The sequence below is a fragment of the Borostomias antarcticus genome, assembly GCF_949987555.1.
Source record: "Borostomias antarcticus genome assembly, chromosome: 8".
NCBI lineage: Eukaryota > Metazoa > Chordata > Actinopteri > Stomiiformes > Stomiidae > Borostomias > Borostomias antarcticus.
The window spans coordinates 19461040-19531871 of record NC_140241.1 but is presented as its reverse complement, the minus strand read 5'-3'; the positions used below and the strand labels follow the sequence as shown (position 1 = coordinate 19531871).

At 44.6% G+C, this 70832-nt stretch overlaps 6 protein-coding genes across 7 annotated transcripts in view; all 6 read right to left on the bottom strand.

Moving 5' to 3' along the window:
- Positions 1 to 23083: 23083 nt before the first annotated feature.
- Positions 23084 to 25400, bottom strand: ccnb1 (cyclin B1; the record flags this gene model as incomplete). The annotated part of the gene is made up of 9 exons (XM_084442711.1): positions 23084 to 23209; positions 23364 to 23474; positions 23568 to 23708; positions 23791 to 24027; positions 24167 to 24325; positions 24514 to 24696; positions 24812 to 24922; positions 25004 to 25135; positions 25380 to 25400. The coding sequence occupies 9 exons, from the start codon at positions 25398 to 25400 to the stop codon at positions 23105 to 23107; spliced, it is 1200 nt and encodes a 399-aa protein (XP_084298837.1). The 3' UTR covers positions 23084 to 23104.
- Positions 25401 to 27235: 1835 nt separating this feature from the next.
- Positions 27236 to 34607, bottom strand: slc30a5 (solute carrier family 30 member 5). Its single transcript, XM_084441804.1, has 16 exons — positions 34289 to 34607; positions 33928 to 34050; positions 33756 to 33822; positions 33577 to 33662; positions 33393 to 33480; positions 32785 to 32872; positions 32279 to 32355; positions 31117 to 31287; positions 30691 to 30979; positions 29948 to 30156; positions 29526 to 29683; positions 29267 to 29396; positions 28408 to 28666; positions 28036 to 28262; positions 27802 to 27930; positions 27236 to 27464 (listed from the first exon to the last, which is right to left on the bottom strand). Exons 1-16 carry the CDS (start codon positions 34357 to 34359, stop codon positions 27294 to 27296), a joined length of 2343 nt encoding a protein of 780 aa, XP_084297930.1. The 5' UTR covers positions 34360 to 34607; the 3' UTR covers positions 27236 to 27293.
- A 706-nt stretch (positions 34608 to 35313) lies between these two features.
- LOC311312546 (annexin A1-like) lies at positions 35314 to 38578 on the bottom strand (the record flags this gene model as incomplete). The annotated part of the gene is made up of 10 exons (XM_084442507.1): positions 35314 to 35466; positions 35564 to 35622; positions 36213 to 36308; positions 36693 to 36786; positions 37079 to 37215; positions 37606 to 37696; positions 37823 to 37936; positions 38075 to 38169; positions 38252 to 38354; positions 38516 to 38578. The coding sequence occupies 10 exons, from the start codon at positions 38576 to 38578 to the stop codon at positions 35314 to 35316; spliced, it is 1005 nt and encodes a 334-aa protein (XP_084298633.1).
- Positions 38579 to 40003: 1425 nt separating this feature from the next.
- tmc2a (transmembrane channel-like 2a) lies at positions 40004 to 50255 on the bottom strand (the record flags this gene model as incomplete). The annotated part of the gene is made up of 20 exons (XM_084442506.1): positions 40004 to 40236; positions 42627 to 42750; positions 42930 to 43008; positions 43219 to 43344; positions 43694 to 43933; positions 44036 to 44103; positions 44191 to 44319; positions 44433 to 44591; positions 45092 to 45271; positions 45449 to 45637; positions 46795 to 46942; positions 47233 to 47375; positions 47469 to 47567; positions 47657 to 47763; positions 47985 to 48066; positions 48156 to 48246; positions 48713 to 48874; positions 49093 to 49519; positions 49833 to 49871; positions 50219 to 50255. The coding sequence occupies 20 exons, from the start codon at positions 50253 to 50255 to the stop codon at positions 40004 to 40006; spliced, it is 2862 nt and encodes a 953-aa protein (XP_084298632.1).
- A 5675-nt stretch (positions 50256 to 55930) lies between these two features.
- On the bottom strand, positions 55931 to 63332 carry zfand5b (zinc finger, AN1-type domain 5b). Its single transcript, XM_084442235.1, has 6 exons — positions 63165 to 63332; positions 59672 to 59849; positions 59365 to 59476; positions 59067 to 59170; positions 58766 to 58894; positions 55931 to 58602 (listed from the first exon to the last, which is right to left on the bottom strand). Exons 2-6 carry the CDS (start codon positions 59826 to 59828, stop codon positions 58454 to 58456), a joined length of 651 nt encoding a protein of 216 aa, XP_084298361.1. The 5' UTR covers positions 59829 to 59849; positions 63165 to 63332; the 3' UTR covers positions 55931 to 58453.
- Positions 63333 to 68364: 5032 nt separating this feature from the next.
- Positions 68365 to 70832, bottom strand: part of smc5 (structural maintenance of chromosomes 5) — a 21906-nt gene continuing 19438 nt past the window's right edge. For both annotated transcript variants that reach the window (XM_084442233.1, XM_084442234.1), the window contains 2 exons: positions 69071 to 69166; positions 68365 to 68616 (listed from right to left, as the gene is read on the bottom strand). In XM_084442233.1, coding sequence (XP_084298359.1) covers positions 68485 to 68616; positions 69071 to 69166 — 228 coding nt within the window. In that variant the 3' untranslated portion in view covers positions 68365 to 68484. The remainder of the gene's footprint in view (positions 68617 to 69070; positions 69167 to 70832) is intronic.

Genomic DNA, 70832 nt, shown 5'->3' with positions numbered 1-70832 from the left:
GAAACAATCATGAAAGCTTCCTTCATGATGGGGAACCATTTGCAGGTGTCTGAGTCCCTATCTTGAGCAGAGTATTAGCATGCTAATGAGTTTGCTTCACAAAGCAATTAGTTGAGTTTGATTGCTCAACCTTGACCTTTAATCAGTAGTTTGAGAAAGTGAGAAACTAAAATATTCCAATAATTTAAATCTTTTGAGCATGTAAAGTAATGATATTGTGGTTCATCTTTTTGGTTTTTACGTTATGTTACAGTGTTGAATCTGACTGCTTACTCTGCAGTTCATTCCTTCTGCAATCACAGCCTTTTTACCTCTTTATGTGTACCTTGATAAGTATTGTTTGTTTGTTTTTATTAGGATCTCTTTTAGCCCAAACGGGCTAATCTTCCAAGAGTCTCTTCAGGTTAACTTGTCCCTTCTGACCAGAGTGTCTCTCTTCAGGTTAACTTGTCCACCAGCGATCGTTTGATCAAGATGAGTCTCTTTAATGGCCAGGATATGGACAGTATTTCTCTGTACTAAATATTTTAAAAAGATTTTCAAGATTTCAAGATTTTATAGATTTATATAGATTTTATTAGGTGGGCTAGCTTGTAAAAGCTAGCCCAACTTGTGATATTCCCACTATTTCTTTCTTTCTTTCTTTCTTTATTAGGTGGGCTAGCTTGTAAAAGCTAGCCCAACTTGTGATATTCCCACTATTTCTTTCTTTCTTTCTTTCTTTCTTTCTTTCTTTCTTTCTTTCTTTCTTTCTTTCTTTCTTTCTTTCTTTCTTTCTTTCTTTCTTTCTTATTATTATTCTCCCCAGTTTTTTGGCCCTTAACTACTTCTTCATACTTTGTGCTAGAAACTTCATTCAAACTTTAAAATGTTCATCGTCTTTAGCTGTTTCCCGGATGTATTCAGATTTTTGATATTTTTTATAGTTTTTTAGTAATTTAACTTTTAATAGTAATTTTTGTGCCATTGAAACTGCTGGTGGAATGTTCAGTATCATTATGTTTTTAGAGTGGTGGCAGCTGTTGCTTTGAAAATATTCACACAATTTGTAAACTGCTGGCACTCCTACAGTTTTGAAAGCTCACACATATTATACATCAAAACATTCACACAACTGTGCTGATTCGTACAATATAAGTATCTAAGCCGTGTGACTTATAGTTTTCGCTGTATGACGATTTGTTCGGCAACTGCACTCTCCATTGAAACGTATGGGCCCACACTCTACCTTTTGAGCTGCTAATTTTGCATTTTTACCCTTTTTCTAACTCGTTGCCATGCCTACAGTTTTTAAGCTACACGGACATATCATATCCTAAAATGTTCAGCATTTTCTCAGGATTCCTACGGTGTCAATATCTAGGCTGTGACATTTATACTTTTTGAGAGAGAGCTGTCTGAATCGGACATGCCTTTCCATTGAAGGGAATGAGAGGATGCTCACAGTGTCAGTTGGGATTTGAATTTGGGGACACGCGCAGGCTCTCTGTACAGGCACCCTTTTATGACTATTGTGGTAGCATTCATATTCATTCCTTCCTTCCATCTTTCCTTCCTTCCTTTCTTTCCTTCCTTCCTTCCTTCCATCCATCCATCCTTCCTTCCTTCCTTCCTTCCTTCCTTCCTTCCTTCCTTCCATCCTTCCTTCCTTCCATCCTTCCTGCTTTCCTTCCTTCCTTCCATCCTTCTTTCCTTCCTTCCTTCCTTCCATCCTTCCTTTCTTCCCTTCCTTCCTTCCTTCCTTCCTTCCTTCCATCCATCCTTCCTTCCATCCTTCCTTCCTTCCTTCCTTCCATCCTTCCTTCTTTCCTTCCTTCCTTCCTTCCTTCCTTCCTTCCTTCCTTCCTTCCTTCCTTCCTTCCTTCCTTCCTTCCTTCCTTCCTTCCTTTCTTCCTTTCCTTCCTTCCATCCATCCTTCCATCCTTCCGTCCTTCCTTCCTTCCATCCATCTTTCCTTCCTTCTTTCCTTCCTTCCTTCCTTCCTTCCTTCCTTCCTTCCTTCCTTCCTTCCTTCCTTCCTTCCTTCCTTCCTTCCTTCCATCCATCCTTCCATCCTTCCTTCCTTCCTTTCCTTTCCTTTCCTTCCATCCATCCATCCATCCTTCCATCCTTCCATGTTTCCTTTCTTTCCTTCCTTCCTTCCTTCCTTCCTTCCTTCCTTCCTTCCTTCCTTCCTTCCTTCCTTCCTTCCTTCCTTCCTTCCTTCTTTCCTTCCTTCCTTCCTTCTTTCTCTTTCTTTCTTCCTTTCATCCATCCATCCATCCATCCATCCTTCTTTCTTACTTTCTTTCTTTCATCCATCCTTCTTTCTTTCTTCCATCCATCCTTCTTTCTTTCATCCATCCATCCATCCATCCATCTTTCTTTCTTTCTTTCTTTCTTTCTTTCATCCATCCATCCATCCATCCATCCATCCATCCATCCATCTTTCTTACTTTCTTTCTTTCTTTCTTTCTTTCTTTCATCCATCCATCCATCCATCCATCCTTCCTTCCCTCCTTCCTTCCTTCCTTCCTTCCTTGCATCCTTCCTTCCTTCCTTGCATCCTTCCTTCCTTCCATCCTTCCTTCCATCCATCCTTCCATCCTTCCTTCCATCCTTGCTTCCTTCCATCCTTCCATCCCTCCTTCCTTCCTTCCATCCTTCCTTCCATCCTTCCTTCCATCCTTCCTTCCTTCCATCCTTCCATCCTTCCATCCTTCCATCCTTCCATCCTTCCTTCCTTCCATCCTTCCTTCCTTCCTTCCATCCTTCCATCCTTCTTTCTTTCTTTCTTTCTTTCTTTCTTTCTTTCTTTCTTTCTTTCTTTCTTTCTTTCTTTCTTTCTTTCTTTCTTTCTTTCTCTTCGTGTTGAAGACCCCACAACTCAGCCCCTGATTGAGCTAGAGACACACAGTCTTCACCAGTGGGTGCAAGGAGACTGCCCGCAGGTCTTCATGGTGGAGTCAGGTAGGTGGCCCGGAGAGGGGTACACTGTCCCCGACTGGCTCTGACCTGAGGGGGTGGAGTCTCATCACCATGCCACTATCCACGCCACGGGCCCCACAACTCAACTCTTGAGTGGGCTAGAGACACAGTCTTCATTGGTGGATGCATTGAAATTGCCCAGAGGTCACTGTACTGTCCCCGACTAGCTGTGACCCAAGGGGGCGGGGCCTAACCAGCACGCCACTATCCACGCCACGGGCCCCACAACTCAGCCCCTGAGTGGGCTAGAGACACACGGTCTTCACCGGTTGAGTCAGGTAGGTGGCCCGGAGAGGGCTACACTGTCCCTGACTGGCTCTGACCTGAGGGGGCGGAGTCTCACCCCCACGCCACTATCCACGCCACGGCCCCACAACTCAGCCCCTGAGTGGGCTAGAGACACATGGTCTTCACCGGTGCGGGCGGGTTGGTGGCCCGGAGAGGGGTACACTGTCCTCGACCAGCTCTGACCTGAGGGGGCGGAGTCTCACCACCATGCCACTGTCCACGCAACAGACCCCACAACTCAGCCCCTGAGTGGGCTAGAGACGCACAGACTTCGCAGGTGGGTGCATGGAGATTGCCTGGTCCATAGTAGTTCTAGCAGTAGCTGTTACATACAGCTGCAGCAGCTAGCCCATCTCACATTTTCTCCAGGAAATGTACTTTCTAGTTTAGTTTATTAGCCATGTTGGTTCACACATACTAGGAGTTTGACTCGGGTTCAGGCATACGCTGTTGCAGACGACAGAGGACAGGGTGCAGGACAGGACAGCACAGGACGGTGCAAAGACATGACAGTGCAAATGCAATACAAAATAGTGCAAATACAAAATACAGTGCAAACAAAATACAGTGCAATATACAATATATGATATACTATTAAAAAGGGAGGCACAAATGCAATTTATGTACTATATACAGAATGGAGTGTGGTGAGTGTGTGTACAGTGTGTGTGTGCAGAATGGAGTGTGGTGAGTGTGTGTACAGTGTGTGTGTGCAGAGTGGAGTGTCATAGAGGGATGGATGTTTTATATATACAGTGTGTGCAATGTGTGTGCTGTTGAGGTATGACTATCAAACATATCATGCATTTTATTTACTGTATCTACAAATACAGTATTTACCTGAGCTATTTACAGTTCGTCCTCACGTCTGATCAAATCAGGACTTGGCTGAAGGACTGACTTTACATTAAATTACTTTTCTTCTTTTTCAAAAACACGTCCTTGGAAAAATATTGTCTCTTTTCCATTTATTTACAAATGTGGTATATTTTCTTTATTTATGTTTGGTCTGGGGGGTCCTTTGAGAGAAGACATCATTTTCAATATCCATATCAGTATTGACATGAAATCATAATCTTGAGGTTACTTAATGCTATTCTATGTAAGGCTACTTTTAAAAAACATGTCCAGTGGACAAGAATCCTGCAGTTACTCAAGAGAAAAGCATCCTTGGGTGTGCTGTATGTAGATCTTCTAATAATCTGAAGTGTATGGCTGAATAATTTCCCTAAACTCTGGAATATGATTAAGCAAACTCTCAATAGCCCACTGTCCTGCCCTATCTCAGCCTGGAACTCAGAGGCACACTTTAATTGAGAGTGACCTTCATGGTTTATAGATCAATTAAGAGGAGCATTAACGTTCCTGTTCTCCACAAATAATGAATCAAATGTCCTGAGTGGTTAGAACATGCTGATGATATCGGCTGTTTTGCTGTAGTGTCCCTGTCAGGCACAGATGCTAATAAGGGTCTGAAGATTGGGATGAAGATTGGGATGGAGATTGGGATGGAGATTGGGATGAAGATTGGGATGGAGATTGGGATGGAGATTGGGATGAAGATTGGGATGGAGATTGGGATGAAGATTGGGATGGAGATTGGGAGGAAGATTGGGATGGAGATTGGGATGGAGATTGGGATGAAGATTGGGATGGAGATTGGGATGAAGATGTTCTCACGGCAGCAGAGTGTCATACTGCTGTGAATTCACTGCTTAAAAGAATTTTGATTTGGTTAATTAATTTACTTGTAAGTATACAGTCCTTACCGGTGTTTTGGTTTTGGGGTGTGTGTGTGTTTGTGTGTTTATGTGTGTGTGTGTGTGTGTGTTATTCCTAATGACCATAGAAGTGTGCAAATGTAAATTATTACTAAATTAATAGTAATATTAATACTAATTAATACTAATTCCTAGTTGATCTGAGGGTTTTAAATTGCAACTGTGACACGTGTCAATAAGGGGTACGTATGAATCATGAATGTTCTTGTTGTTGTTGTTGTTGTTGTGCATGTCGAAGTGTCCTTGAGCAAGACACCTAACCCCCAATGAGCAGGCTAGCACCTTGCATGGCAGATACTGCCATTGGTGTGTGAGTGTGTGTGTGAATGGGTGAATGAGAGGCCATTGTAAAGCGCTTTGAGTGCCGCTAAGGTGGAAAAGCGCTATATAAGTGCAGTCCATTTACCATTTACCATTTATATATACGTAGTACTGTAGGGGATGATGGTATGTTGTTGATTTTGGTATACATCTTGCTCTGTTATCTCAATAAACATTGCTTTGAATTGTTAGACAATCATAATACCATTCACAGCCTTGAACCAAAAAGGTTTTATTCTTTAATCGTTCTAAGTCTTGACAACAAAAAACAATAACAACCGCAACAACAATGACAACAAATGTTAACAAGACTAGCTCAAAGTGCACAATCAGTAATAGTTCATAGTATGACGATCAGTTAAAACAATTACAACTACCAATAGATTCGGTTTCTATAGCCTTTACAGCACTTTTGAATTCATTTAGAGTCATTCTGTCATGGAGTTTAAGCATGTTTTGTAAAGTGGTAACCAGCCCTGATGAAGGCCCCATGGTCAAAACATATTGGCGTTTTTTATTGCTCCGTTCTGAGATGAACTAGCCTATTATTAAAGCTTTTTAATCAAGAAGAGTGCCTTGGACTTTTTTGATGAATTCTATGTTTTTCCCTGACATCCAAAGAGCACCTTCTAGAAGATATTTTGACTACAAGAACGCCGAAGCCCTCCTTTCCATTTGTGTTTTGTAAAGTGTTCCATGTTGAGGGGGCAGAGTACATAAAAGCCTTTTTGCCTATCTCAGTCCGACCTCTAGGAACAGTCATTGTGATAGAGTCCTGGGATCGCAATCCACGAGAGCTTTTTTGGCTTCATGTTTTTGGCATAAATACACAGCTAAATAACAGGGTCTGCCCAAAATAGCTTTATAAATAAAAACATACCAGTGAGTTAGCCGTCGTATAGAAAGAGCAGGCCAATTAACTTTAAAATACAGTGTACAATGATGAGTGAGGGATCCACAGCCAGAGACAAACCTTAAAGCTCCATGATACACAGTATCCAACATGTGAAGACAATGGACAGTCTGTCAGAGTAGCGCAGCTGACAAAGCTAGAACTTGTGGGAAATGAACATTCCCAGAAAAACAGAGAGTTTGGGAAGTGACTCAGCAAGATGGCCATTCTGTCAAGAGAATCAAAGAGGCAGCACCCATTAGCACTGAAGAACTATTTATACATATTCCATGCACAAACAGAGGACACTGTTTGAACAATTGTATAGTTCTGGAATGTTGATTTAACAGTGCAGTAGGTTTTCTGATAGGGCAGTTATTAGAATAACAAAAGAATGTCACATTATTTCACTGGCTGTCTCTGTAGATGAGGATGTGGTTTAGTGGAAGCTGACTGATAGGGTTGATATACGGTAGTAGATCCTGTGTGTCTATAGGCATGTCTATATATATATGGTAGTAGATTCTGTGTGTCTATAGGCATGTCTATATATATACGGTAGTAGATCCTGTGTGTGTATAGGCATGTCTATATATATACGGTAGTAGATCCTGTGTGTCTATAGGCATGTCTATATATATACGGTAGTAGATCCTCTGTGTCTATAGGCATGTCTATATATATACAGTAGTAGATCCTGTGTGTCTATAGGCATGTCTATATATATACAGTAGTAGATCCTGTGTGTCTATAGGCATGTCTATATATATACAGTAGTAGATCCTGTGTGTCTATAGGCATGTCTATATATATACGGTAGTAGATCCTGTGTGTCTATAGGCATGTCTATATATATACAGTAGTAGATCCTGTGTGTCTATAGGCATGTCTAGATGTTCTCTCTGGGTACATTCTTGTACCCAAGGTTCCCTGAGGTAGCACAAGGTTCTCTGCAAACACGGAGGAAATTGTAAGAATGACTATATTCCATGTACTGCCTCTCAATAGATAGACTTTGAATGTAGACTATGGTGAGAGCATGGTGTCATGTTGTCATATTAATGGAGTCATATTCATAGTGTCATATTGTCATATTCATGGTGTCATATTGTCATATTCATGGTGTCATACTGTCATATTCATGGTGTCATATTGTCATATTCATGGTGTCATACTGTCATATTCATGGTGTCATACTGTCATATTCATAGTGTCATATTGTCATATTCATAGTGTCATACTGTCATATTCATGGTGTCATTTTGTCATATTCATGGTGTCATATTCTATTCATCCCTTTAAAAGAGCTAGATTCCCTTCATGTGCAAAAACACCTATGGTGTCCAGGATTTAATAACAAAAGCCAAAGGGAAATCGCTACATACCTCATAAGAACACAATCTAGATAAGCATTTTATGGGAAACCGGCACTCTAATAGGTGGCACACACATTAGCCAGGCTCGGAGAAACATCTGGAAGCTGTTGGCTCTACGAGTCTAGGCCTGGTCATATTTTGAATAATAGAGCCTTTCTGTTCTCATTGAGATTACAGCGGGTGCTATTGGACTAACAATTCTTCTGTAGATTAACTCTAAAATACATTTGTTTAGAAAAGTAGTTTTTTGTGTGTGATTAGCATACACTCTTGAAATATGAATGTGACTGACATGACTGATTGGGGGCCGGTGATTTAAATGTCCCAATGTCTTTAGTGATTGAACTGGACATCCATGCACAAAATCCCTCCTTGTTTCATTACTTGGACATGCTTACCGACATCACAGCAGAAGCAGAACACATGTGATTATGTTCTACTGTGAACGCCATAAAAGGAAAGACAAAAAAAAACATAATCTTCTCTTCTCTGCATGTGATTGCCAACCTCTCTGTAGCCACTACAACAGCTCACCAAACAGTTTCTCCATCGGGAGGCGTTGTAAGGTGCGGTCTGCCTTCCCTGTGCTTTCTTCCAGCCGAATAGTGATATTAATAGCCAGGGAACAGCAGGGGAAAGGTTAGCTGTCCATTGAAATTGTCTTAACGACTCCATTATGAAGCAGTGTCAAGCTCCACTGTTAATCTTCTGCTATGAAGTCCCCATAGCCTAGCAAGAAGGCTCGGCTCGTCCCAGACCTCCGCGTAGATGCACTCATTGATCTACAGGTAAGCTGCTTATTGATATGGTTACAGTGCATCATGATTGTGTAGCGTGTTCTAGGGTTAGAACAATGACTATGACCGGTATAATGTATGATTATATACCGCGGTTATCACAAATATGGTTTGTGGAAAGGAAAATGGATTTAATATCTTAAATCAACTCGTATATGGGGCACCACCCTGTTTTGTACAGAGAAACAGATAACTTTTATCAATAGTCTAATTTATTCATCAATCTCAGTCTGCAGGGGGAGGTCTTGACTCAATCAAGTGACCTAAGATAATGTGATGACGCTCAGACGTGGTCAAAAGTTAATCATATTTATTAAAGTTATAATAATCAATTATCAACATAATATTATAACACAATTCAATAATAGATGGAAAAACATGTGGCAATATGAAAACAGCAGAAATGAAAATAATGATGTCATGGATTATCACAGCCTATCCTAAGTCCTCAAACAACACTTGGCATCACACACACATCAAAGAGAATGTTGGATGTCAGCCTTACAGCGGTGTGTGAAGTGCGGTGTCCGTAGGCACTGTCTGTCTCGACGGAGGGAAGAGGCACGTGACGTGGTGGTCACTCGGTTCGATGAAGGGGGCAGCGCGCCTGCGCTCCCGTTGAAACAGTGTAATAGCGTTGCTGCATGAACGTTGATGTTTCAGAGTTCACAAGTTGCAAATATCTCATTCAAAACCTCTACTCTCGCCAGAGGTGGATCGTTTGAAGAGAGTTGGTGGAAACTCCAGCATGGATACAGGCTGATCAGCCAGGCACAAAGCTTAGGTCCTGGGCCAGGTGTTACTTGGAGTAAACACAGACCCTGGCAGTTGAGGAACCAGAGAAATCATGAGAGGATGAGAGAAGAACACGAGAGGAAGAACTTCCTGTCTGATCCCTTTTTAAGGACAGGGGAGATGAGGTGTGTCCTGTTTGCATAACAGGCTCCCATCGTAAAACAGGGGAGCCAAGCTGAATAAGCTGAGCTCAGGAGTCTAGAAGTCATCACATATCCTTGTTATGTTTTCAACATGATATTACATTTCCCCAACATGCATAATCAACTGATTCATGATTTTAGCTAAAGACTGATACCAAACAAGGCTAGGTAGACTTGGCAGCATAGAATCAGTGATTTATAACACACAGTACAGTTGGATTACAAATACAGTGCATCACACAATAACTTTGTTCACCGGGCTTATTCACATGGTGTTTGCATCATGGTGGAGATGAAGCAATTTCACTTTATTAAAGAAAGAGGTTCACTGCTTTGTCTCACTGTGTGAGTGTCTGGCTTGGCCTGGCCTGTCGCGGGGGATGGAGAAGAACAGAATGTGTTTCTGAGGGTCTCTTATCAAGATCCCCACATTCCAACCTTCCAGTGAGATGGTCTCCCAATGTGGTCTGTAGAATTTAGTCATGTCCTACCCCACTACAATTGAATGGAGTTGACTGCGCTGTGTGAGTTGTATGTTTTGCAAGTCCACTTGTCAAGGCATGTGTGATGAATGGCTCATGGTCAAGGGGAGAACATGGCAGAATGACCTGAGGATGAAACTAAACATGCGGCCGACGGCCCTACCTCATGGCCAAAGTAAGTATGACAAATGACAAGGCTTAAGGAAAGATTTTAAAAGTGGCACCACATGTTACCTGTTAATAAAAAAAAAAAAAAAAAAAAACACTTTACCCAACTGTTCTGTTGATGAAGCCCAGAGCATTAGCCCACAGCCTCAACATGGCACCACTACAATCCCTATTTATTTACAATTGTATTTTTACATGGACACACTCATGAACATTGCTCATTGAACACTGCTGTAAATGCGTCAGTATTAGCCGATCTCCATGTTTGATATGACAATATGACACCATGAATATGACAATATGACACCATGATTATGACAATATGACACCATGAATATTACAATATGACACCATGAATATGACAATATGACACCATGAATATGACAGTACGACACCATGAATATGACAATATGACACCCTGAATATGACAATATGACACCATGAACATGAGAATATGACACCATGAATATGACAGTACGACACCATGAATATGAGAATATGACACCATGAATATAACAGTATGACACCATGAATATGACACCATGAATATGACAGTATGACACCATGAATATGACAATGTGACACCATGAATATGACAGTATGACACCATGAATATGACAATAGGACACCATGAATATCACAATATGACACCATGAATATGACAATATTCACTATATACTACATTCAAAGTCTATCTCCTGAGAGGCAGTAGATGGAATATAGTCATTTTTACAATTTCATCCGTGTTTACAGAGAACCTTGTGCTACCTCAGGGAACCTTGTGTACATGTAAGTATGTACCCAGAGAGAACATCTAGACATGCCTATGGACACACAGGATCTACTACCGTATATATATAGACAAGCCTATAGACAGACAGGATCTACTACCGTATATATATAGACATGCCTATACACACACAGGATCTACTACCGTATATATATAGACATGCCTATACACACACAGGATCTACTACCGTATATATATAGACATGCCTATAGACACACAGGATCTACTACCGTATATATATAGACATGCCTATACACACACAGGATCTACTACCGTATATATATAGACATGCCTATACACACACAGGATCTACTACCGTATATATATAGACATGCCTATAGACACACAGGATCTACTACCGTATATCAACCCTATCAGTCAGCTTCCACTAAACCACCTCCTCATCTACAGAGATAGCCAGTGAAATAATGTTACATTCTTTTGTTATTCTAATAACTGCCCTATCAGAAAACCTACTGCATTGTTAAATAAACATCCCAGAACTATATTCTCCACAGTTGTTTAAACAGTATTAGCTGAGGCCCGATGTTGAAAAAGACAGTAAAAACATGAAAATCCCTCGACCAGAGTCACACGGTCCATCAACAACTGTCTAAAAGTCTGACAGGAAGCCGACATGCAGAGCTACGTATGTTGGTAAAACCACTGGCTCTGTGTGTGTAGTGTCACCTACCTTATTCTATATCAATAGCCACTGTATACACTAAGCGAGTTAGCTAACTGAAGTGAATGCTGAATGCATTGTCCATCTTATTGGCTCTGTCTCATATTGACGGTGATCTATGAGGTAGAGCTCTTTTGACTCACTTGTTTTTTGTTATCACGTGTAGAGTATGAAACCACAGTATCCTTCATCAAAACCAGAGTCCTTGTGTGGACGCATGTCCAGGAATGGCACCTGGTCACAGAGCAAAGCTATGAATCTGGAGCCAGTACTGAAACCAAGCCAAGAGGGTTGGGTTGTGGTCAAATCTCAGTTAGTCGTAGAGTAAGTAGTTTAAGTCATTTTGGTAAGTATAATCTGACAGGTAAAAATAGTTTGTGTTTGTCTTAAGGATAATGTACAGAGAGAGCTAGGTCCTTCCGGTGGAGGGATACGTTTGCAGTGGAGGTGGAGCTGCGGCTCCGTCTGAAATGCTTGAAACGACACGGTGAAAGGGGGTGAGCACATGAAATCTAAATTTAGTGAGTGAGGAACTGGTCTCTCCATGGTAAATGGTCTCTCCATGGCTTCTGTTTATTTAAGCATACTCGCTTTGCTCAGTTTAAATCTAACGGGTCTCGCCGTCTGTGGGGTACCTTGGTACAAAAGAGAATAGCATCTGGAAGTCATTGTTGCTTAAGTGATTTTTCTGTCTGGTCAATTCCAAAACAGTTTTTTTTTATTGCATGAGAACATTGCTTCTAAATGGGATAATTAACTATTCAAATGCTGAACTTTATTTCATGAACATTGAATACAAAAATGAATAAAGCCATGACTATCTCTCTTTGTTACCATTTGCTCCATCTTAAAAGAACAATTCTTACTTTCATGTTCTTTTAATGACAATCCTGGAGAGATCATCCTTGTCTTGACAGAAATGATGGTAAATGGACTGCACTTATATAGCGCTTTTCCACCTTAGCGGCACTCAAAGCGCTTTACAATGGCCTCTCATTCACCCATACACACACACATTCACGGTAGCTGCCATGCAAGGTGCTAACCTTCTCATTGGGAGCAATTGGGGGTTAGGTGTCTTGCTCAAGGACACTTCGACATGTGGACAGACGGAGCTGGGATTCGAACCACTGACCCTTTGATCACTGAACGACCCGCTCTACCAACTGAGCTACAGCCGCCTCATGATGCATGAACTTTGGCTGAAAGAATTGACCAGGAACCAGGTGGTCTACATGAAAAACACAGTGACCGGGTCCCTCTTGTAAAAGGCGACTTCTGCTGCGTGATTCCATTTCAAAGAGAAACAAAAACATCTTTGTACAAAACTCACCTCAGAGTTTTGAAGGTTTCCCGTCCGCTAAAGTTTGACAATTATAACAAATGTGTCTCCTTACAAAATACATACATTTAACACAAACTACATGAATGCTTAAATTTCTTAATTGGACAGGCATTTCATAGACTACTCTTAACAATGGCAAATGGATTATCATACAGATCATAGTAGCATCATGTGAAAAAGACAGTTCATCTTCGCTATTATCAACCCTGTAAATTAGGGTTTATCGAATCACAACATATTTGTTGTCTTCTACCGTAATCCTCTTTGAATGTAATCGAAGCAGGGATGTCAAAGCATGGATATGCCATTGCTCTTATTGAAATGGACATTTATAGTTCAGTTGATTCTGTTCAAAATAGCGGAAGAATGTTGATTATTTTGGCTGAGTTGTAAACTGAATTAAGCTTGAGCCTTTTATATATACTGAAATGTAGTTGTGATTTTCCATGGAAAAGTCTGTTTATTTTTAGTTGTAGATTAAGTTGGTATAAGCAAACACAGTAATGAGAGACACAGCACTTTTAAATTCTCTCATGTCATGACCTCAGTGTTTTATGTCTCAAATCTTAAATTCTCTGGCACATTTTGCACGGATTGTGTTTTTCTGACCCAGTGGACCATCTGTACTGTCCCTTCATCCTGTCTTCCAGAGTGTAGAAATATAGTGTTCTTTGAAGATGGCTCCTCTTAACTGAAACTTTATCTCCAAAACGTCTTGTACATCTTATTATATTTTCCATAATACAATCATCCCTAATAGTTCCACAACCTGTTGGCGCCAAAGGGCTTTTCAATTGGACAGTCAAGGCTGTACTAATTGAATTCCCCTAATCGTTTGAAACCATCAGTGTAATTACTCAGCATGTTCCAGCTTGCCTTGACTGATGTTTGATTAGCTACTTCTTGTCACCGTGTTCTGGAGCTCTCATAGGAAACACTCTTGTTTAGATGTTTGTATTGATTGAGTCTAAACATACAACGTACAGCTACACAACTATTTGAACCCAGGACTTCTGTAGTTCCCAAAGTACTTGTAAGGAAATCTCTGAGAGCCTTTCTCATTTTTTCTTGAGAGACTATCTATAAATCCACAAACCTCTGTCTGTATGTATATCTTTGACTCTCCAGCATGATTATCTTGAGATCTGGAAGTTGACATTTGGGAGGTTATTGCTCAGGAGCCAAGAAAGTGCAGTGTGGATTGGGTCTTTGTTTGGAGCAGAAGTTCTCAAGAAAGCCAACCCTTTCCAGCCCATTCTGAACACAGGCACTAGGACCCAGAGCAGTTCTCAAGAAAGCTGCATTAGCTAGCGGTAGCTAAGTAGCGCGGCTACTGTAGCTAGCACTGATTAACCAGTGTTTATAGAGTGCCTAAGCAGAAGCAGGTAGCAAAAAGCTCCATGGGACCTTAAATTGGAATAAGTTCTTGATGCCGTTTGAATTATGCCATGACCATCCCATAATGATGTCAATTTAAAACATAAATTGGACTCATCTCTGTTAACTCGCAAGTTAGCTAATATAGCAATATAGTAGCTGGCATTACACTCGTTTAACACTCACCAAAACCTTGTAAAGCTGATCTCTCATGCCAGCTCTGACAGAACTAACTAACTCTCCTTTTGCATTCCTGCAGCTCTCAACATGGCCAGACTAATAGTGATTTCACCTCTTTTAATATTTTTAAACTCATTCTGGAATAACTGCTTTACAGTTTTACGGCAAACTGCAACTTTCTTGACTAGCAAAATTATGTTTTAAATTGACAAACGTGATGGTCGTGGCACCATTCAAACAGGATCAAGAAATCATTTGTCTCTCGCTGTTCACTATACTCTGCATATTTTTCCCAAAATAAGGTCCCACACATACTGAGTCCCTGCTTCCACCCAGGCACTCTACTCTATATGTGTATTTCCTATATTTGGAGGAAAACTGGGTAGCAGACATATTATATTAATTTGGTATGAATGAACACACACACGCACACAAAGATACATATACAAAAACATTTGAACTGTTTTGATGTTAATATAATTTAATGTTGTGTTATTGATTATATTACTGTTATATTATATATATATATATATATATATATAATACTAATAGTTCTTATTATTGTTGTTATTATTATTATTACTTTGATGCTCATGCTTTAGCAAAATTGTTTTCAGAACGTTCATTCTCCATTTAATTTAATTTCATTGAGAGGGAGAGGAGAGAGAGAGAAAGAGAGAGGAGAGAGAGGGAGAGAGACAGGGAGAGAGAGAGGGAGAGGAGAAAAAAAGAGAGAGAGAGAGGGAGGGAGAGGAGAGAGAGAGAGAGGGGAAGAGGAGAGAGAGAGAGAGGGGAAGAGGAGAGAGAGAGGGGAGGAGAGAGAGGGGGGAGAGGGAGAGAGAGGGGTGGGAGAGGAGAGGTTAGTTCTTGTGCAGGGTATTGTCTGTTTATTATAACCTGGATGAAGTGCAGGGTATTGTCTGTTTGTTATAACCTGGATGAAGTGCAGGTTATTGTCTGTTTATTATAACCTGGATGAAGTGCAGGGTATTGTCTGTTTGTTATAACCTGGATGAAGTGCAGGGTATTGTCTGTTTGTTATAACCTGGATGAAGTGCAGGGTATTGTCTGTTTGTTATAGCAATATCAAGAGCAGTTGTTGAGACATCTTCTGTGACATTAAAAGATGATTTCACGTCTCTCTAAGGGTGACAGTATTTTAATCCAAAGCTGGGCGGTGGGTCTCATACGGCTACACTAAAAGGTCTATTATCAAACGGGTGACTCTAATCCTTATTGATGAGCGGTCAATAAATACAGCAATTTTGAGAGGACTAATCAATGTCTCTCTCTCAATGGTGGCGGTCGAAGGTAAATTGTCTGTTCCTGTATGACGTAGCATCCTCTCTGAGTCTGGAGAGAGATATGTCAGTCTTCCTCTCTGAGTCTGGAGAGAGATCTCAGTCAGTCTTCCTCTCTGAGTCTGGAGAGAGATATGTCAGTCTTCCTCTCTGAGTCTGGAGAGAGATCTCAGTAAGTCTTCCTCTCTGAGTCTGGAGAGAGATCTCAGTCAGTCTTCCTCTCTGAGTCTGGAGAGAGATCTCAGTCAGTCTTCCTCTCTGAGTCTGGAGAGAGATCTCAGTCAGTCTTCCTCTCTGAGTCTGGAGAGAGATCTCAGTCAGTCTTCCTCTCTGATCCAGTGTCAGATCCCTGTCATGCTGAGTGACGGAAAGCGCCATTCTACGGGTGATAACTCCAACTCGCTCTGCTGCCCTGAGCTCAGATTGTGTTGATGTGTGATTGCTGAAGGTCATTTTCATCTTCAGATGATTCCACAGACACGGACGGTCGTTTCTCGTTGCGTGATCCGACATTGGAATAGTTTTTATTCTTTGTTCACCTCCCAGCCTATCAAATGTGGCGACACGGGCCTTCGTTTACACCTGCGCGGCATTTCGCCTCTGCTTCTCGGACATCAGGTTTGATGAGCGGGCCTGGATGGGCAGAGAGAGCAGCGCCTCTACGGACGATAAAGCCAGGATGCTGCGGTAAAAAGCCTCACAGCAGCTGACTCCATCATCCTGTCCTGGTGCCCTTTGTTTGGCTCCATGTGGCTGTGACATCACCCCCTCCCCCGCCCCCCCACGCTGTCTAATGGGGATCTGGCGGGTGGAGGGGCCTCGTGAATAATTTAGGAGCTCTGGAGCACTTTATAACCTGGCCTGCAAGGCTGTATGGCCGGGACATTCTCCTAAGTGCATTAGTGTAATAGTCGGGGAGGAAACTAGCCTTTATTGACAAATCTAATCAATAACACCACTTCTGTTGACGAGGACGTATGATGAATAGGGTGAGCAAGAGCGCAGAGATGGGGAGGTTTTTGGGAGATAATTTAGTTCCCCACAATTCTGTTTCATATTTGTATGTATTGGATGGTGTAAGCAGGGCTCCCTCGGAAACGAGACCTGCGTCTCAAAAGGACTCACCCAAAAATGTATAAAATAATTAATTAAAAAAATATATAAAAAAATACAATAAAATAAATAAAAAGGTTCCCCCAACAGATGTTGACGACAAAACTAAATACCTGAGAAATAATTGATTTTTATTTTTTATTTATTTTGTGGATTCACACAGATTAATCTACCTTTAGGGGTGAAGAGCCATCTGTGAATTTCCACTCAGAATCTTCACTGCATGGAATTAAACCCTTCACTGAAAACGCGACTCAGACTTTTGGACTGTAGTGAATACATGGAACTGAACAAGTGAGTCCAGAGTCATTTCCGAGAGAATGATGAGTAACATACAAGGAAATTATCCAGACCTTCATCGTCTTGGTGATATGAACAGTCTTGCCAGAGACCTACCTCTGCCAACCTTCTCATGAGGTGAAAGCTCAAGAAAAATGAGGCACTTCCAATTTACCAAAGTGCCTACTCAGCAGTGTTCACAAATTAACAGAGTACAAATTAACAACAAAAAGAGAGTGCTCTCACAATTAAGTCATCCTGTTGGATTCTAACTTCCACTAACATGATTCCACAGGAGAACATCTGTCAATTGGCCAACCGGTTTGATCAAGTTACTGATAACATATGTTGACACGCTCAGGTCGATCGAAATGAGATCAAAGTCCTGATAGAATATATGATGATGCACAGCTGTCGCTCAGGGTGATGGTGCATTCTGATTGGCTGGGAGAGAGAGAGAAAAGACAATGGTCAGGTGCAGTGGTCTTCTGAACTAACCTCCTGCCATACTCTAACAACAAAGATGGCCGAGTACCCCCCCCCCACACCATCGAGATAGTCAGCAGTATCCTCCCTCCCTCCATCCCTCCTCAGTGGCCCGACCCTAGGGATTTAGAACATGACCACAGCGGAAGTGTTGGCCCGTCTGACTCACCCGGGTCACATTACAGCATCTCACAGAACCATCTGGCACCGTGATACCGGAGTGATCTTATAGGGCCTCTACCTCCCTATGTGATATCAGTCTTCTGAGCTGACACTCTGACTGAGGACTGGTGCTCACTGTGGCTTTAATAGGACTGGTGCTCACTGTGGCTTTAATAGTGGAAGGAACTGAGATCCTACAGTATGAGGTCAGAGTTTACAGTTCATTCACTTCATCATTCATTGGTGTACAAGTGTCTGCTTTGAATAAGCTACATGTGTGCGGAATTAAATATTCTTAAATCATCTGTGTAATGACAGATCAGGAGGAGGAGGATGTGTCTGCTATGTCTGGTGTCTACGTTGTCCTTGATTATCTCCACAACTGGTCAATGTCTGAAGTTGACATTCAGCAGTTTTATTCCTCTTCTCCACCCCCAAACGTACGGTGTTGCCTGTGAAATTGTTCGGATCAGCGGTTCTTGAAGGGGTGCTGTCCAGTGAAAAGTATGCACGCAGTCCACCTAGGATCCATGATACCGAGGAGCGGAATACCAGCTGGCTTACAATGCTATCAGCTAGTTAGCTATAGCCTGCTATTAACATTCTGGCTTACTGTAAGAATAAAGGTCAAAGGTCAAAATAATGTTATATAACAAACAGAATATGTTTGATACAGTGTTTCCCTGAGGGTGGCAGCTGTTTCAAATTTGTTTTGTTGTTTCAAAATTGTTTAGTTGTTTCAAAAATGTTTAGTCACTAGCAACATCGACCTCAGAACCAACTAAAGATTTCAAAATTCACAAAACCCAACTTCAATGGTGTATTTGAACTATTAGAATAAACACATACTCTCTTCTTGGTCTCCATTAAACACATGCCTTATTTTCAGGTCTCCATTAAACACATGCCTTATTTTCAGCATTTTTTGCGAATCCCTTTCATCAACCCTTTCAGGATTTGGGACTCAAATGGCAGCAATGATAACTCTTAAGCCTACAAAGTGACAGATCAGACCTCAGCACTCCTCAGAGAATAACCAAACAATGATCACTGTTCAGCTGGTTCAATACATTTCCCCATTCATGGCAGCCATTTTGATACCCGTATCTGGGCTTCTGGGGGGATATAATGGAAGAGGGGATGTCACTGTGTCATAGCAAGTGCATTTTGGACAGGCGTAAATCTTATAAGATAAAGTTTATCTACAGTCAGATCAATAGTCACTTCTTCAACTGCTGAAACTGAGGTGGGCATGAATCTTAAAGTTAAATCTGACCTACAATCAGAAGAATAGTTGTCTGTTCAGGGGTGCGTTCGTATGGGTTTCTGCTTGGTTTTGGTAATATGGATGGATGGACACTTTGTAACACCAACATCATCTAGTGTTGTGAGCCTTGAATATACACTAATTTCACTCATGATGCAAAACAGTTTTACAAATGTGTACAACGTATTGTTTAAATCTGTATAGTTTAGGTTTGAACAATTTCCAAAGTTACTGACACTATAAAAGGCTTTTGGAAAGAAAACATTTTTTTTCAAAGCATGAAGCACAACACTAAATACAAGTCAAGCTTGTTCTCATTATTTCACATATTGTAAAAATCAAACACAAACATGGCTATAATCACCAAATTAGACAATTCGTACTGTAACTGTAACTATAAACCGAAGAATTCCACTTCAATTACAATTACAATAGAATTACAATACACAACCTCGTGTTTGCAACTATTTGCTTTTTTGTACTTTTTCATGATCAGGAATCAGTGATTTTCACTATTTATTCAACTAATTATTGTGAAATGATAGTAGTTATGGTGTAATTCCTCACCTTGCTTGTCTTTGTGTGATAGCAAATGTACAAGCAATGTAACTATCTGTGCTGAACCTCTTATTGCCAAGGCAACCATCATTCCGTGCCCTTGAGAGCAAAGTGGTTTGGTCAGAGACGATGTAGAAAGAGACGCGTGTCCGACTGTTCAGCCAATGGGAGGATGTGAGCTGAGAGAGAGGGAGAGAGAGGAGAGAGGAGAGAGAGGAACGAAGACTCTCGCCATTCTGTCCTGACACTGAGAAGTTATGCGGTCAGAGGAAAGTTCACCTCAGTAAATTGGAATGAACCAAGGAGCGATGCCCATTCACACCTCGCTGAAATGGACCAGTGTTCAGGCCACAATAGGAGCCTTTCTTCCTTTTATGTGCCATTGAACAGCAAAGGTCAGTAAAGTTCAGGAAGCACACAGATTCTTATTTGAAAATCTATAAATTGTGAAAATGAATGCCCCAGTTTATTTGTGCTTCACTCTCGGGGCCCGAGACTCTGGTCCGGTTGCCAGCGGCGGACCTATTAGTGCCCCAGAACCCCTACCCTCGCGCCCCACAGAACCCCTAACCTCGCGCCCCACAGAACCCCTAACCTCGCACCCCACAGAACCCCTAACCTCGCGCTCTGGACCTGTTTGTTTGAGTTAGTCATTATTGAATTGAAACATGCAGGGTTCGTGGATGTGAGGTGAGAATGAACATTGACTCATTTTGAAGGGTGCACTTGTTAAATCCCGACCATCTTGGATAATGTTTAGACTGAGAAGTATTTCCAAACTTTTGACTCTGATCCTGGACTATTCAGCCTGGGTGAGGTATGTAGGCCTACTGCAGAAATTCTAAGAGGGGTTTCCGAGGCCAAGTTTGCATTCCTTCTGGACCTCAGTGCTGACTCTTGAATTCGTTTACTGGGGAGAACTTGGGTACACACAAAATATGACAGGAGTCTCTGTGCATTTGTTTTGATTGAATGTTCATGAATTGTTCTAAGAGTACTTTAAAACTGTCATTGTCACAGTGTTTGTCATTTGATGGAAACCTTGGGTGTTTCATGTGTGAGCTACATTGGGTGTTCCTTGGGTGTTTCAAATCATGAATTACATGACATAATGGTATATTCAACCACATGGCGCATGGGTCCACACAGCGGTCCTTCAACACATTGTGAATGGTCCCACGTGAATGGTCACTCGTGAATGGTCACACGTGAATGGTCACTCGTGAATGGTCACACGTGAATGGTCACACCTGAATGGTCACACGTAAATGGTCACACGTGAATGGTCACACCTGAATGGTCACACGTGAATGGTCACACCTGAATGGTCACACGTGAATGGTCACACCTGAATGGTCACACGTGAATGGTCACACCTAAATGGTCACTCGTGAATGGTCACACGTGAATGGTCACACCTGAATGGTCACACCTGAATGGTCACTGTCTATGTTCTCTTGCTCAGCTCAGGCCAGATCCAGAGTTCCGGCCGCCTGGTTTGGAGCTTCACGGAAGATTCCGGAATCTGTGTTGTAAACTGATCTGGGTTGACTGATGACCTCAGCCTCCAGGCACGAGTTGACCGCCGGGGGGGGGGGCTGAACACACAGCTCTCCAGGCTCAGACTAATCATCATCTGTCCCTATGGAGAGCAGCAGAAGCCCATCACCACTTCCTACAGAGGTCATTTCTGACAGGAGGCATTATGCATATAACGTTAGCCATGCTGGGGTCAGTGAAACAGTTTATCGTGAGCATGTGGATTCATTTTTATGAATCATGCTGTTCATATTTCACTGTTCATATTTCTCAGTGCGAAGAACCGAACTCTAAGAGACTTCTTTTTCTTTCCAATTTCGCTAACTTGTCTGGGTTTCAGGTTTTCGGAGGTTGCCAGGTTATTGTCCAGTGCGTTGGGTTTCAGATTTTCGGAGGTTGCCAGTTTATTGTCCAGTGCGTTGGGTTTCAGATTTTCGGAGGATGCCAGGTTATTGTCCAGTGTGTTGGGTTTCAGATTTTCGGAGGTTGGCAGGTTATTGTCCAGTGCGTTGGGGTTGGCAGGTTATTGTCCAGTGCGTTATTTTAAGCGTGACCAAGCGAGGGAGAGACAGGACGATGACATAAAGGTAGCAGGGCAGCGCGGAGGGTGGGCAGGTGGTCCGGAGCAGCCCAAGCTCTCTGGAACTCACCAAGGGCGTCTCGCTGCCCCAAGTCCCCCTGGCCCTCAGCTGTGGATGGGCTAAAGTGATAACTGCCCCCCCCCCCCCTCTGTGTCCATTAGCCTTAAATACTTGTGGGTTGATGTGATCAATTGTAATTGAGGCTGTCTGCTCCAGCATGGGTTGTCCTCTCTGCATCTGTTCTAATGGGATCCTTATGTTCCTTTTGAGAATAGTCAAGTAGGTCTCAGATGGTTCCCCATAAGGCTAGACTACTGCCCACACTGACTAAGCAAATAGCTTAGCCTGAAATAAAACAAGGTGACATTGTTCCCAAACGGGAATCCTGGAGGTTAAAGGGCACTCATTGGGAAGGCTGCTAAGATTCCTAGAAATGAACTTGCTTGACTGAGTCCAGGTTGTTTTTTTCAAAACAAAACATGAAAGCTGATATAGATCAATAAAAAGGCTTCTACTACAGAAGGTAAGGATTTTATGAACAAGCTCACTGTCGCCACCTAGGTTTAGAAAAGCAATGTACATATTTCCTGCAAATCTGTGAAAAATAGAAGGCTCAGAGATGGATGAAAAAGTCAGTGGAACACATCCACCTTCCAGGAACGTTGGGCCAGGAGAGGGCTGGCCCACAACCGTCCTCAGTCAACGGACTGGATCTGACCCCTGACCTGAAGTGTCTAGATGCTTCTAGCAGACCTCAGCGAGGGGAAGCTTCAAAGAGAGCAGAACCAGGCCAGCAGCAGACACATGGGAGCCAGAGACCCTTCGGCAGCTGGGGTGTGCTGCGTGTCATTTACCGGCTGCTGTTTTAAAGCTTGATAGGAAGTACCATCTTCAAACAAGAGCATTAGTGCCATAGATATAGCCCTCTGCATCATTATCCAAACTAAACTTTGTCAACATGACTTGCCCTGGAAAGGGAGGAGCAAGCGCCCAGCAGGACAATTGAACTACGCTTGAACCCAAGAGCCAGACATCTAATTCCGTAGTCACAGTTCAGTCAAATCAACAGCTGTCCACCAATGCTATAGCGCCATCTAATGGTTACATCCAAGAAATGGATATTTGAAATCGAGGGCAAACCATTTAAAAGTTTTAAAACGTTTTATTGGCATTATGACTATACACGTCTTGAATCATATGATACATTTGATTGACAAGGAAACATTTGATTGACAAGGAAACAATGAATTTCAAGGGGAAAACCAGTAGTTACAACAGGTAAAAACTTTAAAACAATTTACATTTAAGGAGGGAAAAAAGCCCTAATGTGTTGGGAATGTACAATTGCGTCCAACCACATTCAATAAAAGTCATGCTACAAATCTTACAAAAACTGTACAAAAAAAGCACACGGTGCTTAAATTTTTAAACTCATAGGGTAATCGCCTTGGCCAGGTCCTTGATCAGCGAAGACTTCAGTTGGGGAAGGGTGGCGATTTTCATCTGCTTCTGAGTAGAGTACTTGCTCTTCACCGCCTGGACAAGAGATTTACACAGGGACAACATTCAGGTTAAAAAAGTCTGGATTAGCAACGAACAAAAAAGTCTGGATTAGCAACGAACAAAACATGTAGCATTGCGTATCAGACCATCACAACAGACATTAAGGAGATAAAAATCCACATCTCACCATATGCTTAGTCTTGCTCTCGTTTACTTTGCAAACGTTCTTGGCGATGTGCTGCATCACGGTGACCAGGCTGTCCTCTGTGTAGTTCATGTAGTGCTGCAGTGTCACGTTCTGACAGGACAGAGCAAAGTCAGCCAACAGCAAACCTATAAGTGCAGTCCAAAATGGCTTCCTACCCATAACAGTGCACATCTGGCATCTTACCCAGTCCCCGCAGTTGAAGACCTTCAGGGTGAGGGCGCAGGCAGCGCTGGCCACCTGCGAGGGAGGAAAATGGACCATCTCGTAGTCCACCATGGTGAGCTCCACAAAGTACTTGGCCAGGGTGTGGTGCTCAGCGGTCACCTGGAGATGCAACGCAAAATCAGACACTTGGAAGCCCTGGAGGGTGAACTCAAGATGGTTGACAGGCGGTAACCAAACAGACCTCGCCGATCTTTGAGGCCCTCCTCAGGAACTGGAGGGGGAGCGGGCGGCCAAAGCTGAAGTTCAGCACCCTCAGGATCTTCATCTCCATGTCCCGGATCTGGGCGGTGGTGTAGGCCTGGTCCGTCACAAAAGAGAAGTCTGCGATCTCTGGAGGGTACATCTCCTCGTACTTCGAGGCGATGAACATGGCCGTCACACCAACCAGCTGAAGCTGCTTCTTGGGCACTGGGTTATCCTGTTAACGTTTCGGGATAATACATTTTAAGCACGAGGAAAGCAGGCTATAGAAAATGGCCCAATTTACTGCCAATATCAGTCACTGGCCCAGTTTTTTGCCCACTTGCCATATAAAAACAGACAATTAAACATTGTACCTGGAGGAAGCGGTCAATGATGCCCACAGTCATGTACATGGTCTCCTGCAGCAGACGGAACTTGATTTGGACCTGGACCAGCCAGTCGATGAGGATGGCGCGCATGTTGCCGCTCACTTCCTGTCCCTCCAGATAGTTCGCTCTGACGGCCTGTTCAACCTACAGGGAAACGATGGAAAGACAACATGAAGTCAGCGATTTTTAAAACACAACTTGCCACAAATCTGACTAAAGGCACAAGTTTTTGTAAAGCACATTTCAGCAACAAGGCAATTCAAAGGGCTTTACATGAGACATTAAAAGCATCGACAAAGTGCAACACAAAGGTCCTAAAACAAAATGGCAACCTCAAGCTGCTGGAGATACTTGTAGATGTCCTTGACGTATTCACTACAGAGCATGGGGTTGTCGTAGTCGTCGGCATCGACATCCTTGATGTCCAGCAGGACGTCGGAGAAGGCCTGGCACAGGTCATTGGGGGCACAGCCAGAAGTCTCCATCGGTGTGGGAGACAGGGGCTCGGGAAGAACCTGGTCAGCAAGAAAACATTCATATTAAATGAGGTGTTGTGCCCAAAATCAGACAATATAGAATCAAACCACTGCTCAGTTAAAGTCATTAATAACCAGTCCAAAAAAAACACACCTCTGGCTCAACAGGGGCAACATGTCTCTTGGGCTGTTGGACCTCCGGGGCCTTCTCCACCCGTGTGCTGGCCTTCCTCACAACCGCTTTTGGGGCTGCCGCCTTAGCATCCTGCAAATACCGTTTTTAGTACGAGTAGTAGCTTGACGACCGAGTTGAGAACAGTAAGTAGTAAGCAAATCTTAACGTTACCTTTTTCAGACCTTGTACGGGAACGGCAACGCTATTTCCGATTTCACCAAGCGCAGCTCGCGGCCTCGTCTTGTTCCCCAGCACAGCCTTGCCCGCGATAGCGGTTTGGTTCTCAGAAGAAGCGATGCGATTCTACAAAATAGAATCAAACCATGTTTAGTTTCCTCCACGGTGCAATGGAATGTATACGACCGAAGTTCTGCACATATCGACATGGATATCACGAGCAATAGCTGACCAGACACAAGCTCGAGGCTAGCGTTACTCAGTTGATGATTAAATTCCGAAAGCATGAGCAAAAATCTAAATGGAACACAACAATGTTACTTAGACTAAAAGATTATCGTAAAAGCAAAAATACTGTACACAAACTTACTCTGGTCATGCGGGGAGCCATCTCGAAAGCTGTGTTGCTTCTGTAGAGAGTAAAAGCACACTGAATGCAGCACAACCAAAGGCTGTATTGTCTTGGTTTAAATCCTGGCTGGCTCGAATCTCATTCGCTGCGTTCCAAACTCTCTGCCATTTGATTGGATTGGCTGCAGCTGCTTAGAATGCGTTTCTAGGACGACCCGTAATCACGTGACTGGGTTCAGCTCTGTTGCGTCACCTCCTCTCTAGAAATGAACGCTACCATACCATACCATACCATACCATACCATACCATACCATACCATACCATACCATACCATACCATACCATACCATACCACTTTATTTATAGCGCACATTTAAAAACAACAAAGAATATCAAAGAATATGGGGAAGAGTATGGAATGTCAATGGGATTAAATGGCATTTTATACTCTGACGCTATGGGCCAGTCCCAATGCCCCTGACAGCCCCCCTAAACCTTCAAGCCCTGAACCCTCACAGACTTATTGACGTCACCTGTGAAGTGGATAAGTGTGAGAGGCTAAGGCAGGGGTGTCAAACTCAAATACACAGTGGGCCAAAATTTAAAACTTGAACAAAGTCGCGGGCCAACATTGAACAAATGAAAATGTTAATATGGACCCAAACAAGTTTTGCTTTAACATTGAATATGGAACAAGCAACGCTTATTACCATACAATATATAACTTAATAGTGCAGACATGCAAAATCAAATACTGGCGGGCCAGCTCTAGTAGTCATTTGGTATTGCCTCGCGGGCCAAATATAATTACACTGCGGGCCAAATTTGGCCCACGGGCCAGAGTTTGACACCCCTGGGCTAAGGGCTCTAAAATGTATAAAAAGGAGTGGGACAGCACTTGCACGTTACGTTGACGCCAAAACATTTTTATTCCTATCGTGGATTTGGGACTTTTTAATTTACCTTTCACGTTTTACGTTGTTTTTCTTGTAGGCCTACATGTTAATTAATTTTGGACAGAGTCAAATCCCCTTTACATTATAACAACCCTCGGTGTTACCCTCAAAACACCATATGATTTATGGCAACAGAAATCTATGTAATTTCTAACTATAGCCTACATATATTCAAACAAATCAAATTATACAGACCCATAGGGTTCATAATATATACGTCAAAATATTGAAACCAAAATAATTATAAGGCTACTTGTGCAGATAAGCAAGTCCCCTGAAAACATGAAAGCATAGTTATATTTTTAGCATAGTTATATTTTTTATAGTTATATATTTGCACAAAATTCCATAAAACAGTCCCCTCCCAGTCCTCCAAACTAAAGCTGCCCCTATAAGGCCAGTAGCCAGCTGAAACAGCACACTACTAGTACCATAACTGTGGGCAAAGTGGCACTTCAACTCTTTAACTGGACACACATGACACACAAATGAGCCTCAGGAGGAACCCAACCCAACCCAGAACCTTCTCAACTCACTAGGGCCCAAGCTATAGCCTGCTAACCAGCAGTCACTAGGGCCCAAGCTATAGCCTGCTAACCAGCGGTCAAGGCTAAAGAAAGGACAGGTGAACAGAAGGTATTTGACTAGACAGACATGACGTTTTAAAGTGGGGATACAGGTTCTTGGCTCCCTCTCCTACAAGACCTACATCCAAAAAAAGAAATCCAACATCCAGCCCCCCTCAAGTATTTGAAGGTCTTTTCATGGAGATTAATTCTTCCAGGAATGTCTATTCCACTCTAATTGCAAGACAAAAATTATAGAAAAAATCAGAATCCAGCAAGCGTGACACTAGGAGGTAATGAATTTCACAACAATTATTAAAATCCATAGTATTTTATTTTACATTAACAGCATACATATACATTTCAATGCGAAAAAAGAGAAAAGTAATAACATTTTATTTGGTCCCAGAGTTACATGATACATGTCCCATCTTTCAGATATTTCATGGACTCCATCTGTTGCGTCATGGCCAGGACCTCGTGGAACCCTGTGCTGAGGCCAGACATGTGCTGGAAATACGCCTCTTTCTCCACCTGGACAGACAGATTATTCACCCCTGCATCTTTCAAAATGGAAGTCACCTAAAAAGGACAAGAGGGAAATAGTTTGTGAATCAAAGAGCACACAGTAATGAATAATGAAAAAAAGATTACATTAGTCATTTATCAGACACTGTTATCCAAAGTGACTAAGAATTGCATTCACCGTAGGAAGAGCCAATGTACTACTACTTGCCAGAACTCACAAGTGCATCTTCTTTCTAAAACAAGTGACTAAGAGCATAATCTAGTGCTAAAGGCAAAGTGCAAGAATAGCAATCTAAAATACAATATATTGCTATTCTTGCACTTTGCCTTCAGCACTAGATTATGCTCTTAGTCACTTAGTCACAAAGATATGGTTGACAGTTTCACTGACCTGCTGTATGATTCTCTGCTCCACTACATTTGACATCAGCTGCAGGTGAATAGTTCCAGCGACCACACTGGCTGAGTGTCTCCAGAAACGAGAGTCCCGGTAGGACAGCACACCTTCCATCTTCTCAATCTGAAACAACAGCCCCCACAGTTAAAACAGTGATTACCTGCATATTCTGCAGTCTAAACATCAACTGTGTGTTCATTAGATTCCAACAGGAGTGTGAAGTCAGACCTTTTCTAAGGCGATGTTCAGGTCTTTCTCATGTTCAGGAGGTGTCCGTAAGAGAAGGACCTCACAGGCGTCGGTCAGCAGGGGGATGACGCTGAGGAAGATGAGGGTGGAGATGAAGAGGGAGCAGATGGGGTCTGCGATTAGCCATCCAAACTGGCGAATCAGGATGGTGGAAATGATCACTCCCACACTTCCCAGTGTGTCCGCAAGCACGTGCAAAAACACACCTGAGGATCAATTAAAGAGGAAAAAAACAATAATGAATACCTTACACTGATTTACGTGATGTTTTCACTACAATTAAATATTGACTACTTAGCATAGTATGCCCATCTCAACTAAATCCAGCAGCCTAAATCCTGAAGCACTCACCTCTCATGTTGGCATTCATGCCCCCACCCCCTGACCCATGGGAGTGCCCGTGGCTACTGCCGTGGCTGTGTCCGTGTCCGCCGTGCCCCCCGTGAGAGTGCCCGTGGCCCCCGTGACTGTGCTCGCCGTGCCCATGCCCGTGGTGGGAGTGGCCATGGTCTTGAGATGAACAGGTGCTTTTGGAGGAACCGTGAGAGTGGGCGTGGCTGAAGGCACAGATCCCCACCAGGTTGACCAGGAGACCCCCGACCGACACGGGCTGAGGGAGAGAGAGGGAAATCAGTACAGAACCAGGACCTGAGGCGGGGTGAATCCCCTCCTGGTCAACCGCCCGACGCCTCCCCATGGATCTCCTGTACCCACGGTTCGGCCTACATTAGCTCCATCACCAAAGTCTGAGTTCCCTGCTCCCCACAGAGACCTGGCAAAAAACCAACGATTATGCCTCTAGAAATTAACTTTGCCCACCGGAATATTCCATTCAGCACATTATCTCCCATCACACTCCTGCTACCACGAGGAAACAGTCAGGTGGATCAAATATGAAATCCGTTCCAGTGAACATGCCCCCCAGGCCTGCCTGTCAGGCGAGCCAGTCCCCCTCTCCGGAAGTTATTTCAATGTTGATCCTGAATATCAGGTCCCTATCGGGCAAAACTTCTCTCATTAACGATTTTATATGTGAATGTAAATTAGACTGTACGTTCTTATATACAAGCCAATAGTATTATCAATAATACTATGTTGTGAGATACTATGTTGTGAGAGAAACACAACAATATATCAAAACTGAAGCAAATGTTTTCTTGCAAATAAGTACATTCACAAACACTTGACAAACTATTAAATAGTCCCTTACTGTCAGCATGTCTGTGTTGATGTTGGGAGGGTCTACAAGTCGCGTGACAGACTCCATAAACACAAAGAACGCGATGACCATGAGGAACAGGCCGTTGATGAACCCGGAGAGAATCTCAACTCGACCATACCTGCAAAAAAAACAAACACATCATATTATCTTTGAATCCACCATAACATCTAAATAACTGGACTTGAAAATACCTGAAGGTTGAGTCATTTTAAAGTCCATCTGCGTCTCCTTACTGACGAGCTCTTACCCGTAGGAGAAGATTCGGGTGGCCTTCCAGCGGGTCATCAGGGCAGCGAAGAGGCCCAGCACCAGGGCAGAGCAGTCAAACAGCATGTGGAAGCCGTCAGAGATCAGACCCAGGCTGTTGGTCCACACGCCGTAAAACAGCTCCACAAACGTGAAGGCCTGTTGGATGTAGCAGTCATTCATACGCATATCCCAACTGCTAGAAGTTGATGAAAATAATTTTCTTCTTTTACACCAAAGGTTCAAAGCAATTTACGAGAGAAAAACTTTTAGATTAGCAGTCACAAATAAAACTGAATTGGGCATCAAGGTAATTACAGAAATATCACGATTCCTCACCTCTCGTCCAAATCTTTTACTGATAATGGCATTACCCAGAAAGTGCATCGGATATTCAATCATTTTAATGGAAGCTCATCTTACCAGGTTGAGACAGAGGAAGTAGAAGATCTGTCGGGAGTCGTACTCCTCTAGGATCTGTTTGAGGGAGTCTTTGATGAAGCGCGGCATGGACTGAGACGTGTGCTGGAGGGCGTCGCCCATGAAGTTATAGAGAGGGGTTCCCTCGGGGGAGTAGCCCACCAGCGTCCCCTTCTGACCCTTCTTGGACGGGGAGGATAATATGCTGTCAGCTGGAGGGGGAAAGAGCGGGAAAAAGAGCGGGAAAAAGAGAACGACAGCGAGGGACAAGTTTACAGACCCTCAGTCGAGCAGGACATTGGACTGTACAGCACTTTGGTTGATTTTAGTCGTTTTAAATGTGCTTTATAAATAAATTTTGAGTTGGGTTGAGGACATTGTCACTTACTAGGGATGTTAATAGTTAATTGACTATCAATTAATTGCTGCTAAGAATTTACTCGAGTAAGATTTGGTTGCTCGATTAATTGTTTGCTGGAACAGAACTTTTTATCAACGGGAGTTGCGTGAAATGTAATCATGATTTAAGGTCTGACTGCACATGAGGGCGCCATGCCATGTACAGTAGCGAAGGCTAATTGGGATGTTGGGAAATTTAAACGACACAGAGGAAGACAACACAAAAATGAAGTGAGCAAAGCACAGTCCAGCGTGGGACGTTCTCATCAATTAATCGACTATCGTTCGTTAAGGTTAACAGTTATCGATTAATGAAATTCCTTGTAATTTGCAACTCTATCACTCACCCATGATGAAGAAGACAGCGCTGACCAGCACCCCTCCGGAGAGCACGTGCTCGATGCTGCCCTGCTGGGGGGGCTTGCTCACGGAGCGCAGCTGGTCAGTCAGGGGGTGGGTCCAGAAGTTGGCCAGCAGCAGGCCACTGAGGAAGAGGAAGATGGCGCCGTAGCGGGCGCATCTGGGCGCCTCCATCTTGGTGACGCAGATAGACTCCACGTAGAACTCCAGGATCATCACCGAGAAGATGATCATCCCAAATGGCAGAATGAGAGCCGACCATGACTCCACCTTGCTCTGGACAATGAGAATCACACTTCTGTAATGCTATCTATTTTCATTTTGTACTCGACAGAATCAAATTTGTTACCGTTTTTTAACTTTTCTCAGAAGAAACACAAGAGACGCCTACAGATTTAATGTATTGCATTTACCTCTGTGGTGGCGGAGAGCACTATGACCCAGGGGAGCAGGACCATAGCGGAGACCAGGTTGGACAGGGCATAGAGGCGCTTGGCTCCCCCGATCTCCACGGACAGCTTCCTGGAGGCTGTGTTGAAACCCACCTTCAGGCAGAGGGACGCCACTAGCAACACAACACCGCCCTGAACAGAGAGAGAGAAGGGACAAAAAGCATAACGTTGCTGAGTGTTAGGACAAACAAAAACAACAAACATCTTTATTTATCCCACGGTGAGAGAAGGCACATCACACGGTGTAGGTGGTGAAACACACACACACACACACACACACACACACACACACACACACACACACACACACACACACACACACACACACACACACACACACACACGCACACACGCACACACGCACACACGGCTGGAGCGTCCACCGATGAAACTTCTCTCTTAACCCATCCTGACCTTCTTCCCCCAAGGGCAGCCAGTAGGCAGCGTGCATGCTGGGACACGCCCTAGGGACCGGCCAAGTGCTCCTGTCTGTCTTCGTCAGGGACGGACAGCGTTAGCGATCTGTTCTTCTGCATGTTTTTCATATTGGGGGGAAACCCTTGCGAACACGGGGAGAACATGCAAACTCCACACAGAGAGGCTCGGAGACCTTCTTGCTGTGAAGTGACAGTACTAGGTACTAGGCCACAGTGAGGTGACAGTACTAGGTACTAGGCCACAGTGAGGTGACAGTACTAGGTACTAGGCCACAGTGAGGTGACAGTACTAGGTACTAGGCCACAGTGAGGTGACAGTACTAGGTACTAGGCCACAGTGAGGTGACAGTACTAGGTACTACGCCACAGTGAGGTGACAGTACTAGGTACTACGCCACAGTGCCGCACGTGAGTGATTTTGGGGTTCAGCGTCTCGCTCAAGGACACTTTGGCACATTCCGGAAGCTGGGATGGAACCCAGCCGGCCGTTCTACCTCCTGAGCTATGTGCTGCCCAGAGCGAGACAAGGAGGGAGGAGAGGAGCGAGGAGAGGAGGGAGGAGAGGAGGGAGGAGATGAGCGAGGAGAGGAGGGAGGAGAGGAGGGAGGAGAGGAGGAAGGAGATACAGGAGAAACTGTTCTATCTGGAACCCCAGTTATGGAACAAGGACGGACTGATAGGCTTACCTTGTGATCCGCAACCCCCAGAAAGGCAATGGCGGTGTAGAGCGCGTGAGTGAGGGCGCTGTCATGGTGTCCTTCAGCTAGATGGGAGAAGGATTAAGGATAAGACAGGTATGATACTTCTGAGTGACCGAAGAAACAACACACATTTCAGAATAAGCGCCTGATTCTGGGACAGAGACGTTATGGCGTCCTTAATCCAGGGGTCTGGCCACGCCTCAGCTGTAGCAGGCTGACCGGTGCTTCTCAGGAGCGGGACATCAGTGGGAACAAGTAGTGAGAGGAGTCGCTGGAGCACTCGGCTATTAGAGTCTTTTATTAAGGTGCAGTATAAGCTTGACAACATTTCCATATCAGTACATCTTCATCAGGTCATAGTGAAGATGTACTGATCGAAACCTTATACTGCACCTCAATAAAAGGCTCTAAAGCCGAGTGCTCCAGCCACTCCTCTCCCTACTTGTTACGGCGTCCGCTCTGATGGAGCTCATGTGACAGTCAAAGGATACGGTGCTCCGCCATCTTTGCCATGAGGTCATCGTTATCGAAGAGGAGGAGACAGATGACTGCGATGATGAAGAGCGCAGCGCCTCTGGTCTGTAAAGGAATGTTAAGGGATAAGGGGTTAGTTAGGGTATGTGTGTCATTCAGAGAGGAAGATAACATGTCTGAAGTATCCATCTGTACCTACTAGGGATGTTAGGGTTAGGGTTAGGTTCTAGGGATGTTATGGTTAGGTTCTAGGGATGTTAGGGTTAGGTTCTAGGGATGTTAATAGTTAATCGACAATCGATTAATTGCAGATAATAATTTACTCGAGTAAGATTTGGTTACTCGATTAATTGCTTGTTAATGGAACAGAACGTTATCAACGGGAGTTGCGTGAAATGTAATCATGATTTAGGGTCTGACTGCACATGAGGGCGCAACGCCATGTAGTGAAGGCTAATTGGGATGCCGGGAAATTTCACCGACACAGCAGAAGACGACACAAAAATGAAGTGAGCAAAGCGCAGTCCAGCGTGGGACGTTCTTATCAATTAATCGACTATCGTTTGTTAAGGTTAACAGTTATTGATTAATGAAATTCCTTGACATTTGCAACCCTAGTACCCACCTTAGAGGGCCCGCCTCCCGAGCTGGTGAACAGAACGCTAAGCAGAGCGATGATCACCACGTCACTGTGTTCAAACAGCAACAACGTCCTGAGAGAGAGAGCAGAGTCTCAGAGTCAGAGATACACATTCAGACCAATAACACCAGGATCCACATCTGTCCTTTTAGAAAGAGAGAGACGATACCTCAGAGGTCCACAGAGAGTGAGCCCAAAGAAGCCCAGCAGCGATATGACACAGCTGATCACAGAATGCTTGAAGAGCTTGATCCACTGAAACGGGAGGCAGAGAGTATTGGTTACTAGAGTGTTTTTGCCACATATCTATGTTATCTATGAATGAGACCTGGAAGAAAAGCAGCCCACCTGTCCTTTAGAAATGACTTTCCCAGAAGAGAAGGGTTTTTGGAAGAAAACCAAGGTCACTGCACACCTGCAAAATATAAAAGACGGACATATTCAAGGTTCTTAAATTGGGCTCATAGAAACTTCTAATGACAAGGAAAGGGCAAACTGATGAAGTGTGGGACAGACTCACCCTAGTTTCAGAATGAAGATGAACTGGACAATATGCACAACTTTGAGAACATCATAAGATTCAAAGATCCCAAGTGCCTTCAAGACCTTTGAAACGAGCAGCAACACTATGTATCTGGTTAACCTGAAAGCAAGAATAGCATTCAGAAAACAGTTCACTCAAGTAAAACTGATTTAACTAGCTATATGGCATGGTCTCGAGTTCATTTTAAAGTCTGGGACACATTCTAAACTATTAAGAAACAGGTGCCCCAGTTGAGGTTGAAACTCAGTCATCAGTCAGAGAACCACACAGAGCTACAGCACATCAACAATGAATAGTCACCCGACAGCCGAGGTTAGATACGCTAACCTTTGCTTACCTCGCATTCGGCACTTCAACCATCCCCAGCTTCCCACCGGACAGAACATTGCTGCTGTATTTCTCATCCATTTTCAGAGGTTTACAACTCAACGAGAAGACGCTCCATGCAATGTGATCAGCCGTTCCTTGGCTTTGGCTTCTGGGCCGGGTTTAGCTAACTACACAGCTGGTGCTCGTGATTAAACCAAACATATCTAGCCGCAAGACTTCCCTCTTTTAAAATATAGAGGTGGTATTCTATACACATCTAACCGATATGAGTTAAATAGTTCAGAAAAACAAGGACTCAAAAAGAAAGGATTGCGTCCATGGGTGATCCCAGCTGAATAGGGCCACGCTTCCGGATACGATGAAAAATAACACGTCACACATGAGTCATCGTGACCTTCATCCTGCGCGATCCTGCACAGTGCTCAGTATTTGCGCAAAAGCAGTAAACATTTTGAGGTAGGCCTACTGTAGGTATTTTCATATTTTAAAGTGTCATATAAAATTGCAATATAAAACGCTAAGCAATTTTATTGCATATAAATCTGCCACAAAAATGCACAGACAGAATAAAGCAGAGGGAAGTGTGAGGGAGTATGCAATGTTTTATTTGAAATGTCCAGGGGATCTACTCCCAGCACCACAAACATTTTAGAGATTGTTGATGTTGATCTCTTCACCAGGCCTACTGTAGGTAGCCTAATTATGAGGGCTTTTATCACTGTGGGGAGGTCTTTGAGAAAGGAAGAAGGACTACTGTTAATGCGCTTATATTTATTATATCTTCAATAGTAAATACAAATACTTTCACTACACAATGAGAAGCTGAACTACTTGACTTATGAATTCAGCTCACAGTTTATCACATTCTAAACCTCATGTTCCCAATTTCAGCAGCATCTCAGTCTTCATTGAGGTCCGCACAGGCCAAGCAGGATTTTCTCATAATGTCCCTTCGTGTCCTCCTATAAAAAAGTAAAAGAAAAACCAGTGCATCATAATCAGTCCGTTACAGTCATTAGTCAGAAGCCATTATCAACCACAGCGCACTGCAGTGTGTCTCACCATGATGGCCTCCTGTAGGGGTCTCCCATACATGGACCTGTACTCCTCCATCACCTTCTTCAGGTCCACCTCAGAGCGGCTGACCAGAACCCGGATCAGAGTCTCATCACACGTGCCGAGGCCCTGCAAGGAGGGGTAGATTTATGTCAGGTAAACATTTGAGGTGACCTCATGACCCTTCGTCTGAGGTGAGGAAGTACCAGTGCAGGTCATTTGGTACCTTCATGGCCAGATGGAGCTTCTCAGCGAAGAAGGCGGGCTTGCCCCAGGCACACTTCACTGCAGAACCAATGAAACATACAAACAGATTTGGTATCGGTTCAACTCAACTGTTATTTAAAACAACCGAGGTTGACCAAAGTGCTGTACAGCTCCAGAGAAACAAAACACAGCACACAACAGAACACTACATGTACATCACACACCATACACAATATAAAATATAAAACACAGAACAATACAGGGGCCACCGGGTGTCCAGCTCAACCTGAGTTGAAGGCCTGGGAGAACAGGTGAGTCTTTAAAGAAGACTTAAAAATCTCTATGGTCTGAGCAGACCTAATGTGCCAGGGCAGACTGTTCCAGACCTAATGTGCCAGGGCAGACTGTTCCAGGCCTAATGTGCCAGGGCAGACTGTTCCAGACCTAATGTGCCAGGGCAGACTGTTCCAGACCTAATGTGCCAGGGCAGACTGTTCCAGACCTAATGTGCCAGGGCAGACTGTTCCAGACCTAATGTGCCAGGGCAGACTGTTCCAGAGCCTAGGGGCCGCTCCCCCAAAGGCTCGGTCACCTCTAGACTGACCAAGGTTCAGTATGGCATCACAGAATTTATCATATTAAAAGTCAACCTGAAGAGATGTCCTCACCAATGTCTATGAGGCAGTCCTCAATGTCCCCCCTCAGCTCCATGTCCAGAGCTTTGGGCAGGTCAATATCACTGTACTCTGAGTATTTCTGGAACGCTAAAAAAGAAGGAAACACATTCATATTACTTCTTGTGCAATTTGTAAATTGTGTCACGTGTCACTGTACATTACGTGACAAAAAAAGAATATGAATCTCTGAATCGATTCATTCACGACCAGCATAGGGACCGATGTGTCCTTGTGTATTTTTCAGCTCTATCCCCCACAGGGTGTGTCAACAGTAGCGTGTGTGTGGTTAGTCCAGTTCCTCCGGGTGTGTTGTCGTGTGTGTAGAGCTGTGTCGTGTGTGTAGAGCTGTGTCGTGTGTGTAGCGTTGCTCAAGGCTCCCAGCGAATCTTATTCATGTATGTTTGGTCATCAGTATTACTTTAACATCCTGTTTGTGTGTATTTGAGTGAGTGAGTGAGTAAGCCACCTCACCCTTGGACAGCTGTGGACCACTCCTGCTGGTGAGAATATCAATGAAGACATTCACATCGGTTCCCTCCGTGTTCTCCCCTGCCTCAAAGAGAGCCTACAACACAATCACACCCTTTACTTTGGTAATGGGCTATAGGCACAACTCCAGTACTTCCTGAAATTAGACATGCTTCTCTATTTCCCGTCTTACACTATTGGATGAAGTGATTAATCATGTGTGCCTGATCATTGTGCTGCAGTCAGGCACACCTGATTAATCACTTCATCCAATAGTGTAGGAAGCATGTCTAATTTCATGAGGTACTGGAGTTGTGCATACAGCCCATTACAGTATTAATTACGGTATTTTACTGTGCAACCATTTTAACAATAGGGAGAGGTCATACCTTTGCATCCCTCTTGGCCAGATCGACGTCCACCTCATCGTCCTCGTCTTTGTTGGCCTTCAGAAGGGCAAGCAGAGCAATCGTCAAGTCTCCACTGGTCTCAGACTTCATAACATCCTCCAGCTCCTCCTGGTACTCTGGGGAAGAGACCCAATCAACACACACCACACACGCACACACACACTTTAATGGGCTAGTGTGCCATTTTGGACATCCATACCAAGCCATGCCAAACATTTACAAATATTTGGATTATGCTACATTTCACAGGAGAGCATACTGAGGCCAGTGAGATTACACCTTGTGCTTCCTGTCTCGCATTTACGGATGCCCCATTGACTTCCATTGTAGCCCAGTGAGAGCCTGCATAAAAACTGCAGCTAGCTCAATACTGGAACGATCTGTGAAATTATGTCTCCGTTTCAGGTTCGTGGTAGACAGACCACAATTAGGGATAAATGTCCAAAATAGCACACTACCCATTTAATGCATCTTTGATAGCAAGAGATGAACAGACTTCCACACACCTTCCTTAAACGTCGCCTTGATGTCGTGAATCTCTCGGTTCGACCGGGATGCTAGAATTTCAACCAGGGTGTCTTCACGCGTGCCCAGGCCCTGTTGAACAGACCAACAACAGCATCTTCAGAAAGTTGCACCACAAACAGTAATGCATGAGTCAGTGCTTAAACACAAACAGTAATACATGAGTCAGCGCTTAAACACGAACAAGTTGTTGTTAACCTTTGTGGCTCTTCTGAGCTGGTGGGCGTCAAACTGCGCAGGGGTCATGAGCAGAGCCAGGACGACGTCCTCCAGGTCCGACCTCAGAGCTGACCTCAGGGCATCGGTCAGAGCCTGAGAGGAGATGGGCTTAGTTAGCCAGGGGGCTTGGTTTTGAGAGTCAGAGGTTCGTTTTTGTCAGAGTGAAGGAGGTGAAGACATTCTGGTCCTGACGGACCCAGATCACACCCTCCTCTGCCCTAAATGTCTCACCTCCCCAGTAGACTGCTCGTAGACTCTTTTGATCTGCTGTCTCTGTTCATTGCTCCTCTTCACCAGAAGTGATATGATCACTTCCTCGTCCACTCCTGCAAAGAGAAACATGAGACCCTTGGAATTTGGATACAAGTGTGGGTTTAGAGGTTTTTGGGGTGCTCTGCTATTTTGTACCTTTGGCTTCAATTGCTTTCTCCAGACCTGCTGCATCACTGCTGGCGGTGAAGTATGGATATGGCAAGACTGTTCCATAATAAGGCTTTGATTTACCTTTTACCTACAGCAGAGCAAAGGCACTCTGAAATACAGTCGGTATCATATCCAATTTGCCAAACTAGACAGACTATGAGGCAAAATTCCATTGATGTAGCAATGTCTACAGAGTTGGCTGCCAATGCTACTGACCAGCGAGCATTTAGACAGGGGAACGGCACTCACCATGACCGTGTCTGGTTTCCTGTCATGAATGATGTTTTTGAAGAATTTCTTGAAGAAAGACATCTTTACTGCTAAGAAATTAGAGACAACTGTATGCAATAGCAACATAGGAGTCACCACCACAACCAAGAATGCCATACTACATTGTAACTTTCTACAACTGATACTGATATCTAACTCTCACAAGCAATTGGGTCATAATACTAAAACAAATAATCCCACATGTTCCTTTTCTGACATCCTTACCTGTTCACTGAGGAGCTCTTGAGTGTTGAGTCTCTGTGATTGCCAGGTGTTTATAATCATGAACAGCTCACCTTGAGGCCTCTCACCTTCTCTGCGTTACACAAGTAGGCGGAGCTGATCTTGAGGGAGGTGTCACATTGTTTCAACCTGAGGTGGCCGACAGTTCTACGTTCTGCCAACATTCAATTCAATTCTAACAACATTCCATCAGCATCGGAGATTCCAGGTGCACCAACCGGTTTTGCGACTGTGGTCTTAGTTACTTACATATGAAGCTTGTCTGTTGCTTGAAATTGATTCAAATTTCACAGGAATAGTGGCTTCTTCAGGAAATACACATTTGTATAACATACAGTATAAAGCAAGATGGCAAATAAGTATCTAGACGACACATTTAGTTGGTTTTGGTTAGCTACATCCTGTACACCTCTCCAGAGTTGCTCAACCTCTCCAATACTTGTTGCAAAGTGACAGGGCTGAACCTGACATTCAACATTTTCTCTAGGAAGAAAACACATTGTTTAAACACCTTGCATTGAGCACACCAGTGCCCTGTTACTCCGTCAGCTGGTGCTATGAGGAGAATGAGAGGTGAGGGCTGTAGTAGTGAGGCCTGACAGAACAGAGCTGTGACAGAGGAAAGAGAGACATTGGGGCTACTATGCCAACGAGGTGTTTTAACATTTATTGTCAGACTCATTCATTGAATTACAAAGCCACGGTGTGCATGTACAGTACATGAATGTGCCATTAAACTGGGGTAAAGGTATATATGAAACACTTCAACATAATGGAGAGATTAATGTCTTTATCAAATGGGAGTTAAATATGAATTCAGTGGCAATATATTATTTTACAAAATACAATAATTTTAAACATTTTTTTCTCTTTACAACAACAGTAGATGACACATGGCAAATTGTAAGCTTAGTCAATTCTAGAACTATAGTCAAACCATAACTATAGTGCAATGTTCCCAAATGCCATAACTGTGGATTGAGTCAACAGTTTGTCATGCTAGATTGTTTGTTTGCATGAGCCTGGTTAAGGGGGGATGATAGGAAATGATTCAGGGGGTCCCACCTTGGATGGCGGCCCAGTGGAATATCTTTTTCATGGGGTCCAAAATCCCTCTCTACACCCATGCATGTTTGTATGCATCAGCATGGCTAACTGTTAAGGGGACAGTTTATACAGTGTCTCTATGGACGGGATGACCACCATTCACACACTCTCTCGGGTTTACTGTCGAGGTGGGGGCTGTCCCCTCCCCCGCCCACGCCCCGCCCCTGGCGCCTGTGATTGGCCGTTCCCAGGCAGGGGTCCGGGTCCCCGGGGTCCAGGTGGGCGGTTCACAGGCCCTCGGGCGTTGGGATTGGGGGACGCGAGCGATACGTCTTTCTGCAGGTTCACTCCCCCACCAGCAGCTCCAGGCTTCACCCTGCCGGACTTCCCACCTGGTTCTGGCTTCTTATCTGCTCAGGGTAGAGAGGGAGAGCTCAAATATGACCCGGTCTGGAGGTCAGGGTAGAGAGGGAGAGCTCAAATATGACCCGGTCTGGAGGTCTCCTCCTGGTTCTGGCTTCTTATCTGCTCAGGGTGGAGAGGGAGAGCTCAAATATGACCCGGTCTGGAGGTCTCCTCCTGATCAGTGTTAATTTTGACAGCAAATTATGATTTTGTTTTAGTCATAGTCTTTTGACTAAATATCATTACGATTTTAGTCGACAAAATCTACCATAGATTTAGACAACTCAAATTAAACAGGCTTAGTTCAATCAATCAATCAAGTTGGATTTATATAGCGCCCTTCATGAAACCCAGAGTGCTTTACAGAGTCCAGTATTCATTCAGACACAGTCATACCGGTGGTGGTAAGATACATAGCTACAGCTGCCCTGGGGCAGACTGACAGAAGCGTGGCTGCTTCCGTCAGACAGTTTCATAATGAAGCATTCCTCTCCCCCAGTCTGATGCTAACTGTGTTTTTTGCCTGATATAGCAAGCAATAACATTATCATGTCAGCACTATAGTTGGCTAGTCAGGCTAGCTAACATCAGGCACAGGCTAGCTAACGTCACACCGGAGGAGAGGGGCTATGGCGGCGCCAGATAGCTAACTGTTCGTGTCTTATCCATCTAGCTACAGTATAACATTAGACAGCAGCAGTAGTTGCTTAGCTAGCTTACCCAGACTAGCTAACGCTAGATACCCCCGCCAGCCGCCACAAGCATAGCCCCACTTGTTGCTAGCTAACCTGTGCTTAACATTAGCTAGCCACTAACGTTAGCGTTGCAATGATCAGACACTTCAGTTCTCCCACGCCACAAACCTAAGTGAAACACTGGTTTCTTTTAGCTTGTATTGTATTTGAAGTATTTCAGAAACACACCAGCTTGGGTTTAGCTAATACAGTAACGTTAGCCGGGGGTGGGGGGGTGCTTACCTTCTCGTGAATTTCAGGATGACTGTTCTCGAAATGTCGCTTTAAGTTTGTTGTATTTTTGCCAGTAATTTTCACCCCACACGGTTTACAAATGGTTTTGTTTTCCTTTGCATCAAATATGAAGTTTATCCAGATGTCTGCTCTCCTCTTTCTCCCGGTGTGTGCGAACGTTGACAAAGACATTTCTGAACTGTGGTAATTTACTGAACAGTTCAGGCGCAGCAGTCGTATGCTGTTAGTTGACTTCCCGCCGGCCGGTGTAGCAACGGTACTATTCAAATGTAGGCCTACACACAACCAGTGTTAATTTAGTTGACGAGAACTATGACGAAAACTATTCGTCAACGACATTTTTTGGGTTATCGTCACGAGACGATAACTAAATAAAATGAATGTATGATGACAAAAACTATGACTATATCTATTCACATTTTCGTCAACAAATAAAAACTAGACTAAAATGGTTATGGAGGGACGTATGGGAAAAGTTCAAATCAGAATGTCGAGGTTCGGGATGTGCGCAGTTGGATCATGGATGTATTAATAGAAGGAGTTGGATGCAACCTACAGGTAGCCTGTTGTGTGTAGCCTACATTTGAATAGTACCGTTGCTACACCGGCCGGCGGGAAGTCAACTAACAGCATACGACTGCTGCGCCTGAACTGTTCAGTAAATCACCACAGTTCAGAAATGTCTTTGTCAACGTTCGCACACACCGGGAAAAAGAGGAGAGCAGACATCTGGATAAACTTCATATTTGATGCAAAGGAAAACAAAACCATTTGTAAACCGTGTGGGGTGAAAATTACTGGCAAAAATACAACAAACTTAAAGCGACATTTGGAGAACAATCAGCCACGCTTCTGTCAGTCTGCCCCAGGGCAGCTGTAGCTATGTATCTTACCACCACCGGTATGACTGTATCTGAATGAATACTGGACTCTGTAAAGCGCTCTGGGTTTCATGAAGGGCGCTATGTCGGCAGTACTCAAAATGCGCTAGAGGGCAAAATACTTTTTTATTTTTTATTTTTTTTTACTGTTTTCCTTTTTTTTTTTTTCATATTACGAAAATTGAAGTTGCGAAGTAGTCACTCAATGTAACAAACAACCGTTTAAGGTTAACTAAATAGTCATATAGTCATTTTTCTCTGCTTAGTGAATTCAGGTGTACCAACATTCAAAGAAGCATATCTTCTTCAAATATTTGCAGATTTCAATACATGGCACATCATCTGAAAGCTTACAATTTACACTTTCATAATCTGTAAAAAAAAAAAAGAAGAAAAAAAAGAAGAAGAAAAAAAAAAGCCCTTGGCAGACATCAGGACCAAACCTCTGATGGCAGTCACAGATATGAAAGTACAGCAGACCTCACGGTGGGCTCGTGGCAGGGTGCAGACGGTAGTGATGCTCACCAGCGCTGGGCTCTGGGGGTGGGGGCGGGGCCAGGGAGCGGTTGGGCAGGAGGTCCTCCAGGTCCTTCATCACCTGGTTGGTGCTGTCAGTGTTGTTCCTCCTGTTCTTCTCCTCGTCTCTTTGCTGGAGAGAGAGAACAGCAGAGAGACAGAGAGAGAACAGCAGAGAGACAGAGAGAAAGAGCAACAGAGAGAGAGAGCAGCAGAGAGAGAGATCAGGAAGGATGTTTATCCCACGCTGCTTAGACAGAGTTTGACCTTAGTGAGCATGAGGACCAGAGAATGCTCTTGAGACACACTCACCATCTGCATCTTCTTCTTTAGCTCGTTGTTGGAGTTCTGGTAGGCCTCAGACACCGAGTTCAGGTAGTAGATGGCCAGTCTATCAGGAGGGACATATTCACAACATCCATTTATTAATTACTTTTTTGTTTGAATGGCTCCAGGTGGAATGTGTGTGATTGGGTGAGAGGGTCACAGTGTGTTGCGATTGGATGAGAGCAGCAGAGTGTGTTGTGATTGGATGAGAGCAGCAGACTGTGTTGTGATTGGATGACAGCAGCAGAGTGTTGTGCTCCAGTAGTGTACTCACACCATCAGCAGCACGGCAGGGATGATGAGGCCGGGGTTGGCAGCGTAGCTGAATAGGGTCCCCAAAAAGGCCGGCAGGTCCAGCTCTATGGTCTCCATGATGACATCAAACATCTTGCCCTTCCCACTGAGACATGATACACTGGGGTAGGTAATGTGTACAATGTGTGTGTGTGTGTGTGTGTGTGTGTGTGTGTGTGTGTGTGTGCGCGCGTGTGTGAGTGTACGTGTGTGTGTGTGTGCGTGCGTGTGTGTGTGTGTGTGTATGAGGGTGTGTGTGCGCGCGCGTGTGTGTGTGTGTGTGCGCGTGTGTGTGTGTGTATGAGTGTGTGTGTGTATGTGTGTGTGTGTGGGTGTGTGTGTGCGCACGTGTGTGTGTGTGCGTGTGTGTGAGTGTGCGCGTGTGTGTGCGTGTGTGTGTATCAGTGTGTGTGTATGAGAGTGTGTGTGTGTGTGTGTGTGTGTGTGAGCAGTACCTGAAGGGCCCACAGTCGAAGGAGGGCGGCAGGGTCATGATGGTGTAGACCACCGGTAGCAGACTGAGGAAGAGGATGAGGAGGAGGAGGCCCATGTAGAAGTTGTTGGACTTGGAGGCCTTGAAGACCCTCTCATGAGGAACGTTACAGCTCATCACCGCCCAGCACTGGTAGTACATGGAGGTGAGCAGGCGGAGGACGTTTATCCCTACCAGCCCCGGGGCGTAGAACGCCCCCATCCTGAGAGGTAGACACACATAGGGTCAGGGGTCAGAATGAAATATGCATTGCTGTAGTCCATGTGTCCATGTGGCTCCATGGAAAAACGTAAGCATCCCCTACCAGATCATGCCTTGATTGAAGACCAGACCAAGAACGTTGCCACTGATGTCAAACTCTCCGTATGACGGCTACAGAAATAGACAAATTCATATCAAGGTGGATTTCTGTTAATAAGGGTCATACAAATCAGTCCCGTTCCTTTTTTTTTTACTCACAAATCCCGCCTCCAAGTCCCAGCACCAGCAGTAGTTGAGGAACCTGACGATGACAGCCCGGGCAAAGTCACCAATCAGGATGGTCAGATAGGTCACCTGGATGTCTGACACGGTCAGCTTCACAAACTCCTGTGAGGTAGATGAAAGAGAGATGTTGACATGGACCACGAAAACATACAGCATACTGTACATCCCATAACACTATGATACTGGTTATGATGTATGAGGTCATGTTTGGTTACTATGCCGACAGCGGTCTCCCAGCAAGGTCCTCTGATGACATCAGAGGGGTCGATGGGAGGGGGAGTGGCTTCTGAGACGTTGTTGTACAGGCTGAAGTTGGCGTAGTACTCCTTCATGGCGTGGATAGAAGCGTTCTTAATGGACTCCTCCTCTTCCAGCTGAGAGACAGAAGACATACTCTATATGGACAACAGGACTGGGACACCTACACATCACACCTACACATCACACCTACAGGAGCTTTTATAACATCCCATTCTAAACTCAGAGGCATTGATATGGAGTTGGTCCCCCCTTTGCAGCTATAACAGCTTCCACTCTTCTGAGAAGACTTTCTACATGATTTTGGAGTCTGTATGTGGGAATTTTTGCCCATTCATCCAGAAGAGCATTAGTGAGATCAAACACTGATGTTGGACGAGAGGGCCTAGCTCACAATCTCCGTTCTAGTTCATCCCAAAGGTGTTGGATGGGGTTGAGGTCAGGGCTCTGTGTGGGCCAGTCAAGTTCTTCCACTCTTGACTGGCCCACACTTTTGTCCACATAATGAATACTGTATATCCTGTTACATTGGTTCATCCATTGTTTTGATACTTTTCAACCCGACTATCCCTGACTCAGGTTCTGAGGTTGTGAAGCTCAGCTGGTGGTGATGCACCTTGTTGTTGACCTCATCAAACAGGGCAAACAGGAAGGTGTAGAGGTTTCCCAGGAAGAGGGCGAAGATGCGCCCCAGCTGCCACTTGAGGGCGATACGGGGGTGGTACTCCTCCAGCTCAGCGATGGTCTCGAACAGCGGGGGGCACACCAGACCCAGCAGGGACATGATCAGCTCCAGCTATGCACACAGGGGAGGGGGGAGAAGGAGAGACTCATTCATTCATTCATTCATTCATTCATTCATTCATTCATTCATTCATTCATTCATTCATTCATTCATAACCTTTATTTAGTTTCTCAGGAATACAAGCACATGTGTCAGAAGGTCAAGATGGGAGACCTCCTGCAGCCTCACCTCGTTCTTCTCGTACCAGCTCAGGTCATCCCTGTTGGCGAACTCCTGAGACCTCTTCACCACGAAGTAGATGAGGTAGCCGCTTCCGCCCAGACTGCATATGATCATGACGTTGGCCAGAACGCGCAGGAACCTCCTCAGGTGGATGTTCTCATCCTTCTGGTTCTCCTCCTCGTCCACGATGGACTCCTGTTGTCCAAAACGTCACCAGGGAACAGGTTTGGTTAGAGGCCACTAGGATTGAAATGGGACTAAAAAACAGAACAGGCACAGAGACAGGTACTGGTTTCAGGATCAGAGGGATCGGTTATGCTAGTCTTCTATAGGGGGTTATTGGATGCTATCCTTCTATAGGGGGGTTATTGGATGCTAGCCTTCTATAGGGGGGTTGTTGAATGCTATCCTTCTATAGGAGGGTTATTGGATGCTAGCCTTCTATAGGAGGGTTGTTGGATGCTATCCTTCTATAGGAGGGTTATTGGATGCTAGCCTTCTATAGGAGGGTTGTTGGATGCTAGCCTTCTATAGGAGGGTTATTGGATGCTATCCTTCTATAGGAGGGTTATTGGATGCTAGCCTTCTATAGGAGGGTTGTTGGATGCTAGCCTTCTATAGGAGGGTTATTGGATGCTATCCTTCTATAGGGGGGTTATTGGATGCTAGCCTTCTATAGGAGGGTTATTGGATGCTATCCTTCTATAGGGGGGTTATTGGATGCTAGCCTTCTATAGGAGGGTTATTGGATGCTATCCTTCTATAGGAGGGTTATTGGATGCTATCCTTCTATAGGAGGGTTATTGGATGCTATCCTTCTATAGGGGGGTTATTGGATGCTAGCCTTCTATAGGGGGGTTGTTGAATGCTATCCTTCTATAGGAGGGTTATTGGATGCTAGCCTTCTATAGGAGGGTTATTGGATGCTATCCTTCTATAGGAGGGTTATTGGATGCTAGCCTTCTATAGGAGGGTTGTTGGATGCTAGCCTTCTATAGGAGGGTTATTGGATGCTATCCTTCTATAGGGGGTTATTGGATGCTATCCTTCTATAGGGGGGTTATTGGATGCTATCCTACTATAGGGGGGTTATTGGATGCTATCCTTCTATAGGGGGTTATTGGATGCTATCCTTCTATAGGGGGGTTGTTGGATGCTAGCCTTCTATAGGAGGGTTATTGGATGCTAGCCTTCTATAGGAGGGTTATTGGATGCTAGCCTTCTATAGGAGGGTTATTGGATATTTTATTCCAAGGGACTGATATAGGTTCATGCACACATTAACTGACCTTAAAGATGGCACCTGCTTCTAACAGTATTTGCAAGACATGTTGTTGGGTCTCCATGGTTACCTTGAAGCTGGTGGTGATGGAGGCGTACTTGTTGTCGGCGGTCTCCGCGTTGCCGATGAGGTAATCCCAGCTGGTGAACATCTTCCAGGAGAAGGTGAACTCCCCATCCTCCCCGTCCCCTCCACCCACATCTGCGTTCTTCGCCATCCTAGCAAACAAAGACACAACGCCACGCATAAATTATTATACGTGTCTCTTAACATTCGAAGATGGTCTATTATACAAATCTGAGTTAGTTATCCATACAGCAGCCCTAATAAGTGACCATTGTATTGGTCCAGGGAACAAAAGTAAACCTCATCAGAGACGTCACTAAAGGGGCTGTGTGTGTGTGTGTGTGTGTGTGTGTGTGTGTGTGTGTGTGTGTGTGTGTGTGTGTGTGTGTGTGAGAGAGTGAGTGTGTGTGTGTGTGTGTGTGTGTTATATGTGGAGACTCACGTGCGGATCACAACCATCAGGCTGTAGCCAAAGCTCCCGATCCCGACCATGAGATAAGACAAGGGCAGCCGGAACTTCAGCAAGCCTATGGTCCTCTGGTCGTTGTAGTAGCCATAGAAAAGCACTGAATATTTACAATATCCCTGTAAGACAAAGAAACAGCGTGTTTAAAAAAAAAAAAAGAGATTTGGTGCCAATGCTAATGATGGGCTGATAAACGACTTGCTTTGACCCACGTTAAAGTCCATGAGGACAGAGTAGTCTTGGGCAGTGTGCTGGTCAGCTCTGGGCACTGTCTTCCTGGGTATAGAGCCATAGGGTAGCCCCATCAGGACCTATGGAACAGGTGTGGATGATACAGTACATGATTATTATAATTATTGGTGAAATATCCCTTTAACCCCGGCCATATAGCTGTTTTTACCTCAGGAATCACAACCAATCCGAAGGTGAAGCCGAACAGGACCAGGTTCATTCCGTACATCCAGCGCAGGAAGATGAAGTAGGACGCCACGGAAGATCCGAAGTGACCTGCGGGCAGAAGAGTAACGCGTGCTTAGTCCACTAGGTGGCGGTATTTAGCTACGCTGACTCATTTTGAACAGTGCATATTTTGTCATTTACTAGTCTCATAAGACAACCCTGATCTCGCGAGCTCACATTCTGTTTCTCTACATAAAAAACAGAACGAGGCTACTCATTTACACTGGACTGCCTACTACGCAGACATAATTTTTTGACAGGTGACTCACTCTCCACCTCTTTGATCTTGCGCTCCCACGGTATGCAGGCAGTTTTGAAATTGTCAAAATCTCTTTGGAACTTGATCCATTTCTAGTGAAAGAGGGAAAACAAGCAGACTTAATTCCGTCCTAATCAATCTAAGATCATAGAAATAACAAAATGCGTTGTCTGATTCTAACCTTCATCATCATGACTTTGTAGGCATACCACTTCCTGCCTTTCCCTTTCCCCAAAGCCCCTTCAAACTTGTCCACAAACTGTTGGGCCTCCCTGGAAAGAGAGGACAGGTCAGCCATACTGTCTTATGAGAAGTCATACACGTTTGTGTTAATATAGGCCTACACAAGCCGTCTTAGGCCTACATGGCCAGTCGGTCAACAGCCAAAGTACCCAAGTATCATTACTTCAGGTTAGGGATGCACTGATATGAAAATGTTGGCCGATAACAGATATTAACATTGTTGTCATGGCCAATAACTGATATTTACCGATGTCGATATGATCTGTATAAAAACACATTTCTATGATAATCAAATGTTATATATAGCCTACTGAAAAACACTTGGAAACACCGTCTCTATTTCCAAAACATTCGGAAAAGACAATAAATCTTAGATTTACTGCATTGTTTCCTCTCAAAAACAACACACAACAGCAGCTAGACAGAAATAATGATCTGTTTACATCGGCCCTGGACCGATACCGATATGCCAGCTGATATATGGTGCATCCCTACTTCAGGTGCGTCAGCCTCCGGTGCATCCGCCAGGGCTTGTTCCTCATGTTGGCTATCAGCTTCTTCTTCTCCTCCACCTCCTCCTTCAGTCTGGCCATCTCTCCCTCCGACATGGACTCATCCTCCTCTTCATCAGAGTCTGTGTTGGGGTCTGAGTCGGAGCTGGGATGGAGGGATGGAGAGAGAGAGAGACAGAGACAGAGGTAGAACAGAGATATGAGGTAGACAGACAGTTGAATGGCAGGATTTGCAAAGATGACAAACCATGTTTAGTGTACTTGCTCATGGTTGCCAATAGTTACAATCTTCACAACGAGTCATTATTTTGATCTCTTTTTATTTTGTTGTAACTGGACAATAACTGTCGAGCAGTCGGTCACCTGCTGTCTTTCTTCTTCTTCTTCTTCTTCTTGTCCTTCTCGTCCTCCTTGTCTTTGCCCTTCCCCTCTCCTTTCTTGTCCTTGTTGTTCTGTTCTTCTTTCTGCTTCTTTCCTCCCTTCTTTCTCTTGTTCCCTTGTTCCTCTTCACTGTCATCCTCGCTGTCTTGGGCCCGCCCCCCTTTCTTCTTATTGGCTGCCCCGCCTCGTTTCCTCTTGGGGGCGTCGTCCTCGCTCTCGTCGTCATCGTCGTCACGTGACTTCTTCGCCGGCTTCTTCTTATTGGCTCCTCTGTGGCCTCTGGGAGCCTCTTCTTCATCATCTTCCTCATCCTCATCCTCGCTGGCTGGCTTCCTTCCGCGGCGGCCGGCCCCGCCCCCCCCTCTCCCAGCCGCCGGACGTCTGTTACCCCTCCTCCGAGTGGTGTCGTCTACACACACACACTCACACACACACACATGCACACACATGCACACACACACACACATGCACACACTCACACACACACGCACACACACACACACATGTATGCACACACACACACACACACACAAATACAGATACACAAACAACAAAATACACATCCATGCAAGCAAACACATTACACACACAGGTACACAAACAGATACTAGTCACAGAATAACCAAATAAAAGAAAACAAGTTGATATCTTATTCACGACAAAGTGGAAAGAAACACCACTGACTGGCCGAAGGGTTAATCCTCCTCCTCCTCTCCACTTACCCTCACTGTCACTCACTTCCCCGTCGATGTCTATCCCAACTGAACACACACACAGATACATACACACACGCACTCCATCAACAGGTACTTAAACATCATGCATATCTTCAAAATGGCGTCTTCTATATCTATCAGTTCACCTGTATTGAACAGTTCTCATTGTCTCAAATTATTATCATCATCATCATCATCATCACCACCACAACCATCACTGTAAAATGCAAATACATACTGAATAGTCAAATAAGTCATGAAAGGAAAATGGCATTTCACCAGAATTAGATGAAAGACCACGTCAAGATCACGTTACAGTCAGAGAAAAATAATTGTCAGCAAATACTACAACATCTGGTCTAGCCTAGGCTACTGTACATCCAGGAACTCACCGTCCTCCATCTTGGCCACATCGCTCTTCCGAGGCATGGTGCTGATCTGGATGTATTCTCTCAGTCTCTACAGATCTTCCTTCTCTGCCCCTCGTCTCTGGCTGCTCAGTAACTGGACTGAACGCTCCGACGCCTCCCTCAGGGGCCCACAGATACCTGGGCTCTACCCCGCTCAGGTAACTAATCCCCTGTCACTATGACAACTACTGCATGTGTCCTGCGCCAGGAAATGTGTCAATGGGAACACCTCCATTTTGGGGACCAAAGGCATCATCATCATCATCAACAGACTATAAAGACAAGAATATCTGTCTGTATTACGATTATCTGGAGAACTGGGAACCATATGAAGTGGACATTCGGCAGGTGTATTGCTCAGGACCCAAGGAGGTGCCGTGTCGAGTGTTTGAACTTGTTTGGATGAGCGGGTTTTGAGACAGCTGCAATTAATCGGCTTGTTCCAAAGAGGCAAGAGCTCAGTGGGCGCTAGGAGCCACAGGGAGGGCAGTGGAGGACGAGCTCTCTGCTACGTCACACAAGTGCTTCTACACGCAGAATCAAGAGAGACGCAGATGAAGGCGTGAACAGCCTGCGCTCACCTAGCCCTGGTTCAGGCCGGTGTGCTAGTCAGGGCTGTGCCCCGGTATACCACCCTGCCAGGGACCATTCACCAATATCTTCCTAAGTTCTGTTATGAAGTTTCTTCCTAAGAACGTTTCTAAAGAAAGCTCCTGTCTGATTCACGACGTGTTCGTAAACCGCTGGATGAGTTTGCACCTGCCTTCTCTTAATGGTGAATCCCATGGTTTCGCAAATTGAAAGCGTGTGGCCACTCACCCGAATTAGCATAGGTCAACTCCCCGCCAGCCCCATATAAGGACATGCAACTACAGGGTCGTGCGCAGATGTCACTTCTCAGTTTGAATAACTGCGCCCTCGACGTCCCAATTTTTTGATAGCATAATGGTTTAGGTGGGCTTGTTTCAGGTTATAATGGTTTAGGTGGGGCTGTGTCAGGTAATAATGGTTTAGGTGGGGTTGTGCCAGGTAATAATGGTTTAGGTGGGGTTGAGTCAGGTGTGTTAGCAAGTCAGAGGACTGCAGATCGAATCCAGCTTGGGGAATCAAAATCTGATTTTTATTTAGATGAGTAAGCTTCCTACTATGAGGAAATTTCCTTGGTGCATAAACGTAATGAGACAGGACAGTGCAAAATATAATGTTGAAGTGATACAATACAGTAGAATATACAATAACCTACAGTCTAGAATAACGTACTGTAGGATATAAAATACTAAGCTGTCAACTCGGCATGCCCAAACGAAAACCTAAAGACCAGACTCCACCAATATTGAGCCGTGTCATTAATGCATGGGATGATATTAGACTACTCGTTCAGTCAACGCTGTATCCAGAGAAGGGCACACAGTTGGACCCGGCACATTGTGAATATTATTGGACAGACAGTACACTTTGTAAAATAATGAAAACAATTATTACGAGATATTATAAATGATACAAAGATTATTGTATTGCAATTGTTTAATGTTATACAACTGTAGGTTTGAAGTAAACGCAATCACAAATAATTTTAAATGAACATGTCTTTTGCATGAAAAGTCCGTAGACTACTTAAGACTGCTCTTCCGTGTTCGTAGATTGTTTTTAGTTCCCACATGTGAGAACATTGGTGAATGCCAGAATCGTCTTGGAAACGGTGTAAATGGAGTTTAAGATTAAATGCTTCCTAAGAAATTCTTAACTTCGTTCATGAATGAGGCCCAATATTATTTCGTTACTCGCCTAAGTGAAGCACTTTTTTTGAAAGATGAAAGCTTTTTCTCAGAGGTGGCTACAATTGTAGCCCCCCACCTTTTTGCACTTAAAGCACAATTTTGCACTTAAAGGACAATGCTCGTTTTTGACAACCTGGACCTTATTTACAACATATTATAAGACGTTTGACTCACCGAGATCACTTTGGTGTAGTTCGGAGGCATGTAGAAGAAATTTAAAATCCAGCGCGAGCCAGTATATCCATGTAATGGCGGTGGTCGGGGCACTTAGAATGCAGTTTCTAAAAATCTATTTTCTGCCGCGAAACGGTTGTTTTCATCAATCTGTCTTGATGAATCGCTAGTTGTGCTTACAGTACATAGAGCATAGGCCTGTTGTGGTTTTCACATGCCATGATCTTTAGAAACGTCTTTCGAAACGAAAAGCTTCCTCACTTGCTCCAGCACGCATTCGCACAGCGCACAATCGTTGCTCCAGCACGCTGTGCGCATGCGTGCTGGAGCAAGTGAGGAAGCTATTTCGTGTCTAAAGACGTTTCTAAAGATCATATTACAGAGGCATGTGAAAAACAACACAACAGGCCTATGCTCTATGTAAGCACAACTAGTGATTCATCAAGACAGATTGATGAAAACAACCGTTTCGCGGCAGAAAATAGATTTTTAGAAACTGCATTCTAAGTGCCCCGACTACCGCCATTACATGGATATACGCTGGATTTTAAATTTCTTCTACATGCCTCCGAACTACACCAAAGTGATCTCGGTGAGTCAAACGTCTTATAATATGTCGTAAATAAGGTCCAGGTTGTCAAAAACGAGCATTGTCCTTTAAGTAGCACATATCCACCCATATACACTCAGCTATTATGGTATCCACTAGCCTGGCTTCATGACCCTAATCACATGATCTCACATGCTATTTCTCTATAGTGGAGAGAGATCATGTGATCAGGGTTGCAAAGCCAGGCTAGTGGACATTGGTGGATATGTGCAAAAAGTGCTTTTTAGGTGGGGGGCTACAACTGTAGCCACCTCGGAGAAAAGGCTTTCATCTTTTGAAAAATATCTTCACTTGAGTGAATAACGGAATAATATTGAGTGTATATGCGGTAGACTGAGTGAAATGTCTATGGCGTAATGAATGGTCCCTGGCAGGGCGGTGTACCAGGGTAGAGCCCTTGTCAGTATACAGGCCTGGACCAGGGATAGCGGTCACCAACACGCTGAGATGGCTGAACAACCCCAGCGGCAGAGCAGGCCCCCTGAAGAGCGCCACAGTGACAGACCAAACCAGGAAGTGTTTTCCTGAGACCAACCATGTGTGCTGAACCATATCAGCAAGCAACCTATGTGGATAAATAAATGGGATAATGGAGAAACAGAAAAAGCCAGGTGTGTAAAGTCTCGTTGGTTTTTATTTTATTTTTTGGGGGGCATTTGTGCTTTATTATATAGGACAGTGTAGAGTGACAGGAAAGGTGGGAGAGAGAGAGAGGGGGGAAGACATGCAGCATAGGGCCCAGACCGGATTCGAACCCGGGCTGCTGCGATAAGGACTGGCCTCAACGTGGTACATGAGCCACAGGGGCGCCCCTCCAGTTGTTTTTTTTGATAAAATTGATAAAAAATGGTGACTAAGTGCAAAACAAGATTTAGAGTGACAATGTAGCCGGCTTGGCCCATGACTACTAACTTTAGCTTTCACAACCGTGAAAGACTTCATCCATGTGGCAACAGATCAGTTTGGCCAGTTAGGCCTCCCAGCAGGACAGGCTACTCAGGACCCAAGGAAGCGCAGTGTCGAGTGTGAAGCTGTTCGGATGAGCACCTCTTGAGAAAGCTGATAACGGCATCACCACAGGCCAAGCAATCATCCCGTCTGGAACGGGCACTGCACTAGTAGAGAGAATTCACTGTCAATCAAGTTGACACTAAAGAGTGTGTCAGTTTACAGGTGGTTCTAGATGTTCTGTCATCTTGGGTTCTTATGGGATGGTCAGGATTACCTGTAGTGGATAATGTAGATCTGAGACTAAGCTTGAAGGGACTGCCTGGACCTCAAGCGTGGTCCCCAGCCCTATAAAAGCAGAGGAACCATTCCATCTAAATTGCTCTGTTAGAAACACTCTCACTGGTGGAGATACCAGACACCGCGACCACACACGGCACAAGACGAACCGCCTTAAAGATTTAATGAAGGTTTAGGTTTCCATTTCAAGACCCATTAGAGAAGCCTCATGAGCATTATCAATATCCTCCTCTATATGAAGGTCTATGCACATACCTGAATGGAGAATATTGTAGATTAAATTGACCAAATATTCTGTGACGACTGAGAATTAGATGTGTGTTGTGGTACAGACAGAAAACATGCGCAGATACACAGAACACCACTGAATCTGTCTCTCCCCATTTAATAATGGAGGAGGGCTCATCTTCCCCAGACAAAATAACACTCACCACACTTCAAAGCCCTTCACTATAAAACACATTATTCCAACCTATTAGTATTTCACATTCCCGACATTATTCACGGCGTGGAAGAATGAGAGTGCCAGTCCATGACCCGAATGGCCTCATTATCACAAACCTCAAAACACCTTCGCGTTTCAAAACCCCTCTGATGATTGTGAATTAATATTTCATGCATACTCTCCGTGAATTATGTATGAGCATTTCATTTTAAATGTTAATGCATCTAGTCTGGGAAATGCATCTAGTCTGGGAAATGTTATATCACTTAATGTCAGACAGGAGATCTGTATTATTGGGGTTGAGAAACATACATACACAAAAAGTCATGTTAATCATCTCTGATAGTCAACAGCCATCTGGTGAGAAACTGTCAGTAAAGGCTGTTGGCCGGCATTCTGTACTCGATAGAACAAGTAGAACAGACACAGTGGTGTTGGTGACCTGAATTCAAATTGCAGGCAAATAAGGTTACAAGTAAAGAAGCAGGTTTGATTCAGGACAAGACTACATAGCTGGGTCTGTGGAAGAATCAGTCTCCAGGCTGAATCAGTCTCCATGCTGCCACCTACTGGACAAGAGTGATAATGAGCACGGGAGTGAATAGAGGGGCTTATTTTAGCAGGTAATCCAGATACAGCAGATCACTTTGTACAATATGTACTGCAAGCATGGTCAGAGCATGGCCTTAGTTTCTAGAATGTTAAAGCTCAAATGCAAAAAAAGAATGTGGAAATTAAAGACAGCTTTAGTTGGGTATCTTGTTACTATCAGGCCTGACTTCATATGAAGCAGCTTGAATTCACAAAACTAATACGTACTGTTTGAATGTTTATGAAAAAGCCAGACTGAAAAATAAAAGCTCTTGCAGTACATTTCTGCACACAACACCCTGTCAGCCTCGAGGCCCAGTTTCCAGAGGCCCAGTTTCCAGAGGCCCAGCCCCCAGAGAGGCCCAGCCTCCAGACCTCCCGAGGCCCAGCCCGTGAGCTACTGCCTGCTCTCTCCCACATGGAGGGAGGGGCAGGGGAGCTGTTTCGGGGGCCTTTTATAGTAATCCCCAGGAGGCCTGTGTGTGTGACAGAGCCTGCTCTACGGATGGCTCTACTCCGCCACGTGCTGCTGGTTAAAGCCTGGGGGAGTGTTTGGGGGGGGGTCTTTCACGTGAGCTCTGGCCTCGGAACCATGTTTCCTCTCTATATTTACACACATGTTGAGGCTCTTTGAGAAGCAGAAAGCCAACAGTTGTCCAAGCAGAAAAAAATCACACTAACAGCATATGTTCTCCAGACATTGAGAGATGTCTCATTGTACAGTAGAACCCAGAACTGTATTAAACACTGCTTGTCACACCCAAAAAGCAGTTTCACAGAACTGAACGCTGCAGTAAAAGAAAAAAGCCTTGAATACTTAATTCTATATCTCTGTACATAATTTTATTTACATGATACAATTTTGCAGTAATATCGGGTAACAAGATTATATGCGTGGTACATAAATATAAAGATGGTTTGTACAAACTTGCATAACTAAAAAGGTTAAGATTTAAACATACAGATTAAGTGAAATCTCACAGCCCTATAAAATAACATCTCCAAGCAGCCAGACCAAAATAAACATAACACTACAAATAAAAAAGGATCTAAATCATCAAGAATGAGTCCACTGGATCAGCTATACCTACAGAGCAGATTCCATGCACACAACACACACACACACACACAAAATACTCATCCAACTATCCATCCAAACCTACTGGAACTAGCATACATACATCACACACATTAATACAGAGCAGATGACACACACTCAACAATATATCAGAACTATATCAGCACACGCATCAAAAAAATGAAATAAAAACCAGGAATGAACAAAACATTTGACAACAACGTGAAATATTGATCAAAGATAAGTAGACCTAACCCTTCCATCCTTCAAGAGTTGAATGTTAAATTAGGCTACTTGTCATACTGTAGATACAACCCATGCAAACACGTCCTGACTATCCTCTGGGACACGGCAAGATAGAAAAAAAGCAGACGTCAAAAGAAGAGAGCAGAGCGGGCGTCATCAGACCGGTCACATGACGGCGCGGGTCACATGACGGCACAGGTCACATGACGGCACGGGTCACATGACCTGAGTGGCTAGAGGGGGCGTGAGGCCCGATGATGCAACACAAACAGCTCATCTTAGATCCATGACACGGAAGGAACAAAGCAATGGGAAGCCACTGTTTCTCTCTTTCTCTGTTTGGTGAACTCTTTTTATAGTAGAAGATAGTGTTAAATCTATATCAAATAACTAGATTCCTTCAGTGATTTATCCAGGCCTGGGAGAGGTACTGTACGCTATAGACTGGTGGATTTAACGGTTGAGACTTTGGTACGGTTTCTTCTTTATACAGCAAGGGCTGTTTGGTTTATTTTTTTGAACTGGGACCGAATACACGACCATCTCAAAGATCATTCACTGGGATGTGTGTGAGCTTGTCCAATCCACTGCCACCAGGTTGATGGGGAGCGCTTCTAAAAGACTGCCCTTCGTTGCTTATACAGACTGTCCCCATCAAATAAGCATGTAAGAATTCCAAGTAGAGAAAATGTAAAATATTACCCTCGTCTTTTTGTATTTTCTCTGTGCCAACTAGTCCAACTCTGTTTTCTGTGCGCAGTATTTCTGGACCTATCGGCTTTCTGGATTTATGTTTCTGGTTTCCCTTTGGCGCCTGTTAAAGAATGGTTGACATGAATAAATGGTCAAAAAATGAAAAGAAATACTGTGAAGCGCACACCGTATTGCCTGTGTATCAAATGCACTATAAATAAAATGTGGTGATCTCAGACAGTGGCAGCAAGTGACTTGTATTTCAGCTTCCTCTAGAAAGTGTCCCATCCAGCCAAGAATCCGAGGCAACGCCAGAGTCCCTCTTCAAATACACATCATAGCATCAGCCCTTGATTTATAGGAAATCATCATCTAACAGATACAAGTCAACCTAACCATGGTTTTTTTAGTGCAGCACACAGCAGGATGAATGCAGCAGCAGCGTTGGCTTAGTAATGATGAGCACAACCATATTCTGTTCCACACAGAGGAGTTCATGATGAGAGCAGAACGTTGAGATAGGCTGGAACAGATCACATCCTCAAGGCTAGAATAGATTAGGGTCTGGCTGCTTCCACCACTCCCATCGGAGGATTAGCTTAATTTCATAAGCTTGTTTTTAAAATGATCTTCGTCTTTTCTTTTTTCAAGTCACTTAATCACATCTCAATGAGTAGCAGTGCTTGGGAGTCTCCCCTGAACTGAGGCCCCAGCACTGAACACAGAACAGGTCTGCCAGCACACACTGACTCCATGAGGACACCATGACACACTGCGAGATAGAGCCAGGAAGGTTAAACATGACCTTTGACCTCCCCTGACAAGACGGAAAGCATCCATTTTGCTACATGAGCCAGCTGGGACAGACGAGTCACAGCGGTGGAGGCTGAGGCAGTAACAGTCTTGACGGCCCCGGGGCCCACGGAGGCCCCATCTCTGCTCCATCTCCTCCGCACCCCCCCGAAACACAGAGACAGTCCCACAGTAAACTCAGGACAATCACAACACAGCAGACCGCCTACTGGACAACAATCAGATTCCCTGCCCCCCAGAAAACACTCAAAGAATGATGTCAGCCATCCCCTTACAAAAAGCCAGGCTCCTAGTTTAGCAGATTTTCTTTTTAAAACATTCTTTTTGTTCTTTATCATCGTTTTTTTGTAAGCTCAGAGACTAAAAACAAAAGAAAGATGTGATCGTTCATGCAACGAAGAACCGGATTCCACCTCCCCAAACGGTAATTTAAAAAAACTAGTCCTTTAGAACGCAGGTCAAGCGCGAGTCCTTTTTTTAAGCCAATCACTCCAAGTGTTCTCAAGGTCAAAAGGTCAAAGATAGAGAGAGTATTATGGTCTTATATTCTCTGGATTTTGTCCGCCACCACCACAGGGTTCTCCTTGCGGATCTTGGCGGCCGCCTCGGCCTTGTAATCGTACGGGCAGTTGTGCTTGTCTGAGTACCGGTGCAGTCCACAGAACAGGTTCCCACAGCGGCAGTCAAAACCTGAGGGAACACAAAACAGTGAGTGACACTTGTAACACACACACGATTCTGCAGTGTCATAATGGTGACTATTAAGAGACAGAGCCACAGGGGCATTAACAACCCCGACCGCAGTGTGGCTTGCTGACACGGCGGTGTCTCAGGAGACAGACTGAGTGCTCACCTGTGAGGCCAACCTTCTTGCGGCACATGAAGCACCTGTTCTTCTTGGGTTTGGGGGGCTCCGGGGCTTTGGGGTCCTCACTGCCAGCCGAACTGGGGGGACAGGCTGAGGCGGTGGGCTGGGTCACCACTGGAGGGACCAGAGAACCACAATGAGCCCTCAGGGTGACACGACAACACTAACTAGGACACTAAGCTGATCTTCGCAATGCAGCAGCAACCACACATTGTGACCTGGCGCTTATTTGTCTACTTCAGTCTTGAACAACACACAATTCCGGATTGCCAAGTGGTTCACCCACCAGGTCCTGTCAGCTCTGCTTTGGGCGATGCTGCCCCCTCCTCCTCACAGGAAATGCTCATCTCTGTCATCTGCTGGGTCACTGGGAGAGCTGCTGCTGCTCCACTACGGAGAGAGACGGGGGAGGGAAACAATAACAACAACATCAACATCAGTTTCATCCCAAACAGACCCGTTTCTGGCCATTCCATGATCACTCCATGATCCAACATCAGTACAAGCATAGACATGTTCTTACCTAGGGACTCATCTAGCGACCCGTCTAGGGACTCGTCTAGGGACTCAACATGGGCACTCACCTGGCGGCCTCGGCCACGGCGGCGGCGGCAGCAGCAGCGGCGTTGTTCAAGGTGGCCTCTATCCTCTGGATGGCCTCCGCCTCCGCTGTGGGGCTACTGGACACACTGCCGCCTGGGGAACAACAAGATCAAAGGTCACATGATTGCATGGTTCTGGAACGGAGGGCGCCAAAGTATTACAAAGGCCTTGTGTGTTCCAACATGTGTTTTCTGTCTCATAAGATAATATTACTTTGATTTGAGTGTGACATATAGGGGTAAAACGCTATCAAATCGTTGGGGGAAAAAATCTATCCGAAAGTCTTACCCATAGCACTCAGAGGGCTAACTCCTCCATTATTCTGCCTTGTCAGGTGCTCTTTGTAGCAGATCGAGCACATGCCGTTGGTCCTGGGGTTGCCATAGAAACCACAGCCGGTGGCACACAGCATGGGCACTTGGCTCTGATTGGTCTCCTGGGCCATGGCTGCGGCTGCTGAACCGTCCTGGAGGGAACCACACAAAAGAAAGGGACGTTGAGAGAGCGGAGAGACGAAAACAACCACGGGTCCAGAATGGGTCCAGAACACAGACATGCAGAACCCAACAGATCTCACCGCCTTCGGCCCAGACAGATCACCATTCCATAGCCCAAACTTATCACTCTAATCACTAACGAGTGGATTACAGGCTCTGGTCACTTATCAGAACAGTGTGCAGATGTTACAGACATTGAAACTCTGATCTGAAAAGAAGTTGCAGAACTGTTCCAGAAATCCCTGGACAGGGCAGTCTAGTCCTGGCATAACTACCACTGCCTCAGGCTGGAACCGCCTCACTAAATCACTCTGGCTTCATTCAGACCCTCTCACCCTGGTCGTCAGGCTATATACCATGACCTGTCTATTTACAGCTATGTTGGCAGCTCTCTGCTCAGTTGGAGATTTAAACAGTTCATCTTGATGTCTGAGCTAGAGGATCTTCAGAAGTATTACTCCTCTATGCTATGTTGTCGGGTTGCCATGACGCCAGGCAGTTGAGATCCTCAAATGTTCTCTGTAATTGTTTCTATGCACTTTTTTTTATTATTACAAATATTGGTTTTTGATTGGTGGTTATGTATAAGTCAAGTTTGTGATCTATAGTGGACAGCAAGTTTACTTTGAAGAGTTTTCAAAAGGGGAGAAAGGAGTGTGGGGGGTGCTGGAGAGAGGAATGAGTCGGAGGTCTACCAGAACCCATAAGATTAGAACCCCAAATTCCTACTGGCATCACTTCTTTCCAATACCACTAGCCCACCTGGTGGGGTGATCGCTTTAGCGCCTACTGGCAGCCGAGCTTCACCAGAGTGTGTGCTACATTGGTTGTAGATGAGCTGGGCAGGCTTGTATCCCAGGAGAAGGAGCAGAGCAAAGGAGGGAGCTAACCTGCTTTCATGTCTCCACTGCGGATGGCTTGAGCAATGGGATCAGAAAACTAGATGTTAATTAATTGATACTTTGAACATAAGACTCCCAGGGACTCCTTGATTCAGTTTTTAATGTTCTGTGTTTGATGATTTTCAGCGGCCATTGCTGGCAAATGAGAACATGTACTCAGTCAATCTGCCTTGTTACTTTATCAACACAACAGATATCCATTTACTGTGTTTATCACTGATGTCTTGCACTAGAGTGAGTCGACACTGCAAATTTGGTATATTTTTGGCGCATTTTTATTGTACTGCTTCTTCTTCTGTGTGTGTCTGTTTAGTGTGTGTATTATTCTACTGGGCGCCTAAATTTCCTTCGGTATCAGTAAAGTATTGATCCATCTATCTATCTATCTATCTATCTAGTAGTGACCTAATCACAACAATAAACTCAGCTACAGTTTGTTATAGGCTAGTCAATGACACAAGGCCAACAGACAAGAAAAGATGGGCATCTTTGAACAGCTTGGTGGGAATCCCATCTTTAATCATGACAAGAGAATGCTAGTCTCTCTGGTTGCCTCGCTATCACAGCCTGAGACAAACAAACAGTAAAGACACCCCAGAACGTGCTACGCCAGAACGTTCTGTTCCGATGATTACAACACATGGCACAGAACACAGCCAGGCTGTAATATGATGAACACAGACTGGCATGTCACTCGGATTGACAAAGACCCCGAACAGAGTAGACCCTTGCCCAGTCAGATGAGGAAATTTGGCCAAGGAGCATCGAGCTGATAAACTTCACACAAACAACTTCAAGTCAACATGCCCGGCCACGCTTTCTAGTGAAGTGCGTCATAGGCTTTCCCCGGAAAAAAGGACTGCAATCGCCCATCACGTGTACACGCTGACTGCAGTGTCCCACACTCACATGGACGGAGGTATTAGCTTCCCAGTGTCACAAGGGTGCAATGTGACACGCTGATCTCAAACGCACACTCACACAACCTCGCAGTGTACGGCCCTATGCAGCTGACACTATTTATAGACAACTCTGGAAGCCCCACTAAGGGTTGGGTTACATCACATGAAGCAGCATAGACAGACCCCACAACAAGACGGGCTATGTCGTTCGGTGTTTATCGTTACTTAGCACAGAACATGTTCTACTCGCGTCCCAAAGATGTTGCAATGTTAACCGACAAGCATATACATAACTAGCTAGATTTCTAGCTAGCTAGCATTTTCCATATTGTGTGCCAAATACGAACACACTCACACAACGTTAGCCATCATCTACTAACGCGACGAACAAAAATAATACACAAAAGCCGTGCTCTCTGTGATCAACTGCTTCCCGACCCGTCTCGACAAATGTATTAACCACTCCTCAAGAGCCAGCACAAGCTAGCTAGCCAACTAACGTATACAGGAAAGGTTTCCTTTTTAACAGGCTTCCAAAGCACGACCATGAACATGAGAAACTGTATTATTGTTAGCTAGCTGGCAGCAAGCCACCTTCATGCTCACTGACAAGCAAATATGGTGTCAAGAGAGGCCTCGTCGAATGGCTCTTTAAATCCACTGAGTCATGCTAGCTGAGCTAGCTAGCCACATTTGCAAACAATATCCGAACTGAATTCCAAAGCTAACGTTAGCCAACAGACCGTCCTAAAGGCACATTGGCTATTTGATCGTTTTCCTGTCAATTAAGTACACCAAAATAATGATAACTGAAAAATATTCGTATGATAACTTACTCTGTCATCAAGCTAGGTAGCTAACGTTAGCTAGCTAGCTGATGTTAGCGCATGTGAGCAGGTTTGGTTAGCCAGGGGCTTTGTCTGCCTGCTCTTTGTTCACGTCTGTCTGCCAGTTCGCTATCTAGCTTAGGTTAGCTACTATCCAAGTTGTTGACAAGAAAGTATGGACACGAACGTAACAATTAACGTCTAGATTGCTAAACAACACTGACACACGGATGATAGTTCTACTGTTATTAGAACTTGCTGTAGTTAACGTTATCCAACCAGCTAGGCGAGGTAAAACGATTTACACACAACAGCTAGCTAACGTTAGCTAGCTATCCTACTATGTAACGTAGCTAGCGAGCGGTAATTCGGTATCTTCCAATCATCTATCTTTGATGGGTTACAGCGATACGAATAAAAGCACGTTCTTAAACGAAAAGACAACGAAAGACAAAGTAGGGCTAGCTACATAAATTGCTAGTGTATGTTACAAGCAATTATGGTTGTGAACAGTTCAATTAAACTTTTCCATCCAACAAAATGACCCACCATCTCAATATTAGCTAGCTAGCACGCTAGTTAACGTTAAGTTAGCTCCCAAAAGTTGTCTAGTTAGCACTAGCTCTGGCACTACGGTGAGTAAATTCACTTACCTTAATAAATGTTTATTTTACAGCACGGCAGCAAACGGCAGTTAATTGGAGGTTTTGCTCCGTAGTGGATAATGCCTGGTGAACAGTAACAGTTAACTTGAATCTCCCTTTCCCCTTTAGGAATGCTATTCAAGGGCTCAGAGTAACGTTGTGATGGCTTCCCCCACCTCCAGCTGCCCAGCTGAACTACAGTCTGTTTTCCATCGTCTCTGTGTTTGTTACCTTCTTTTTCTAAAGAGGAGTGGCAATAGACGTCAGGGAAATAGTTACCCCTGATTGGATGAAATGAGTTTTGGGCAGGGCTGTTGTTAGTCAACACCGTCAACACAGGCTGCGCTCAGAATCGCATACTTCTACTTTTTACTACCAGTACGTAGGCCTACTACAGCTGCCCCTACAAAGTACATGCAAACTGCAACTGCAAACTACTTTGCAGTTTGAGTATGCATAAAATTGGGACATACTACTTTGTCATGACATTATGCCTTAAAGGTATACTTAGTGGGAATTTCCTAAAAAAACAAAAGTATAAAGTAATACAAAAATAATCCCTTTCAATTATCGCTTAGGCCTCACTAGAATGTGTGATGATGTGTTTATCTGCAGAGGCCCCTCCGTCTGGCTGTATGTTGTTGTTGTTGTTGTTTCGATCGGGACGTTTCTGGGCGTCAACCTTCGGGCTGTGGGGGTGGGGGGTTGGGGTGGGCTGGGGGTACCCCTCAACCAATAACAGTGCGGGTGGTTGAGCCCTCGTTGCCATATCTGTGGAGAGCGCAATCTGACTGAATCCAAGTGAGAAGCTAAGATCGTGGCGGAGGCAGAACCTAAAATAAAAAAATTCACAGAGGCAAAACGCCAAGCTGACAAAGCTCACTCAAAAACGGGAGTGAATCTGGGGTTGGCGTTCACCCGCTGGCGAACACTGAAGCAGAGGATGGGGATGAAGAGTGACGAAACGAACATTAGTGCTATAGCTATCATTAGCTAGATATCTTAATTTGGCTAGTTAATCTGCAGTCTGCAAAAACATGACACTCGCTGCTAACAGAGAAATGCAGGTCAACATTGACCAGAGGGAGGGAGGGAGGAAGTGATAACCGGACAAACGCTATCCTAGGTTCGCTGGCTTACAGCCACGCACAAAAAGAAGAAAACGCACAACTTTGTCAAACATTGACTCTGTGTGTGCCCAGAGCCCATTTCTGGTGGGATTCTGACTGGACTATTCTACGCCCAAATTGTGGTAGATCTGAGGACGTGGTTTTAGTATAAATGTTTCTGCCTGCACAAGGCCACAAGAGGTCACCACAGAATTTTCAATCAATCAACCAATCAGAGGCCAAATCAGCCTCCCTGCACAGCCCACTATCTACACGGACCAATCATCCTCATGCGCATTAAATCCAAGTCTTTTCATTGGTGTCCCCGAATATCAAGGTTTTTTTTCCCAGAAGTCTTCGCTGCAGTGAGAAGTGAGAACTTCTGGGTACTCAGATTAGTGTAACCCAGAAGTTTCATCTTGTCCGGGGAAGGAGTAGAACCTGGGTCTCCCGCTTGGGGGGTGGAGGCACTGACAGCAACACCAATAGGGACGCCCTCTTGGAGGGACTGTCAGCGCTCCTTTGAGGAGTGAGTTTCACCAGCTACTCCATGTTTCACTCGGTTACACTCACCCCTCCAAACTCACTCCACACCGCTGGACATCCGTGTCACGGCACCGTTGTAACCCATACGTTTCGGCTTGTCCAGGGGGGGATTAGAACCTGGTTCTCACACTTGCGATGGTTGCGCCAATAGGGACTCACTTCACTTCACTCAGTTACACTAGCTTTTAATCATTCTCCTACATTTTAAATTATCTCTGAGAAACATGCCCCCTTATACGAATGATTGGATAAAAAATCATTCCAACCCCTGGTTTTCTTCAGAAGAAGCCCTCCAAGTCAGAGATTTGGCTTGGTCTGAAGCCAGACATACTGACCTTTCGTCAGACTGGTTGCATTTCAGACAACTGCAGAATAGACTACTACTTCCCCTCTCCCACCACAGATTTGTAGTGATAATGTTCCAGTTCTAAACAAGACAGGTGTGTGTGATGTTTTTAACCACCATTTTATATTCTCTGGCCATCTTTTCAATAGATTGCCTGCTAGTGGGCCTTCAGCAGACCATCCACCTGGTTTAGTGTCTGGGAGCTCGTCCAACGTCTGTGGCAGCTTTACACTTAGACCAGAAAGCCACATTGAAATTTTTAATGCTCTTTCACAATTAAGCACTAAATCAAAGGGTGCGGATGATCTGGATCCTTATCTTCTCTGTTTTAGTACTCATGTGATAGCATCTCCACTCTCCTACTTATTCAATCTGACGTTTATTTCTGGTAAAATCTCTGCGGTGTGGAAAGGTGCACAGCAGATTTTTTGTTACAGCTGTTACACCACTGTTTAAAGGTGGTAATCCCCACTGTTTAAAGGTGGTAATCCTGCTGAACTTGATAACTACTGCCCCATTTCAAAACTGTTGTGTAGCCAAGATTCTAGAATCTTCAGTTAATTCTCAGGGCTTTCTTGGAGGCATTCATTCTTCAACAGCAACAATAAGGGTTCAGACAACCACAACACTTGTGGTGAATGATATAGTTAGCAGTCTTGATAATCGGCAGCACTGCCCTGCACTTTTTATCAACCTGTCTAAAGCTTTGGTACGGTGGATCACAGCATTTTATTAAACATACTATCCTCCATAGGTCTAGATGAGCTATCGGTTAATTGGTTCTCAGATTATCTTACTGGGAGGACTCAAGGCTGTTGAGTTTAAATCAAGCTCTTGTAATTGGTAAGGGTGTCCCACAGGGGTACATCTTGGGTTCACTTTTATTTAGTATCTATATTAATAACATCCCTTCCCACACTGTTCTGTCCATTATATTATGCGGACGACACAGTCCTATGTACCCACTCCTAGTGCAAATCTTTTGCAAATCCATTTACTATTTACCAAATCGGCAGTCTGCTTTTGATGCTTTCCAGTTGTTCCTTATTGGCCATAAGCTTGTCCTCAACTCCGACAGGACTAAATGTACGTTGTTTTCAAGGTCTCATGGGATTGATGCCAGTATAGGTATTCACTCTTCAGGGGGCACAAATTGAAATTGTTAACTGTTTTCCACTGTTAGCAAGAAAATCACTGTGCAATCAACAATGGTGATGTTCTGTATATGCATGCCCCTCCCACTTATCTGTTCTGTATATGCATGCCCCTCCCACTTCTCTGTTCTGTATATGCATGCCTCGCTCACTTCTTTGAAGCCTCTTGATGCAGTATATCATAGTGCTCTACATTTTATTACAGATGATGGGTTTATCACTATGCTGTATAGCAAACGTGGATGGCCCTTGCCATTCAAAGGGAACAGCAGTCTTTTTTTTTTTTTACACTGTCTGGCAAGCTGCCATTAAACCTGTCCTGACCTTTAAGTTTCAGAGACATGGAACATCACACTAGGTCATCAATCTCATATAAGGCTGAACGTACATCGGTGTCACACCAACGCAGGACAGTCTGCCTTTAGTGTTCATGGCCCCGAGAGGTGGAACAGACCGCAGGTCTCCCTAAAGCTGGAGCAGCGTGTCTCTCTGGAGAGGTTCAGGGCTCTGGTAGGTCTCCCTAAAGCTGGAGCAGCTTGTCTCTCTGGAGAGGTTCAGGGCTCTGGTAGGTCTCCCTAAAGCTGGAGCAGCGCGTCTCTCTGGAGAGGTTCAGGGCTCTGGTAGAAGGTCCTAAAGCTGGAGCAGCTTGTCTCTCTGGAGAGGTTCAGGGTTCTGGTAGGTCTCCCTAAAGCTGGAGCAGCGCGTCTCTCTGGAGAGGTTCAGGGTTCTGGTAGAAGGTGCCCTCCAGGTCAACTGGGCATGTTTCTCATAGTCTTGTTTTTATTCTTGGATCTTGTGACTTCTTCTTGTGATTTGATGTGTTTTGTTGAACCATACCATGTCCCTATACTGTGTGATCAGGGGAACATTGAAAAAGAGCTTGCTCTTAATTGTCTCCTCTGAATAAATTCAATTCAGTAGCAGCAGAGTCTAAAAAGACGATTAATCTGGCAAAACATTTTGCTACCCCCTTAAATCCCTACCACCAAGTCATCCATTTTGATTTTATACAGTACATAGGACCTTTACTCCATACATGTTACATTAAATGAAAACTATACCATCACCTATAGTAACTGCACTTGGTGCACACTTAACACCTTGGGGAGGGAGGTTGTGGGGGGCTGGTGATGATGTTGTTTGTGGTTGTTTTGTATCTGTCCTTCTTTCCTTTGTATTCATTATGTTTTTGTTATTGAATGCCTCTGTTGATCCAGGGTGGGGGGGGGAGCTGATAGTCTTATTGGTGGGATAACGTAGTGCGATTTGTGAGCTCATGCTTGTCCTTCTCTTTCTCCCTGGCTGAGTGCCAATAAGAAACCCCAAGTGTGACTTTCACATGGTCTCCACCCCTGGCCAGGACATGCTGGCGGCTGACATGCTTTCCAGGGCCGCGCTCCCGACAGACACGTGATCTTGGGAGATGAAAAGTTCCCCCTTCAGTCACAACCAGCAGCCACTGGGCGGCGCTGTCCTGAACCAGCTGGGAGAGACGGTGAGATGCAATAATGTAATATGAACGATTATATTGCACAATATTGCGTTGCAGATTCGGTTTCCAACTGACTCGAACAAGCCGAGTTTATGAACGTGAGCCTATTTCTCTCTGGAGGCGATGCGCGGGATGAGTGAGACAACCCTAAAAATGGTAAATGACTGCACTTGTATAGCACGTTTATCCAAAGCGCTTTACAATGGCCTCTCATTCACCCATTCACACATCAATCCAGCCGCTGCCATCCACGGTGCCAATCTGCTCTTTGGGAGCAATTTGGGGTTCAGTGTCTTGCCCAAGGACACTTCGACATGTGGACACGAGGAACCGGGATTCGAACCGCCGACCCTACGATCACTGGACGACCCGCTCTGCCTCCTGAGCCACAGCTGCCTAGCAGTGGTGGAGGACTAGGTCAGCGTCTAACTGACCAATCCAAAGCTCAGATCTGATGGTGAACGTAACTCACAGGATGTGGTGTGGTTTACCAGAGAATCATAGTCAATCCAATCGGGGCAGTAAATAGATCCAAAGGTTTATTTTGAACATATGTACAGGGTACACATTAATTAATAAAACAAACAACTTTTCAAAATATTAAAACAAATACGATGGAACACTGCATAAAATGTGCAAAGGCAAGAACCAGTAAAACAAAAGCATTCTTTAAATAGTTGATTTACTTCCCCTTGCGTCTGTGCCTGCGCCTGATGAAGGCCTTGTACACGTAGTCTGATGGGGGTAGCATCTGAGGGCCGTTATACACGGCGAGGACGGTCATCTCTTCTGCATAGTTCAGGTTCTGGAGGAGCTGGACACACACACACATTACAGGGCCAATGGATGAGAAGGAAGCTCAGGAATGTAGTGAATAATGTTGATCATCCGATGATCATCCATGCTCTGTCTTTAGCGAGCTGAAGAGGTCCTTTAGGTGCACTGCTGATAGATTAGTGAAGTCCTTTGCTGCTGCTGGGAAGTTCTTTAATGAACATCTACTGCCTGCATTGCCTTGAGATGGGCTCTACTGTCCTGTATTCTGTTGGGTTTTGTGCTGCGTCAGGCCTTTGTGTTGTGTTTTATGTCGTGTTGTGTGTTTTTGTACTATGGTGGCACTCAATTTCCCCCTTGGGGATTAATATAACTAACTAACTAACATTATAAACTCAAAGAAAACTCAAAATCTCTCTCTCACACACACTCTCACACACACACACACATACAAACTCGCGCACACACACACACATGCACACACACACACTCACCTTGGGAGTGATGAAGAAGTACTGGGAGGTGGTCCCTTTGCAGGCCGTCCGCACCACAATGTCAAAGACCCTCCTCTCATTGACCGGGTCCATCCCCTGGGACAGAGAGACAGAGAGACAGACACAGACCGGTCAGTTTGGGTCCATCCCCTGGGACAGAGAGACAGAGAGACAGACACAGACCGGTCAGTTTGGGTCCATCCCCTGGGACAGAGAGACAGACACAGACCGGTCAGTTTGGGTCCATCCCCTGGGACAGAGAGACAGACACAGACCGGTCAGTTTGGGTCCATCCCCTGGGACAGAGACAGAAAGACACAGACCGGTCAGTTTGGGTCCATCCCCTGGGACAGAGACAGAAAGACACAGACCGGTCAGTTTGGGTCCATCCCCTGGGACAGAGACAGAAAGACACAGACCGGTCAGTTTGGGTCCATCCCCTGGGACAGAGAGACAGACACAGACCGGTCAGTTTGGGTCCATCCCCTGGGACAGAGAGACAGACACAGACCGGTCAGTTTGGGTCCATCCCCTGGGACAGAGAGACAGACACAGACCGGTCAGTTTGGGTCCATCCCCTGGGGGAAGGGACAGAGAGATATGAGGACATATATATATCCATATATATCATATGATATACTGATATGAGGACTTGCGCTTCCCTCGGTCTGTTCAAAACTACTCTGAACAACTGGCTTCAGGAAAACCAGAGCTGCATCCATAACATCATTTAAATTAAATCCTTAGCTATTATGTGTATTTATATCCTTGATTTGTATTTATTTATTGCATTTCTGTGTCTTTCATATGCTCTGTATGATGCTGTCATTGTTTACTTTTATCTTGTGTCATTTTAGGACACCTATTTATAACATCTTGGCCAGGGACCACAGATGAAATTTGCCTCCCGGCTAAATCTGGTGTATTTACATTTGTTGTTGATTGATATGAATTGTCCCTTCTCAAATAAACTGAGAATGAAATGAAACATCTCTGTGCACAGCCAGGTTCTAACACCAACGCTTAATGCTTCTAATACTGGACATGATGCTTGCTTGTGCTAGTGAAGACGGACAGATGGATTAGAACATGAGTACCTGATGCCAGCACAGGTGCTAGCTACACACAGGCCACGCCTCCCAATATCAGGCCACGCCTCCCAATATCACAGCCACTTCATCACAGAAACATTCATCTTTGATTCCATTTAACAGAATCTTCCCTCAGATTCCTGCCCGGGTCTCCAGCCCCCCTCCTCTGTGGATTTACTTACATGGATCAAAGTTGGATCCGCCCACAGGACTGACATTATGTATTTAGCCCATGTTTACTACTCTGATTATGTTCTTAGCCAATAGACAAACATTTTCCAGGAGCTTGCTCGATTGTCTCGTTGAGAGAGGTCAGGGAAGCATTTTTACAGTTCACTTCTCTGGCCCCTGGGTGAAACTGTTTTTTTTGCTTCCCTCTGGAATATGTAGGGGTGGGACCTATGCCCCCCCCCCCACCTCCCCATTGCTCTCTGTAAAGCACATTGTGTTGCCTCTGTGTATGGAATGCGCCATACAAATAAAGTTTGATTTGATTTGATTTAGGTGTGTGTGGATGTGTTGCTGAGGGGAATGTCGTTACATATATGCAAACACACAATAAGTCTCTCTCTGTTCAAATGGCTACTTTAAAGCAAATGTGAAATGTGTGTGTGTGTGTGGTAGTGGTTACGATTAAGCTGGTTGATTTTTGTGCACCACTAAAGAGGACA

What these genes read in the sequence shown, in the direction of transcription:
- slc30a5 (XM_084441804.1), bottom strand. Translation starts at nt 34,359, where the DNA reads ATGGATGAGAAATACAGCAGCAATGTTCTGTCCGGTGGGAAGCTGGGG. An exon ending in CGGGAGGCGGGCCCTCTAAG is followed by an intron (nt 32,873 to 33,392) that starts GTGGGTACTAGG and finishes ATTCCTTTACAG; the next exon opens with ACCAGAGGCGCTGCGCTCTT. An exon ending in TCAACACAGACATGCTGACA is followed by an intron (nt 28,667 to 29,266) that starts GTAAGGGACTAT and finishes TCTCTCCCTCAG; the next exon opens with CCCGTGTCGGTCGGGGGTCT.
- zfand5b (XM_084442235.1), bottom strand. Translation starts at nt 59,828, where the DNA reads ATGGCCCAGGAGACCAATCAGAGCCAAGTGCCCATGCTGTGTGCCACC. An exon ending in GCCGTGGCCGAGGCCGCCAG is followed by an intron (nt 59,171 to 59,364) that starts GTGAGTGCCCAT and finishes CTCTCTCCGTAG; the next exon opens with TGGAGCAGCAGCAGCTCTCC. An exon ending in CAAGAAGGTTGGCCTCACAG is followed by an intron (nt 58,603 to 58,765) that starts GTGAGCACTCAG and finishes GTGTTCCCTCAG; the next exon opens with GTTTTGACTGCCGCTGTGGG.